This window comes from Camelus dromedarius, chromosome 24, assembly GCF_036321535.1.
Source record: "Camelus dromedarius isolate mCamDro1 chromosome 24, mCamDro1.pat, whole genome shotgun sequence".
NCBI lineage: Eukaryota > Metazoa > Chordata > Mammalia > Artiodactyla > Camelidae > Camelus > Camelus dromedarius.
This window is the reverse complement of record NC_087459.1, coordinates 2,544,837-2,616,925: the sequence shown is the minus strand read 5'-3', so window position 1 is coordinate 2,616,925 and position 72,089 is coordinate 2,544,837. Positions and strand designations below refer to the sequence as shown.

Genomic DNA, 72,089 nt, shown 5'->3' with positions numbered 1-72,089 from the left:
CAATCTTTCACAACAATAGGGTGTTGACTGAAAAAATGCACAACCTAAAAGTTGAGAATTATGTTTTATTCAGTGAATTTTCTGAGGGCTTAAGTCTGGAAGACAGCCTCTCAGATCGCTCTGAGGGACACCTCCAAAGAGGTAAGGGAGGAGCCACAATACACAGGAGTTTTTGCAACAAAGACCAGGTAGTTGGAACATGAAAAGATTATTGTTAATTAAAGGAAAACCAGACATCTCAAGTGAATTTATGAATTTAATATATTAATATATAAATAAATTAATAGTTAATGTAACACTTTTCTATGTATGGGAAGAGGCAAGAGTCTTCATGGAAATCATTCCTTTGATATGCACCTTAGCCATCTAGGGCCAGTATTCTGTTCTTTCCCCATCCTGAGACCCCTCAAGGGGCACCACTAGTTGGAGGGTGGGGTGGATGCAGTGGCTCAGGGCTTGGCAGCGGGCAGTCCTTTGTCTCCGTTCTGAGTTCACAGTTAGGAGCGGCTTTAATGGCTTAATGGCTGCAACATTGTTTGTTTACTGACATGGCTGGCAACATTTTTCATTCAGTGACAGCTGCAGGAGGCGAGGGGCAGATCCCCCAGGGCCAGTGGCCTCAATCTGTGAGCAGTGTCCTCCAAGTACCCCAAGGCACAGGATGAATGTCATCATGTTTGTGTGCTCTGCCACCTAGAAAAATGCATCCTCTCCTCTCCATCTCCACTGCCACCACGATTGTGGTCCCCACCGTGTGTCATCTTTCTACGTCAAGCCTGCCATTCCACTCCACCTTCCACCCCAGAGCCAACAACCTTCCCCAGATCATACACTTCCCCACGTCCACAGGATAGCCCAGTAAAATCAGGCTGAAGGACTCTTCTGTACTCACTAACTTTTCCTGCCTTCTCTCTTCCCCCACTCCCTTCTTCCCTTACTTTATAGGCAGGCCAATTTACAGATCCATCCATCATCCCTTCAGTGCCATTCCAAAATCAAAATCCAAAATAGTTTTAACAACTAAAAATTTTCTTTTCTTTTGGAGCAAATTTATTTGGTAGAAAATGACTGGTGGCTATTCATGGTCTAAATTTGTCACATTTAGTGCACATATTTATACATTTTCCTACAAACGAATTAATATTTTGCATTATCCACTAGGAACGTTATGAAAATATGGTATAGGTACTGTATTATCATTCTAGGATAAGGAATTCTGAATTTGGAAACACAGCTCACATTGAGGATTCTGAATAAGTGAATGTGGACCTGTGGCAGATACTGGAATTGTTTTGGGCCCAGAATACGTGCCCTATCACCATTCTTTTTAATCTAGCTAATTGATCAGTTGTTATTGCTGCATAACAATCCACCCCAAAACTTGGTGGGTTAAAACAAGAATCACTGATTTAGCTCACACACCTGCATTTTGGTCAGTGTTCAGCAGGGAGAGGTGGTCTCTGCTCCACCGGGTCAGCTGGGGTGGCTTGACTGGACGCTGGAGGACCTGTTTCCAAGATGGCTCACTCACACAGCTGGCAAGTTGGGCTGGCTATTGGCTGGGAACTCAGCCAAGGCTGAGAGCGGGGGGGGGGGGGTGGCCTCAGTTCCAGGAGCTTCTCCACCAGCCCCTCCTCATGGGCTGCACATGCCTCCTCACAGCATGATGGCTCAGTTCCAAAAGGGGATTGAGGAGCAGGAAGTGGAAGCCATCAATTCGTGAAGCACAGAATCATTTCCACCTTTTCTGTCAAGTCATTACAGGTCACCAGTCCTGGATCTTGATGGGAGGAGCGTCACAGAATTTTGACGCCGTGTTTTAAATGACCTTACTGCTCCTGCTCAGTCTTCAAGTAGCAGTTTCAACACCATCCCCTCTGAGAAGTTTCCTGTACTTCTTGAAAGAGTGCAAAGTGCTCCTCCTTCGTATTTACCTACAGCGTGTAGAGTTTTCCTTTTTTAAATCAATATTACTGAGGTGTAATTTGCATAAAATGAATTCCCCTATTGTAAGTCGATGGTTTGATGGGGTTTTGATGAATATATACACCTGTGTTATCACCACCACAATTAAGATACAGAATATTTCCATTACCCTAAAGAGTTCCCTCCACGTGAAAAGATTTCTTAAAGAGCTCTGCTGAGGTTTTCATTGTTGTTGTTTTTGCTGCTGCTGGTTTTTCTGTTTGCTTGGTTGGTTGGTTGGTTGGTTGGTTGGCTGGTTGGTTGGTTGGTTGGTTTGGGCTAGGAAAAGCGGACGTGAGAGTTAAGAAAAACTGATTAGAGTCTACTTTTCTGAATTAAGGAAACAGATGTAACCATGAATTTGTCAGCTAGCGCAAACCACAAAAGTTTGGTAGTTCAAAGCATTGCTAGTTCTGCCTCACTAAGGAAGCTGCGTAAAGTGAGTATGACGAGTGAGTTTCCACCTCCGCGGGCACGATGCGCATCAGATCTCCTCTCTGCTTGAGGTGCTCCAATGGCTTCCCGCTGCCTTTAGAATGAATCCAATCCCCTTGCCCCAAATGACACCACTGTGATCTGGCCTCCGGGACTCACTACGCTACGGTCACGTAGCCTTCCTCCAGTACCTCTAACTCAGTATGCTCCAAGCTCAGGGCTTTTGCACTAGCTGTTCCCCATTTCTGTTAATCAGATATCTCAGAGTGGCTGTCTCTGAATTCCTGACCCAAATACATTCCCTGTGTATCACAATATCAGTATTAAACCAAAGACTCCATATATGAACAGGGAACATAGAAAGACATAGATCTCATGCCTTTTGTCTACAGTGTTCCTCTACTATGTGTTTTGGCAGTATCCACCTTAATTTCAGGTGATAAATTCCTTGAGGACATAAACTGTTTCTTGTTCACCGTGACCCTGGCACACCACACATATGATCATTAAATATATGTAGAATGCTAAAGAAATAAATGAATAAAAAAAACTGTTGATGCAAACAATCAATAATCTACAGTAAGGAAAAGAAGAGCCTTTTATTCAAGCCAAACTGAGGACTACAGCCCAGGAGGCAGTCTCTCAGTAGTTCTGCATAACTGCTCCAGAGAAGCATGGTTTTCAGCACAGTTTTATACTTTATCAGAACAAAGAACATACATCAAACATGACAGGGATACATTCTTCAAGGTTTCAAAAGAGATGGATTAGTACGTATACGGCAAATCAGTATGACCCCGGGGTCTGGGAAGGGAATCTTATCTTCAAGGGAATGCTGACACTGGACCCACAGGAAGGGAGTCATTTATCCTTGTCTTCAGAGAGGACACTCTTTACCTTAATGGTTAAGGCAGGCAGGCAACGTATGTAAGTCAGGCTCTAAGTCAGGCTGTCGTAGTTCACACAAAGTTCAGGCCAAATTATGCAGACGCCAGAGTGACTTCCCCATAACTCAGTATGTGAACATTTCTTCCATCAAAACCTATAATTCTGGGGCGAGGAGGGAGAAAAACAGACAAACAAACATACAAACAAACCTATAATTCTATAATTCTAAAAACTGACCAGTACAGTGTGAGAAGCCACTGTCACAGGGTGACACTTTGAGTTATTTCCTAACAAAAATCTTTATAATTCCTCTTCTGGCCTCTTACTCTAGTTGCAACATGTGATGGTTAATTATATGGGTCAGCTTGACTGGGCTAAAGCATGCCCAGATAGCTGGTAAGATTTTTTTTTTTTTGTCTCTTAATAATCAATTTTTGGCCCCTTGGTCAGATATCTAAAAGTAGAATTATTAAGTGGTATGATAAATGTGTTTAATTAGATAGATAGATAGATAGATAGATAGATAGATAGATAGATAGATAGATAGATAGATAGATAGAAGGTATAGATATGTAAAATACAGTTTTCCAAACAGCCAAGCTGTTTTCCAAAGTGGTGGTACCATTTTACACTCACATGGGCATAAGGTAAGAATCCAGTTGCTGGACATCCTCACCAACTATTGTGCATCTTTATAATTTTCAACATTCTAGAGGTTGTGTAATGACATCTTATCATGGTTCTATGTGCTATTTCCTTGATGGCCAACTATGTTGAGCACCTTTTCATGTGTTTATAGGTCATTCCTAGGTGAAGTGGGATAAATGAACTTTAACCCAAAGGCAAAACAAAAAACAAACAAACAAATTTTAAAAACCCCACAAGCTTCCAATCCACGCCCTGAAACCTCTAACCAATGGGCAATGGGCTTAAAAGCCACTTGCCTCTAATAACTTCACCCACTTCCTGAGGTTCAGAGGTGTGGTGAACTCTTTCCTGCTTTGCTTCTCTCACTCTTAGAAATGACTGCAGTTTCCACCACTCAGATAACACTGTGCCACAGCTACAGTTCTGCACCCAAGGTGCCTTGCAAAATGGAACCAGCTGTAATGCAGACAACCCCCTGGTTCTTGTCCCGCTGCCCTCACTACCACATAGACCAAGGCTTGAAAGCAACATCGAGAGTCTGTCCCACTGATGTGGCCATTGTGCAAATATTTCACGTTAAAATATTCAGAGTGTAAGTGAAATCATTGAGTTGTCTAAACACTGTCATATCCTAAATATATTTCTGAAACTGATACCTTTTCTTGAGAGAATCTTAAGTGCTGAGATTTTTTTTCATGTGTTTCTTGCATTTGGTTTTATTTTGTGGTGTATATAGTGTATATAAAGGACAAAAGAGTTCAAATTTTATAACATCTAGTCTTTCTAGAAGGTACATCTGAATAGTTAAGAAAAATTTCAAACTTCTACAAAGACGTGGGCTCTAATAGGGTTGTCAGAAGAGAGGATATTTTAGTTACAGTTACAAAAAAAGAGGAATGACTATAAACCAACTAACACCAAAACAAAACAGGAACTAAAACAGATTGATGTTTTTAAAAAAAAATTTTTTTATCGAAGTATAGTCAGTTTACAATGTTGTGTCAATTTCTGGTGTACAGCACAATGCTTCAGTCATACATGAATATACATATATTTGTTTTCATATTCTTTTTCAATGAAAGCTACTACAAGATATCAAATATAGTTCCCTGTGCTATACAGTATAAACTTGTTTATCTATTTTATATATACCAGTCAGTATCTGCAAATCTTGAACTCCCAATTTATCCCTTCCCACCCCCTTCCCCCCGGTAACCATAAGTTTGTTTTCTGTGTCTGTGAGCCTGTTTCTGTTTTGTAAATAACTTCATTTGTGTTTTTTTTTTTAAGATTCCACATATGAGTGATATCATATGGTATTTTTCTTTCTCTTTCTGGCTTACTTCACTTAGAATGACATTCTCCAGGCCATCCATTTGCTGCAAATGGCATCATTTTATTATTCTTTATGGCTGGGTAGTATTCCATTGTATAAATATACCACAACTTCTTTATCATCTGTCAATGGACCTTTAGGTTGTTTCTATGTCTTGGCTATTGTTACCAGTGCTGCTATGAATATTGGGGTTCAGGTATCTTTTTAAACTAAGGTTCCTTTTGGATATATGCCCAGGAGTGGGATTGCTGGATCATATGGTAAGTCTATTTTTAATCTTTTAAGGAATCTCCACACTGTTTTCCACAATGGCTGCACTAAACTGCATTCCCACCAATAGTGTAGGAGGGTTCCCTTTTCTCCACAGCCTCTCCAGCATTTATCGTTTGTGGACTTTTGAATGATGGCCATTCTGATTTGTGTACAGGAACTCCATGACTGCGAAATGACGCAGGCTTTGGACAAACACATGAGTCAGGAACTTGTGATGCAGAGCAAGGTATGGCATGATCAAACTTGCCACGTAATCAAACTTGATACAGGCCTCACCTGAATGGATGTTTTGAGAGCTATTGTTCATTCCTGCCACAGGAATGACACATGCTAAGTAGGGGCCCCTCCTTGGGCCCAAGAATGGAAAAACATGTCTGGCAGGAGCAGAGCCACCACTGACCTCAACTGTCATGGGTTGAATTGTGTCCCCCGAAATAAGCCCCCAGTAACTGGGAATGTGACCTTATTTGGAGAGAAGGTCTTTGCAGATATAATTAGTTAAAATGAGGTCATACTACATTAGGGTGTGCTCTCAATCCAATATGACTGGTGCCCTTATAAGAGGAGAGAACACACAGAGACACACGGGGAAGAAGTCCACGTGACATCAGAGGCAGAGATTAGTGACGTAGCTACAAGATGAGAACTCTGACGGTTGCTGGCATCCATCGGAAGCCAGGAGAGGGGAATGGAATGGATTCTTCTTGAGCACCTCCAGAAGAAATCAACCCCGCCAACATCTTGGTTTTAGACTTCTGCCTTCCAGAACCATGAGAGAATACATTTATTGTTTAGGCTCCCAGTTTGTCATACTTTGTTATGGCAGCTCTATATAGCAGCCAACGTAAACATGAGCAAGTGAGTAATGAACCTTTGTTGTTGGGAATCGCTGAGACATTGGTTTAATTTTTAAACTGTTAAAAGTTAATATATGCATTATGGAAAACTGAAGAACACAGGAAGCAAGGTACAAAAACATCACCTATAATCATAAGCACTTTACAGCTTGATGCATTCTTGTATGTCCTGGGTTTGTATACACAGAACTAAGCACATTTCTACGTGATTGAGATTAAACAGTCTATTTCACGCATTTTCGCATACCATGATCATGAATATTCATAAATATTCAAAGTCCGAAAGTCATGAGTATTTTGATAATACAAGAATACACGACACCAACTCAAACAGGAAAAATAAAATAAAATCCTTGTTTTCTTTGTATGATGGTTAATTTTTTGTGTTAACTTGACTGGTCATGGGGTACCCAGAGTAAACGTGATTTCTGGGTGTTTCTTGAGCCAATCCTAATCAATCAATCAATGCTGCTGGTTCTGTTCCTCTGGAAAACCCTGACTCATACACTTGTGGACAAAAATGTCATAAAAGACAAAAATAGCAGCCAGCCTCTTAGATAAAGATATTGATAGAATTACAATTAAAATATTGCATTCCCTTATGCTCGATATTAAATGAAACATAAAGCAATAGAGAACAATGGTTTTAAGAGAATTCATCATCAGATATAGTCTATTAAAACATTATCAAGAAGGTGTGTTTCCACTGAATTATTTAACAATACATTCCTACAGTACGGCCAAAAGAGTTGTGTACATACATCAATTGTTATCATCAAAATGTAAATATGGACACATCTGCCTACATCCCTCCCTACCACCAACCTCGTGTACAAGTCCTGACATTCACTGCTCAGAGGTGGTTTAACAATTCTGTGCCTAAGATGCTTCTTTTCTATTAATTATTTTTTTAAGATATTTACGATTTACTAGCTCTACTTTTTATCATACACTGTCAGCTTAAGATATGCAAAAAACTTAGATGTGGTAAAATAAGGAATGAGCTTTATCCACAATAAACACAGGCACTTTATAAAAAATACACATAAAGGACTATGGATATAATCCAAGACTATCTTGGAGATACTAGCAGAGCGCCCCCTTCCTTCATCTTTCATCTTCTCCCTCTCCCACCATTTCAATGACTAAGTACAGAAATTCATCTAGTACCAAAAAGTAACTGAACAAATTGTTTAGTCACCCTACTCTTGTCATATACTAGCAACTTCTTTAATATCTAGAAAGACTAGATGTTATGAAATTTGAACTCGTTTGTCCTTTACATACACTAGATCCACCACAAGACAGAGCCAAATGTGCAGAACATAAGAGGGTGATGTTAATCTTGCCTAACTATAAACACACCGGCTTCGAGCCCTTTGCCCTTTGTTCTCCTGCCTCCTCCCTGAACCGGCACAAACACGATGTGTTCTGCTCAGGGAGGTAGTTTTGACTGCTCCGTTTCCAAAATACATTATTTCATATGAGTTTTAACCAAAGGATATCCACAAAACATGCTTTTCCACTACCTCCACTTTGAATGTACTGAATGTACTGCTAAACATCTAGAAAAGCGAGAGGTTTCAAATAAGGACTTAAGTTTGTCCATCATATACACAGTAGTGTTGAATAAACTATAATAAATGATCATATGGGGGGGAGGGTCTAGCTCAGTGGTGGAGTGCATGCTTAGCATGTAGGAGGTCCTGGGTTCCATCCCCAGTACCTCCATTAAAAATAAATAAATAAACCTAATTACCTTCCAAAAAAATAAATAAATAAATGGTTATACCTGGAAGTGACTTCTAATCAGGAACATTACAGCCTAGTGTCCTCCTTTTCTCTCGACTCCTTCTGTCCAAAAATGACCAACTGAATGACATGTGGTTTTACTACTTCATTCCCAAAAGCCATTTTCAGAAGACAATCCTTCTATGAACTTTAACATAAAGTGAACAATATGTGTTAGTTTACTAACTCTATTTTTGTCATGGTTGGGGAAATATAATTAAGAACGAAATCTACTCCCAGCCCAGAAATCCTCTCCATAAACATAACAGAAAGAAAACAGTTTTCTTATTGAATAAGGATTAGACCAGAACGTGATGCTCATCACAGGGAATCTATTAAAAGACTGGAAAGACAAGAGGAAACCAGTGTTGTTTCTTCACGGCATCCTTGCTCATGCCAAGTAGATACAACCTATCACATACATGTTCTCAACGTAGATGATAACTAGAGTTCAAGTGCGAGGACTTGACAGCACCATTTCTCATACGTAGTCCATCCTAAGTTCACCTGGTAATTGAGGTGGTCATCAGTGTTTGCTAATCGGCTTTATCCAAAGGAAAAATAAACTTATTTTGAACATTTATGATGGAAGGTAGTTTTGCAATGTGGTGGAACCCACTGAAGCTAGGATCCTCCCCTCTCCCAGAAACTGGGGGGCAGGGGCTATTTCCCTTGATAATTATATTTCAAAGAGAAGGTTCCCAGGCCCTTGAAAAAGACATTCTTGGATTCAAACACAGTACAACAAAAGTTAAATGAAATGCACATAACACACTGGGAAACATGGAACATGAAATCTTCTAGTACCTGCCAGCAAAACATGTTTTGTAGTTGCTTCCCTCCCACCTCCCTCAACTCAATAAGCAAGTACAAAGAGTGTACTGCTCACAGAGATGGTTTAACAACTCCATCTGCAAAGATGATATTTCCCATACATTTAAAAAAAAAAACCTGTTTATTGTGGTAAAATACACATGGCACAAAGTTTACCACAACCATTTTTAAGTCTACAGATCAGTGGCATTAACTGCATTCACGTTCTTGCGTAACCATCACCACCATCCATCTCCAGAACTTTTTATCATCCCAAACTGAAACTCTGTACCCATTAAACAATTGCTCCCCATTAGCACACTCCCGCAAACCCATGATAAGCAGTATTCTACCTTCTGTTAAGAATTTGACTATTCCAAGTACCTCATCTAAGTGGAGACATACAGTATGCCCATCAATTTTTCAGAGCTATGTACAAAATGTTATTCCACTGCCTCCAATTTTAGATACATCAAACACTTCTAACCATCCAGAAAGATTAGATATTTCAAGTAAGAACTTAATTGTTGACTATATACATAGTGCTGTTAAATAAAACTGCACATACATAGCAATGGTTATAATTGAGGTATCTTCCAAATATGACCATTTGGGCCTTGAATCATTCCTTCCTTACTTCCTTCTCTCCACCACAATCCAGTCGGCACATATAGGCACACATTAAAGCTGAGAGGTGGTTGAAGAAATTAATATTCAGAAGTCACATATAGAAGACTAGATTTATGAATTTCAATACAAACTGCGTAAAACGTGCTAATTTTACTAACTTTGTCATATATTCGCGACCTCTTAACCGTCTACAGAGTTGATGTTACAAAATTACAACACATTTGTCTATTATATACGCTATGTATACAGGAAAACAAAATGCATAAAACATACCAAAAATGGTTTTGCCCAAAACTATGCAAATAGAAACGTATTAATATTATTACCTTTTGCATTTCCTTCCCTCCCACCTCCTCTAAACCACTGAACAATTTGGACAGTATACTGCTGTGAAAGGAAAACCAAAATGGAGTCGGTATTGCTAAGAGACTGCTCTAAAACGGAGCCAGGAGGCCACTGATGAAGTGTGACTCATGCACATCCAGCCCAATTGAATCTGACCTTTTGACCACTGTTGTCTTAAAGAAGGCATCCAGAACATATGCAGTAATGTTCCAGAAACTCAAGATACTTATCAGACCCTCATCCAAAATAACTCATGACAGCGAATCACTTATTTCCTTTCTTGTGTCAGAGTACAGATTTGTGTTTTCTGCCTTTATAAGCCCTTGACTCTTTCTCTTTCCCAGAACACTCTTGGTTTTATCCGAATCTCTGTCTTCCAAATTGCAATTTTTAAGACTCCAAAGAAACTCTTTTATTACATGCAGTCTTCTGCGTGTTTTTTTTTTTTTCGGTCGACACTGCTCACAGAGGTGGTTTAGCAATTCCACTTCCAAAATATAATTATTTCTTATGAACTTTAGCACAAAGCGATATTTCATTACCTCTACTTTAAACATATTTCGGGCACTTCAAAACATCTAGTTAGATTAAATGTTTCAAATAAGGACTTTGTCTGCTATATACACAGCAGTCCTGAGCAAACCGCACGCGTATAACAACAGTTATAATCTAAAAGCATCTTCTAAATATGAACATTCTGGCCTAGAATCCTTCTTTCTTCTCTCCTTTCTCCACTGACCTGATGAACGATAACACTCAAGTTTTCAGGAGACCGTCTTTCCTAGGCATTTTAACACAATATAGAAAATATACTAATATAACATCTATGCTTTTGTCATAGGTTGGCAATCTCTTTAACATCTAGAAAGACTAGATGCTGTAAAGCAGGAACCGTTTGTTCATTACATGCACTATTACACACACAGCAACGTAAAACAAAACATATGACCCTAAAGGACAGTGGTTAATCCCGCCTAAAAATAAACACACTTGCTTAGAGCCCTTTGCATCTGCAGCTCCTTTCTCCTCCCCCAAACCAGTGCACAAGGGCATTGTGTGCTCCAAGAAGGGGTTTGGCCATTCCAAATCAAACAAACAAACAAGCAATATTTCTTATCAATTTGAACAAAAAGATACTTAAGAAATGTGTTCATTTTATTTTATTTTTTTACTTTATTACATGGGGGGGTAGGTAATTAGGTTTTATTTTTTTTTTTTTTAATAGAGGTACTCAGGATTGAATCCAGGACCTCATGCACTCTACCACTGAGCTCTACCCTGCCCCCGAAATGTGTCATTTTACCACCTTTACTTCTAATACATAATGGGCATTTCAGAACCGCTAGAAAGGCTAGATATTTCCAAAAAAGTGCTCAGCATTGTCAACTATATATAGTGAGGAATAAAATGCACATATGGAACAGTGGTTTTACTATGAAAATATCTTCTAAACATGACAAGCCTGGCATAGAAACTTCTTCTCTTCCTCCTCACAGCCTTCTGCTCCGTGTCCTCTAAACTACGGAACAAACACGGACATGTGTGTGGCACCTGATGTGGCTTCTAGGGGTCTAACAATTCCATTTCAAACAGTCACTCCAAAAGACATTTCTTTTCTATAATTTTTTTTTTCTTAAAACAAATGGTTATGCTCAAGTCCTGAGATGTTCTAACCCTACTTTATCCTATGCTGGCTGACCTCTTTACAGTCAGAAGGCCTAGATGTGGCAAAAGTTTTCTTTTGAAATGTTGGGAGCAGTGGAGGGCAGCTTTTTCATAGTCCATGCACAGGCCTTCTATAAATGGCCACCAAATCTCCCCCAGGGATGGTAGGCATTTCTTATTGGCTCAATGCTCTATGTTTTTCTACCATTTCTGGCTTCCAGTGTCGAAATCTGATGGCCACCAGAAGTTCCAACCATATTTGTCACAAGCTCCATTCACTTCTGGGCCCCAAAGGCCTTCGTCCACCTTGTTTGGGACTCAACAGTCACCCCAGGTGCTGGACCATGTGGCAACTTGGCCTGACACTGAGAAGGCCAATCTTGTGCCAGCCTAGACCATCCTTCTCTGCCCTTTGTGCCCTTCCTTGCCCCACCATGCATGCCACCCAAAGGCGCAGCACCCTCTGCATCCTGGTAGGGGCCCACCTGGCCCAACCCAGACAGGGCAACCTGTGCACTGAGGCCAGGCTCAGAGAGGCCTGCGGCCATCAGGCAATGGGGCTGGAGGGGTCACCGCTGCCTCAGGGTCTGGGCTGGACCAAGGGGTGGGGTGGGTGGGGCGGCAGCCCTAGGTGTTGCCAGGCTTCTTACCTCGCTGTCTGCCAGAAATTGAAGCAACGTTCCCCCTACACCTTTTTAACTGCAACAGAGCGAACACAATCGTCTGACATTGTTAACTCTAAATAACCTTGCGTTTCTGCCCCATAATTTCGAGTTCCTCTGAATCCAGAGGATCTTAGTCACTGCCCTGGGGACGTGAAAGGAAACGATATTTTGCAATTGTTAATTTTTCCTAAATGTTTGGGCTACTTTAGGTTTTCTGTTACTTGCAAAATGTCCTGATAAAAGTCTGTTCTTTCTTCCTGGAACAACTTTGGCGATTACTGTCAAAATTTAATATACAGATACCATTCTACAAAGCATTTTTTTCACTTCTGGTTCCCTAATTTATGGAACTAGGGAACAAGACCAAAAGATAGTCATTTCACAATGTTTATAAAAGAAATAGGAGGGCGTATCAGCCTATGTCTTCCAGTTGGGAATTAGCTAAATAAATTACTGTACAGCAACACAACAGAATACAGTGTAGCTTTAAGAATGAGCTACGTCTACATTGACATGGAAAGAATTTCAAGACATTATGTCTTGATTGATAAACAGAATGGTGGGATGAGCCACATATACAACTCTAAATTTGTATATGTATTTGTATAGATGTATGTGTCTGTGTGTGTGTATATGTGTGTGTGTGTGTTTGTAAGTAAATAGGAAAAAGTCTATAAAGTCATGGTAGGAAGGTTAGAGCAGGGATATGGGTAAGTTTAGTGGTAAAGAGGGGATTTCAAGTTTACTGTGTAAAATATGCTTGTATATGGTTTATGTTTCATAAGGATGCATATAGATAATCATTGGGTACATTAAAAAAATCAAAATCATTTAATAAATTTGTGCTGGTGGTTTTAAAATCAGCCTACAAATTCTATAATCCTCCTCCATTTAAGAGGTAAAATTTAATTCCCTTCCTCTTGGATGTGGGATGCTCCAGGCTAAGTTGTACTTTCCTGCTCAGAACTCGAATCAATTTCTTTTCTAAGAAGCTCTGGTTTCTTGGAGTGGGAAATAACATGTAAACTGAACACTGAGGGAGTCCATTGTCATTAGACTGGTCATTGTGTCTTGGCTTTTTCAGTAGGGAAAGTTAGAAATACATATTTCTTTTGTTTCTCAAAAGAGAAAATAGAATATGAATTCACAGTGTACCAAAAAAGAGTTATTTGGATGTAGGTGCTTTCATGATGTAGATGGATATGAAGTTTCCCATTCTTTTTTTTCCAACTGCCTTTTTAAAATTTAGTTGCTAAGGACACATCATCAAATAATTTTTTTCTTTCGGTAATGAATCTTCTATTTTAGTTGGAAAGACAGAAACAATTATCCTTTCTTTTTCTAATATAGTTACTCGTCTCTGAATCATTCAAATTAAATTGAGCTGTTGCATAACCAAAATTACTATCTTTTTTTGGTCTAGCTAAATATTTTTAAAATAATATTTTTGAGACAGAAAAGTAAAAAGAACAAAAGTATTCTATAATCCCAGCCCTCAGATGATTACTATTAATATTTTAAATAAAAATTATACATGTCAGAGTGCTATTCATGGATTGGAAGACTCAGTATTGCTAAGGTGTCAATTCTCAATATTTTTCTATGTATTCAATACAATCAAAATCACTGCCTTTTTTTATGTAAAGTGACAAGTGGATTCCATAATTTATATGGAAATGAGAAGGATCTAAAATAAGCAAAACAATTTTGAAAAAGAAGGACAAAGTTGGAAGATTCATATTCTATGAATTTGAGGCCTATTATAAAGCCATGGTAATCAAAACCATAGGATATTGGCATGAGGATAAATATATAAATCAATAGAGACAAATAGTGAGTCCAGAAATAGACATGTATTGCTTTTTGATAAATATGCCAAAGTAATTCACAGAGGGAAAGAATAGTCTTTCCAATACATGTTACTGAAACAACAAGAAAAAACAGTATTGACAAATATATGAACATTGATCTTAACTTCCCACCATCGACAAAAATTAACTCAACATTGATTTAGATCTAAATATAAAAGCTATAGCTATAAAATGTCTAAAAGAAAACATAGGTGTGAATCTTTGCAACCATGATTGCCACGGATTAGCAAACGATGGACTGCTAACCAAATCTGAGCCACCACCCGTTTTTGTAAATAAAGTTTTATTGGGACAGAAACATGCTCATTCAATTATGGCTGCTTTCACACTACAGCAGCTGACTTGAATAGTTGTAATAGAGACCATATGGCCCACAAAGCCTAGAATATTTACTTTCTGGATTAGAGAAAACTTTTGCCAGTTCTTGAAGCTAAGCATATACTCATTACATGCCTTCTCATGATTCCTGAAATACCTGTACACAAATGTCCAAAGCAACTTTATTCCCAATAGATAAAGCTGCAAACAACCCAAAAGCCCATCAGCAGGTGAATGGATAAACAAAGTGTGGTTCATCCATACAATAAAACTCTACTCCCCTTTAAAAAGAAAAAAAACTACCAAACACAAAGCAATAGGAATGAATCTCAAAAACTCTGCGCTGAATGAGAGATTTATAAATGAGTATATGCTGTATAATTCCATTTATATAAAATTTGAGAAGAGGTGCAACTAATATATCTTGATTAAAAGCAGATTAGGCGTCTCTTGGGGCTGAGGGTCAGAGGTTGGGGGTAACTGCAAAGGGCATAGGGAATTTTGGGGGGTGATCTTGACCATGTGGTAGTTACATTTCTCAGGACTCATTGGACACTTAAAATGTGTACATTTTGTTTTATGCAATTTTAATATCCATAAAGTGGGTTTTAAATTAAGAAAAAGATTTTTAGTGAATCAAACTTGAGCTCATAGAATAGAAATAAATATTAAAGCAAAGTCTCATTTTAGGACAATACTTGCAGTTATCTATGCAGAAATGGACCTCAGGTCTGAAGCCTACTTCTGACATAAGTGCCTTGGAGACTAACATTCGATCTTTTTAAGTAAATGGTCAGGAACTTCTGAGTTGATTTGTGCTTGTTACCAACTGACACGTATAAAGTAATGTAAATGTGTTGGGTTGTGCTGTATAGAGTTTCCATCCACACGTTGGAGACCAGAGACTTGTGATAAGCATATGGTAAACAAGCAGACATACAAGCCTTCCCTCTAAAGAAGGTCCATAAATGGTGACAGACCCTCAAATCAGGAGGGGTAAAGTCATCTGCAGCCAACCACTGGGGAAGTCCAGGAAACCAGAATCTAGTACTTTTACCTGTTTACGTATTATCACTCTGTGAATGTTTCCATAAACTTTGTTACCAGAGCATAGGTTCTTGTTTCATCACAGAAGGAATTCAGAGAACAGACAGGGAGGCCAAGTAGATCAAACAAGGATTTATTAAGAACACTCTCAGGAGGGAGAGGGGGCAGGCTCAGGTGAGCAGCTGCCCTGAGTTCCTTCTGGAGAACTGGTTATATGGGGTGTGAAAATGATGGGATGGAATATTCATCAAGGAGGGAGGGGATTGAGGGGTTATTTCCTGGTTTTCATCCCAGCTCCACCTTCCAGAGAGGGGATTTTGTCCTTATTTGGGTCTTGTTCAGATCTGTCATAGTGCACTGCTCTGGTTGCAATGCCAATTCTATTGAAATGAGGGCACGATGAACAAAAGGTTACTTCCAGAAACCAGAGACTCCCGCCTTTCTTTGTTTACCCCTAGGACCCCTGTCGTCACCAGATGTGTGGTCTCCTGTCACATGACCCATGCCTCCCTTCTCTGCTCATACGTGGCTAACTGCCTGCTCCAACAAATTCGCTGTCAAAGACACCTTATAGTCTGTAAAACTATCTGTGGGCATCTTTTAATCACATCACAGTCCCCAAATCTGATACCCATATGTTGGGAATCCCCCCGAAACTAAACCTTTGACAAGAATGGAATAATTTCAGAGTTGGCAGGCTGAGTGCATTCTAAACATACATTAGCTCTTTCTATTTCAATTGCTAAACAGATAGATTAGGCTTTATCAAGATTAGACATGAAACAGGAATGCTACATTGTCTGCAAATTCAGCAAGAAGGCCGCCTAAAGTAAAACAATGTTCCGGTCCTAATGGCCTTCACCCGCTTCTACTTTCTCACGGCTCTGGAGGCTAGGAAACCCAAGATCAAGGCACCAGCAGACTTGATGTTTGGCAAATGCCTGCTTCCTGGTTCATAGATGGCTATCTTCTCAGTGTGTCCTTAAAAAGCAGAAAGGATGAGAGAGAGCCCTGCTGGGGATTGTTTTATAAAAGCTCTTTATCATCTTGAGGATGGTCTCTTCTATTCCTAGTTTGCAAGAGTTTTTATGATGAGGGTGATGGATTTTTCCAAATGCCTTTTCTACATCAATGAAGTGATCACAATTATTTTTTTCTTCATTCTGTAAAGAGGATGGATCACATTTTGATTTTCTTATGTTGAACTACCTTTGAGTTCCTGGGATAAATGCCAATTGGTTATGATGTATCATCCCTTCAATATGCTGCTAGATGTGGTTTGCTTATATTTTGTTGAAGACTTTTGCATTTATATTAATAATGAAATTAATATTATGTTAATATTTGTCAGGGTTCGATAGCTCTGCTGGGCAGAGGGTGATCAGGCCTCCCACTGGGTTCCGAGCATCTTTAGCCTAATAACCCCCCGGGGATCCTTGAAGCAGGTCAGGTACCTTGTTTCCTGACGACCACCACCCAGCGGGCTGCTGGACGTTGAAGTCCCCTGTTGCTTGAGTGCAGCGCGAAGAAAGAGCCATGAGCCGAGAGTTCAGGTGCAAGCCAGACAGGCTCGGGATAGAAGGAGGTAGGCAAGAGGCTCAACTAGACAAGTACTTGAAGTTCTCCATGACCCAAAAGACTCAAGGCTAGCAGTACTTGGACCCAAGTCTCCTACAGCCCCGGCATTTTGTTGAGTTACACAACAATCAGGCAGAACGGGTTGGGGTGGGCAACAGGGTGGTGGTTCGTTTTGACTGGTGACCTTTAAGGTGTTAGGGGACATCTAGCGGCCTGCGGATGTGGGGCAACTGTCTATTGGCTGGGCTTGCTTGCCTGTGGTTACTGTGGTTATTGTGGTCGGCCAGGTTTTGCTTGACGTCAGCAGATACTCTTTGCTGGTCCAACCCTGTAGTGAAGCTTTACTTTCCGTTTGCCTTGCAACTCTAGTTTCGTTTCGCAGCCAGCCAGCTTGCTTATGCCTTACAAATATTAGTAATGGATATTGGCCTATAGTTTTCTTTTCCTGTGCTGTCTTTATCTGGCTTTGGTATCACGGTAATTCTGGCTTAGAATGAGTTAGAACATGTTCCCACGTCTATTTTTTGAAAGAGTTTAAGAAAAACTGGTGTTAATTCTTCTTTAAATAACTGTAGAATTCATCATGGAAGCTATCTAGTCCTGGTGTTTTCTCTTTTGGGAGGCTTTTGATTATTGATTCAATTTATTTACTTCTTATATGTCTACTCAGATTTTCTACTTCTTTTGGGTCAGTTTTGGTACTTTGTGGATTTCTATGAAGCTGTCGAGTCCATCCAGTTTATCTAATTTGCTGGCATATAGTTTTTCATAGTATTCTCTTATGATTTTTTTTTATTTCTACGTGGACAAAGAATGTTGCCTGCCATATCATTAAACAAAGGATGTTGTGGTCATCAAGCCATCAGCCACTACAGCCACCCTTGAAGGTGTACCCTGAGGGGATTCAGGATGGAGAAAAACAGGATACTAGCTCTATATAGTAAAAGTGGGATATCAAAGGAATAATTTCTTTAAGCCCAGACTCTTGTATCTTCCCATAGGTAGAAAAGTGTTAAAGTCACTTGAGATGCCTAGTTTTTCTTTCATTAACAGTAGTCTTTTGATGTTTCAACTACCTGGTCTTTGTTGCAAAAACTCCTATATATTCTGGCTCCTCCCTTACCTCTTTAGAAAAGTCTCTTAGAGCTATCTGAGAGGCTGTATCTGGGCTTAAGTCCTCAGTAAAGCCCCAAATAAAACATAATTCTCAGTTTTAAGGTTGTGCACTTTTTTCAGTTGACATCTATAAGGGTAGTAGTAATGTCCCCACAATCATTCCTGATTTTAGTAACTTGAAATCTTCTCTATTTTTCCCTTGGTCAGTCTAGCTTAAGATTTGTAAATGTTGTTGACCTTTTCAAATAACCTTTTTGTTGTTGTTCTGTTGATTTTTCTCTATTTTCTGTTGATTTCTAGTCTCTAGTTCATCTATCTCTGTTCCAGCTTTTATTATTTCCTTCCTTCTGCTGGCTTTTGGTCTGGTTTAGGAACTTTCTCTAGTTCCTTAAGGTGTATAGTTTGGTTATTTATTTGAAATATTTCATGTAGTTTAATGTAGGCATTGACAGGTATAGATTTCTCTTGGGGCACAGTTTTTGCTGTATCCCATAAGTTTTGGTATGTTGTATTTTCATTTTCATTTGCCTCAAAGTATTTTCTGATTTCCCTCATGATTTCTTCTTTGGCCCACTGGCTGTTTAAGAACATGTGGTTTAAATTCCACATAGGTGTGAATTTTCCAGTTTTCCTGCTGTTATTGATTTCTGTGTTGCCAGAGCATCTACTTTGTGTAATTTCAATCTTTTTAAATGTTTTGATACTTGTATTGTGTCCTAACATATGGTCTATCCTGGAGAATTGTTCCAGATACACTTGAGAAAAATGTCTAATCTGCTACTTTGGTGGAATATCTTGTATATCGCTATTAGATCTGGTTAATTGATGCTGTTGTTCAAGTCCTCTATTTCCTTTTAGACATTTGGATTGGTTGTTCTATCCATTGTTGAAAGTAGGGTATTAAAACTTCCAACAATTATTGTAGAAATGTCTATTTCTCCCTTACATAGATCTTCATACATTTTTGCTTCATATTTTTAGCTCTGTTGTTAGTTGTGAATATGTTTATAATTGTTACATATTCTTGATGGATTTACCTTTTATCAACTTACAGTGACCTTCTTTGTCTCTTGCAATGGTTTTGACTGAAAAACTATTTGTCTGATATTAGCATAGCCACCCCACCTCTCTTTTGGTTATTATTGGCATGAAATATTTATTTTTATCTTTTTTATTTTCAATCTATTTGTGTCTTTGGATCGAAAGTGAGTTTCTTATAGACAGGATATAGTGAGATCATGGTTGTAGTTGTTTTTCATCTATTTTGTCAGTTTATCTCTGCTTTTAATTAGAGAGTTTAATCCATTTACATTTAAAGTAGTTATTGATAAGGAAAGCCTTATGCTATAATTTTGCTATTTGGTTTCTGTTGGTTTTTTTTTTCCTGGTTTTTCCTCAGTTTTTCCATTACTTCCTTCTTCTGTCTTTATTTTCCTAATGGTGTAGCATTTTTATTCTTTCCTCATTTCCTTTTCTGTGAACATTTTAAAAGTTACTTTCTTAATGGTTACTCTAGGTTATTACAATTAGACTCTTAAACTTATAACAATCTATTTTTTATTAATACCACTTTAACTTAAATGATATATAGAAACCCTACTTTTATACAGCTCTTTCCCTCCCCATCTGTTGCTATTATCACAAATTTCATTTTTACACACTGACTTTAAAGTCAACTGATTTTGTAGCTGTTAATTGTATCTACAAAATACCGTCACAGCAACACTTCGTATAGTGTCTGCTCAAACAACTGAGTACCACAGCCTTGCCAAATTGACACATAAAATTTAACCATCACAACAATCACACCAAAAAATTTCCTCAAGATAATAGTTTTATCCTATAACTTAGTGTTATATTCATAATCCTCAATTATGTTTTTGTCTGTAATTTTTCCTTAAACAAAATTCAGTTTTTCTATTTTGATTTATGCTAGTAGAAATGATATCATAAATGATATGTTGAAAAACTCCTAAATGAATTCATTCATTTACTTTCATTTTATGGATTTTCAATGAGCACTTATTATGTATCAGATAATGGAATTAAGAATATATAATGATAATGAGAGGGTGGCAATGACGATTTTATTAGTAGTAGAAGTTATAAACTTTTATTAAGTACTTACTATGGGTCAGGCACACCTTATTTAACATAATACATAAAAGATCAGTCACTGACCTCAAGATGCTCATCATCAGTGGGAAGAGACAAATGAAAAAGGAGACAACACAGTGTAATAAGCATTATGGTGTGGATAAAGGTCAAACCACTTAAACTGTGAATAGACATCAGCCAGGTGAAGAAGAGGAAAAAGATTTTCTAAGCAGTTGTAGTAACAAATGCAAATTCCCAAGTCTTGATATAATACAGTATCATTATCTCAATAATAATAGAGCCTCTGGAAAGAGTGGAGATCAAGGGGCTAGAAATAAGAATGGTAAGCTAGGCAGAGGTTACTTTTCTGGAAAGTTACCACTAAAGTGTTTTTTTCTCTCTACAATTGCTGTATTTCCAGACTTCTCCTATGGCTTTTGAAAAACATCCAATAAAGACTGGTGTAAAACAAACTGTCTAATCCCAGAATTGTTTTTCACAGTTGACAGTGCTGCAAACCACATATAATCCTGACCTTTTATGTTATAAAGTACAATAGCTGCTAAGACACCCCAACAGATAAAGTAGTAATAATGTGTATGTGTTTTCAAGGTAGGAATGTTGATGATTAGGAAAAAGGCAGAATAAATTGGCATTTGGCAGTGTCAATTTAGTAATCACATGAATAACACTTAAGAAAAAATAGTAACAAACATTTATTCAGCACCTACTGTGTGTTAAATATGAAGCACTTTATGTGGATTTAATCTATGTGGTTTAATCTGCACAATAATTCTAAGAGGTTACTTTTTACTACGTGTCATACATTATTGGTAATTTCACTTTACAGATGAGGAAACTGAGGCATGGAGAAGATCTATCAGTACGGTGCAATCATGAAAATAGAAACTGCTCCAGATATTTCGAGCATAATAGTATTCAGCACAGAAATATGGTGTTAAGTCTTTGGAAGGGCTGAAGGAGCTACTGTCATATTTGTGCCAGTGCTTCCATGGTCAGTCCAGAGAATAGAAAAGTTGTTGCTGCTGCCACTCAGAAGCCAAAAAAGTTCAGAAAACCACTGTTGATTGTCACAGCTAAATTATATCACTGAGGCAAGGACTGGCAGGGAAGCAAGTCAAAGCCCAAGTAAAAAAAACACTGCACAGTAATTTATGCCTTTCTGCCACTTCCCAGATCTCAGGAAGTACATTTCACTTGACAAAATGTAAAGTGAATCCAGAACACTGGCGGTAAGGGCATCTGGGGAATGCAGCTCCCAGCATTCCAGAATGCCTTGGGGAGAGCTGACGGGTATAAGAATGAACGCTAGTGTTAGTTCTCTATTTGTCACCATAAACAATTACTACAAACTTCGTGGCTTAAAACAACACCCACTTATTATTGTCAGTTCTGTAAGTTGGAAGCCTAGTGGACTCAGCTGGGAACTCTGTTTAGGGTTTCATAAGGCTGCAATCAAGATGTTGGCTAGACAAGTCTCTGGGGGAAGAATCTGCTGCTGGGCTGTTTCAGGTTGTGGGCAGAATTCATTTCTTTTTGTTTGTTTTGTTTGTTCTTTTCGTGTGTGGGGAGTGGTAATTAGCTTTCTTTCTTTACTTTTTTAATAGAGGTACTAGGGATTGAACCCAGGACCTCATACATGCTAAGTGTGCACTCTACCACTGAGCCATACTGTCGCCCATTTTTCACCCCTGGAATTCATTTCTGTACTGTGGTTCCTTCTATCTGCAATCCAGCACCTGTGGGTTGAGTCCTTCTCCTGTTTCAAATCATTATGAATTTCCTTTCTGCTGCACCTCTCTGACCTGCTATTTTACATTAAGGATGTTCACGTGATTACACTGGGCTCACCTGGAAAATCCAGGCTAATCCTTCTAACTTAAGGTGAGTTGATGAGTAACCTTAATTACATTTGCAAAGTCCCTTTGCCATGTAACGTAACATAACCACGAGAAGAACACAAGGGGACAGATCACTAGGGTCAAAATTCTGTCTACCACAGTCATTAGAGTAAACAACAAAGAAAAAACATTCCAACACAAAAGGCTAAGAGATTTGCTCAATATCATTCATGTTACCCAGCATTATCAATTTCAATAATCATATTTACAATGTACCAAGTGTCTACTAAAAGTCTGAACCTATACAAGAAGATGAATCCCTATTATCCTACGTATTTCTTTTCTTTTTTAATCAAATGGCAAGTTGAGAGACTTCAGGGTATTCATATACCGTTCTATGAGAATTAACTTAAATAACATGGATAAGTGCTTAGCACAGTGCCTGAAACAATTAAGAACTCAGTAAGTCATTTATTATTGTTATTCCCATTTTAGAGATAAGATCACTGTGGCTCTGAGAGGTGACCTAACTTGCCCAAGACTATATAACTAATAAGAGCATAGTTTTGAATACAGATTGTCCAACTTAAAATGTGGAAGTAAATGGAAAACAGAGCATGTAATGAACTTGATTGACATAATGCCTAGTGAATATCAATCGTTGTTAAAAGGCACACAGATATTCAATTACCCTAAATAGACAGGACATGGCTACTTATTATCAACTGAATTAAGTCTAAATTCCTTATCTGGCTCTAATTTGCTTGCCTTGCACTCCTTCCCACACCATCCTTCTGTCTCTGCAACCCCATCTATACCCTTCAATTATATTCAAAATTGTATTTTCTGAAGAGATCAGATTTGTGATTACCAGAGAGGGGGTGAGGGAGGAGGGATTAGGAGAATCAGATGAAGCCAGTTAAAAGGTACAAACTTCCAGTTGTAAGATAAATAGGTTCTAGGGGTGTAAAGTACAACATGATAAATATTGTTGTATTTTATATATGAAAGTTAAGAGAGTAAACCCTGAGTTCTCATCCCCTCTCCCCTAAATCTGTTATTTCTTTAATTTTGTATTTATGTATGATGGATGTTCACTAAACTTACTGTGATAATCATTTCAAGATGTATGTAAGTCAAACCATTATGCTACACACCCTAGACTTAAACAGTGTTCTATCTCAATAAAACTCGAAGAAAAAAAGTGTTACTTCCCGAAACAAAAAAATTGTGTAAAGATTGGCACTGCTTTACATTTTTGCCAATTTCCTTGGTGTATGATATAAAGCACCTGGATTCTCACATCTCTTTCTGCATTCCATCTGTTGCAAAATACATGCCAATTTTCTAGAAGCTTCTGGAAAGTTCTATTGAACACTTCTGACACTATGAGAATGAAAAAGGCAAATAACACCTTCCCATTGTTATGAAAATAGTATTGACCCTGCAGACCACCAGGATCCCTGGACCATATCTTGGCAAGATACTGGTTTAGAGTATGTTATTTCATGAATGACCGAGTTCTAGATTGTTCCACGTTGTCTCATTTTTCTCGTGGCCAGTAGTTGCTAGTATAAGGCAAGCCGCTCTGCCCTCCATAACGCGGGGGCCTCAACTGAAATGGCTGACGGTTGTATTTCCTCCACAGAGCACAGTGAGGGTGCTTAATACTATTCAGTGATCTCCGGATAATCACCAAGAGGGCGATTATCCGGCATCAGGGTAGATCTCACAAAGTCTGACACAGCCTAAGGTGCCAGGTCCCTGGGCCGATTTGGGAAACTCAAGAAAACACAACGGGACCAGGACCACTCGCCTGGGTCGCAAAACTTAAGGAGTTGTCAAAAAACTCCATAATCAAAATCAGTGATATTTTATTGAGGTATTTTTTAAAAATTCAAATGGGTTAGCCAATGCCTGCATATCGCCTCCTGTTTTTGTAAAGCCAGATTTATTAATAGTGATTTTCGGAAATTTTTGCAAATCTTCGCACAAGTCACTCAAAAGAAGGACCAGGCTCAGCGCCTGGTCGCGCGACTGACGGGTAAGCCCAACCGTCTGACAGAAAGACGCGCGCAGACAGGCGAACTTGCAGCGCCCCTCAGCCGACTTCCACTTCCCCAGCGCTCTTCTCCCCACCCCGTCCACCCGATCGTCTCTGATTGGCTGAGAGGCCGCAATGCGCGCTGCCATTGGCCGGAGTCCGTCGGGGGTGGGCTCAGGGAAACTTACCTCAGCGGGCCAGCGCGGGGGCGTTATTGTGCACGGCGGTAGCGGCTCGCAGAGGCTGTGGGGAGAGAAGCGGCGGGCGCGGCGCCGCTCTAGGTACGTTGGGGCCGGGCGAGAGCCCCCCGAGAGCGGCGGTTGGCCGGGACGGCGGTTGCTCGGGCGCCGCGCGCCTCTCTGAGGGCCGGCCCTCGGAAGCCTCGGAGCGCCGCCCCCGCCGGGCAGTTGCGGCAGGGCCGACTGAAAGGTGTCCGCGGAATCGCTGGAGCTCTGATTCGGCTGGGAAGACCGAAGGGCGAAAGGACGCGTCTCCACTCGCTTTCAGAGCGGGTGGCGGGCGAAGCGGGAGTCGTGGGCGGCCCGGCGGTGAGGCGGCACCGCGGAGGGACGTTGCCTCAGGGGTTTGTACCGCCGAGTAAGTACGAGCGTTGGGTCCGACCGGACTACTTTTAGAAACTAACGGATAAAATGTAGTCCCCCGCTCTAACTTTGGGATTCCGGGACCAAATTTTCAGGAGTTGTTTTAGTCATAATTTATCTGAAGAAACCAGCTGCCAAACCGTTCACGGGTTTTGGTATACTTGCGGCGGGGAGGCTTTAGTTGCTTGAAAGAAGGCAGTAGAACATCAGCGAAAATGTACAATTCTGAATATTATTCCCAGGTGCCCTTTTTCCGTCAAAGAACCTGGAGCACAAACGTGTCAGGTACACCTGTGGAGCTCACCAGGGTAGGGATGCTGTGATTGATGAAATCTGTGTGCGGGCAGAGATGATTCTTTAACACAGTTAATTTTTATTTTAAAAAATTTATATATATATATATATATATATATATATATATATATATATATATATATATATATGTGTGTGTATGTATTATACATATATATGTATGTATCTCCTGCGTATCGCCCCTTCCCCACCTACTTTTCTCCAATTTTGCAAGTTGGAGAATGTGTCCTGTATAGAGTAAGCAGTTACTTTACTTTGTCTAAAACCTTGCTGCGCTTAGAAAACTGACTTCCACCTTTCCGTGTTACTATGTTGAAGATGAAATTTTCAATATAAGCCAGCACGTGTGGCTTCTTCTATGATGAGCTAGCTGGTTTTTACGGCTCTGAAGACTCACAATTGATGAAGGCCTAGAAAAAGATGATCGTACTGAAGCAGCCATTAGAAATAAAATGTTTTTAATTAGAAGAATTATATGAAATCCGCTTAAACAGACTGTTATTCTAGACTGGGATTTAATACTCTCATTATGATTTTATCATATATTTACTTGTAGCCAGTAAATGACCTGCGACATAACTATTTGCAAAACAAATCGGGAAGAACGTTCAAGATAAAGATAATTTATATCACAGGAAAGCTATTGAAAATAGAAAAATGAAGCGTCTGCCTGAAGGACTAATTACACTGAATTCAGCTCCTGCGAAGTATGTCCACGTAGTTTATCCTTCAGTTCTTTTTTTGGAAATGTTGAGTCTGACCCAAATCAAATTAATCTACTTAACTCTCAGTCTTATCTGCAGATTTGTACAGACCACATCCTAAGATTGATTTCTGCCTCAACAGAAAAGCATGAACAATGTCTTACTGGAAATGATTTGCATCTTTTAAGAACTGATTTATCTAGGTACATCTTGAATTTTCTGCTCTGCTTACCTTATCGACTCTCGTACTTCACCTCAGCCTTCAATTCCGCTGTATTTCCTTGCTACTTAATGTCTTCAATTCTAGTATGAAAATATTGCATGAACCCTGCATCTTTGCCTGTGCATATCATGTAGTTCTCTTATAGTGGGTGTGTACAGATGTATTTCATTTGATGTAATTACATTTTAAATAATATATTGGATAGTTGTTAAAAATAAACTTAATTTTAAATGCACAAGAGTATTTTCATTAAGTTGAGTGAGATTGTATTAAATATAAAATACAAGAAACCATATTCTTAGTATCACTAAAATTCTCTACTCTCTGAGGCTTAATTAAACCTCAACCCCTACCTTTAAAATGCACTACTAGAGGCTCAGGTACTTCGCATTCTTCTCTAGCTTTGCCAGTCCAAGTAGGACAGAAGGATTGTAGTCAGGCAGTATTTAAAGGGAAATAACCATTACTCTTTGGACAGAGGGTATAATTGGATATAATTTGAATTTTTGAACTGATTAAATTTCTAGGGATAATTAGGAACATTTGTATACAGACCTCACTAAATTTAACCGTTAATTATATAGAGGCAGTATGTCTACTAAATGTGGTACTATTAGTATACTTTTGAGGCTCTACTTTGTATAGTGCTGCTGATATGAAATAGCTTATGATAAAGCTATGGCAAAGGTTGCTGAAGCCTGTTCTGGTACTCTTTATTAAGAAAAAAATAACCGTAGGTGTCTTTCCAGAGGTTTGGTTTTGTAAGTTGAGTATTCATTTAAGGAGCGTTTAATAAAGCTTCTATATGAAAGGCATCTCACTGAGGATATAAAAATAAGAGACATCTCTGGCTTCAAAGATCATGACTAAAAATATATATCTGTAATAGGAAATTCAGATAAGAAAGTTATTCTCTTGGGGGAAGGCTTTCTCTAAAGAGATGTTCTTTAAACATGACCTTGAAGGAGTGGGGCATAAGAGAAAACATTGATATATGATAGTTCTGATGAATTTGGGAAAAAGTGAAGGATAAGCATATAGATATTTGGAGATAAAATTTGATAGCTTCGAGAAAAAGGAAATGTAAGAAAGATAATGCAATCATGATTATCTGGTTATACAGGGAACATTTGCCTGTAACAAGTATTGATTTAAATATAAATGTGATGAAAAGGTGTATAGCATCTAGAAAAGTGCTAGATCCTCATCTGTAATTATGGGACCTTGATAGTTAATGGCTAAAGTTTGTAACTCAAGAAATACTACTGTGAACATATCTTACACTGAGATTTAAAAAAAAAAAAGTTAATTAGTTAAAAGTGATTGCAACTAGGCATTGAATGCTAAAAAGCAACTACTTTATTTTGAGCATTTTATACTGCCTCATTTTATGCTGTTGATAAAAAAATTTTTAAGTAGAAACAAAATTCTGCTAGCACTTAGAGGATGCAAATGCTGCTGATCAGTGGACTATACTTAGAGTAATAAGGAGATAAGTAATAAGTTCATGTTCATATGAGATTGTCACTTGGCACAAGTTGGCCATGTCTTGTCATTTTATTGACCACTACATATCCCTTAAGATAATCTTGTCTCTTCATAATACCTTATCTGATTTATACTTGTGATACAAGATTTCTTTGAGTCTTGAGATCCTGGGTTTAAATGCTGGCTCTGAACTGTGTTTCCCTGAACAAGTTATACAACCTAGCTTAAATTCATTTGGGGTTTTTTATTTTTTTAAGGTTTTTACTTTTTAGAAAAAGCAAAGGTAACAAAAGCTTTGGTTCAGTGGATTTTTGAAAAATGTAACAATAATTGCCCTTTATATAGTATTTATAATGTATTAAGGTACTTTCTCAGCAAAAAGCACTACTAGAGATAGAGACATTTTGTAATGAGGAAAATCAATCCACCACCAGAATAGAGAAACTCAATCAGTATGTATCCAAAGCTTCAAACTATATAAGGAGAAAAGGCAATGATTTAATTAAAAGAAATAGAAAAAATCCGCAATCATAGTGGACCACTCTGAACACATTCCTGTTTTAATACCTGGAAGATTGTGAATAGCATTAACTAAGAAATTTGAACTAGTTGACATTGACATAGAAAAACACTGCACCCAACAGTGTTAGAATACATGTTCTGATCAAATACATATGGAGCTTTTGGAAAAATTGGTCATGAAACTAGCCTCAACAAATACTACTGGATTGAAATTATTCAGAGGATATTCTCTGATTACAGTGGAATTAAGCTAGCCTTCTACAACAAAAATGTAACTTGGAAAGCTGCAATTGCCTGGAAATTAATGTATTTCTAAAGAATACACAGGTCACAGAAGGAATTACAAGGGAAATTAGAAAGTATTTTGAACCAAATGATAAGAGAGTTTATCAGGATTTGTGAGACTCAACTTAAGCAGGACTCAGAGGAAAATTTGTGGGCTTTAAATGCAAAAAATGGAGAAGGAGGACTGAAAATTAAAGATCTGAGTTTTCGTCTCAAGCTGGAACAAAAATCAAGCCTGAGGAAAACTGAATCATAAAACTAATAGGAAATGATGAAATGGAACACTACATACAACAGAAAGTCAAAGCCAGAAGTCAGTGCTTTGAAACTATTGATTAAATGGATAAATTTCTGGTAAGAGTGATAAAAAGAAAAACAAAGCACATCACTAGCATCAAGAGTGAAAAGAGACATCACTACAGATCTCGCACATATTATAAATGTAATTAGAGAATAGTATGAAGAACTTAATAAACTTGGAATTCTGTTGAAAGTTTTGAAATTTTGAGTGGAAAAACAAAATTAAAAGGAAAAGATAGAAAATATGAATGGTCCTGTGTTTATTTTTAGAAATTCAATTACGGTTGAAAACCTTTATCACTAAGTTAACTCCAGGCCCCAATGGCATTATGATGAATTATTTCTAATATTTAAGGAAGGAGTAATACCATTTGCAAACAAACTCTTTAGAGAATAGAAAAAGACTTTGTAGTTTTTATATGAAGCCAGAATAACCTTGATTTCAAAATCTGATAAAGGAAAAATATGACTCATAACACTGATACAAAGACCTAAACAAAATGTTAGCAAAGTGAATACAAGAACATGAAAAAGAAAAAAGGCATATTATGATTGACAGGTTTATTTCACGAATGAGCTATGTTTAATATTTTAAGAGATCAATTAGTATAATATAAATTAATTGAATAAATGAGATATGATTAGGTAGATATGAAAAGGATAAAATTGAAAAGGCATTAATGATAAAATATTAGCCGGGAATAGAAGGGTGTTTCATTAATCCAATACAGAGCATCTATAAAAATTATAGCAAAAGTCATATTCAGTGGTTAGTGACACACTGCACCCTCTCCAGGGTTGGTAATAAGAGAAGGATGCCCACTAATAGCATACCTATTCATAGCATACTGGAGGTTCCAACTAATGCAATAAGAAAAGTAATGAAATAAGGATTAGCAAGAAAATTGACATTACATAGGAAGTTCAAAAGAATTTATTAGATATAATAAGTGAATTCAATGAATTAGTTGGAGATGTGATCAATAAAAAAGCATTGATTATATTTTTATATGATAGCAGGCAGAAAAATGATACTACATACAAAGCATTAAAAAAAATGGATACCTATGGCAGTAAAGGAATAAAGGAATAAAGGAAAAAAGACATGGGGCATACCAAACAGAAGGTAAAATGGCAGACATAAAGGCAGGTACGTCAATGTTAATGTCAAGTGCAAATGGATTAAACAATCATGTGAACAGCAACCATAAGGAAACTAGAGTTGCTATACTAATTTCAGAGAAAATAGACTTTAAAATAAGAAATGTTAGAGGGAAAGGGGGACATTTTATAATACTGTAAAACTTATGTATTGCATTTTATAGTATTTTTGGTGCAGTCCCTCAAGAAGTTATAAGAATTAAAAACACATGTATGTAGTAACAGTACCAAAATATATGAAGCATGACTGGGACATTGTGCTGTACACCAGAAATTGACACATTGTACCTGATGGTACTTCAATAAAAAAAAAAATACGTGTGAAGCAAATATTGACAAAAATTGAAGGGAGAAATAGAACATTCAACAATAATGGTTGGAAACTTCAATACAGCACTTCAATAATGGAAAACTAGGTGGAAGATCAATAAGAAAAAACATGAATAATGCTGTGAACAACTAGACCTAAGAAATATCTTTACTCAACCAAACAACAGCAGAATATATCCTTAAATGTACATAGAACATTTTCCAACATGGACATTATGCTAGGCCATAAGACAAAGCTCAACAAATTTAAAAAGACTGAAATCATAACAAAGTACATTCTCTGACCACAGTGGAAATGAAATTAGAATTAATAACAAGAAGTTTGAGAAATTCACAACTGTGTGGAAGTTAAACAACACACTCCTAAATAACCAGTGGGTCAAAGTAGAAATCATGAGGGAAATTAGAAAGTGCTTTGAGATGAATAGAAATGAAGGCATACAAAACATTTTGGGTGTGGTTAAAGCTTTTTATAGAAGGAAATTTGTAGTGATAAATGCCTATATTTAAAAAGAGGATTCCAGAACAAAAAAACCTTTTAACCTTAATACAAAAAGAGGAAAACGTAAGTCAGCAAAATAAAGGAAATGATGAGAATTTGAGTGAAAATAAATAAAATTGAGAAAAAATAGAAAAAATTCAAAAGTAGCTTTTTTTTAAATCAATGAAATTGACAAATCTTTACTTAGAATGACTATGAAAAAGAATCAAATTACTGAAATCTGGAATGAAAGGGCGCATTACTACTCATCTTCTGGAAGTTAGAAAGATTGAGACTTTTATAGAACAATTCACTTACATACCAATCAGTTAAATAAATGAAACAGAGAAATTCTTAATGACCCAAATGAACAAAACTGACTCAAGAAGAAATAGAAAATCTGAATAGGCTTATAGCAAGTAAAGAGATTTAATTAGAAAAAAAAAAGAAAGCCCAATATCAAATGGTTTTATTGTTGAATTCTACCAAATTTACGTACGTTTTCTACGTAAACATTTTAAGATACCAATCATATATATATATATATATCATATATATATATATACACCAAAAGCACATGCAACAAATGAAAATAAGACTATCAAAATTTAAAAGTTTCTCAAATTTTCAATAGGCACATGAAAAAATGCTCAATATCACTAATTATCAGAGAAATGCAAATGAAAACTACAATGAGGTATCACCTCACACCAGTCAGAATGGCCATCATTCAAAAATCCACAAATGACAAATGCTGGAGAGGCTGTGGAGAAAAGGGAACCCTCCTTCACTGCTGGTGGGAATGCAGTTTGGTGCAGGCACTGTGGAAAACAGTATGGAGATTCCTCAAAAGACTAGGAATAGACTTATCATATGACCCAAGAATCCTGCTCCTGGGCATATATCCAGAAGGAACCCTACTTCAGGATGACACCTGCATCCCAATGTTCATAGCAGCATTATTTACAATAGCCAAGACATGGAAACAGCCTAAATGTCCATCAACAGATGACTGGATAAAGAAGAAGTGGTATATTTATACAATGGAATACTACTCAGCCATAAAAACCGACAACATAACGCCATTTGCAGCAACATGGATGCTCCTGGAGAATGTCATTCTAAGTGAAGTAAGCCAGAAAGAGAAAGAAAAATACCATATGAGATCGCTCCTATGTGGAATTAAAAAAAAAAAGAAAGAAAAAAAAAACATAAATACAAAACAGAAATAGACTCACAGACATAGAATACAAACTTGTGGTTGCCAAGGGGGCAGGGGGTGGAAAGAGATAGAGTGGGATTTCAAAATTGTAGAATAGATAAACAAGATTATACTGTATAGCATAGGGAAATATATACAAGATCTTATGGTAGCTCACAGAAAAAAATGTGACAATGAACACATATGTTCATGTATAACTGAAAAATTGTGCTCTACATTGGAATTTGACACAATATTGTAAAATGATTATAAATCAATAAAAATGTTAAAAAAAAAAGAAAACTTTAGTTTCTCAAGGCATACCATTCAGAAATTGAAAAGACACCCACAAAAATGTGAGAAAAATTGGTAAATCATAGCTGATAGGGACTTAAATCTAGAATATATAAATATCTCTTAAAGGTCAACAATGAAAAGTCAACCCAGTTTTAATGTGGGCAGATGATCTGAATAGATACCTCTCCAAAAAAGTTATGCCAATAAACTCATAAAAGATACTTGTCATCATTAGCCATGAGGACAATGCAAATTAAAGTGAAAATGAGGTCATCACTCACACCAAGATGGCTATACTAAAACAGATAATGAGTGTTGACAGATGAGGTGATGTTAAAATTGGATCTCTCATACATTCCTTGTGTGAATGTAAATTGGTCCAGACCTTTTGGAAAACAGTCTGTTTCTCGAAAGGTTAAATGTAGAGTTACTTACTGTATGACTCAGCAATTCCATCCTTAGGCACATACCCAAGAGAAATGAAAGCCTGTCCACAGAAAACCTTGTACATGAATGTTCATAGCATTATTCATAATACCTAAATTTGTCTCTTTAACAGGATGTAAATATCCAGAGTTATTCTTGAAAGTACAGTTTACCCTTGAACAGCACAAGTTTGAACTATACAGGTTTACTTATGCAGATATTTTTCAATAGTAAATACTGTAGTACTACATGATTGGCATTTGTTGAATCTGCAGATACAAAGGAATTGCAACTGCTTACACAGGGGGCCAACTAAGTTATATGTGGATTTTCAACTGCACGAAGAGTTGGTGCTCCTAACCTCTCTGTTCAGGGATCAACTGTATGTATGTGTGTATGTGTGTGTGTGTGTGTATATATAAAGTAAAAGGTAAAACCTGGGTTATAAAATTCTAAATTCAATGAAAAGAGATACTAAAAGGGGTAATGAATAAAGTAAGGGAATGTTAACTTTAAAAAGTATACTCAAATTATATTGCTTCACTCTTGACCTCAAAAGTTAATGAAATGTTGGCTGAAGAATGCTTTTAAAGAAATCTTTAAATATACTAAGCTCCATGGAATTGTAAAGCATATGGAGACCTTAAAAAATAGGACATTTTCATATTAAAATGACATGGAGTTTACAAATAACAAGTAAAACATAACAGCAACAGGTTGTAAAAATCAGAGGATTTAAAACCAAATGTAAGTTGAAGCTTTAATATATCATTTATAATAAATATAATTGGATTAAATTCTCCTATTAAAAGATAGATTCATTAGTTTAAAATATTTTCAGTAAGTTCACAAGAGACATCTAAAACAAATTCGTGGGATGGGCAACAATATATTCAGCATGAGTTACTTCATCAGATAAAATAGAATAAAAGGGCCAGATTAGATTAAGGTTTTTAAAGTTTAAAATTAGCACGATGCTGCCAGTTACAGGCATACCTTGTTTTATTGTGCTTTGCAGATACTGTGATTTCACTAATTGAAGGGTTGTGGCAACCTTGTGTTGAGCAAGTCTGTAGGGCAAATTTGCTCACTTTGTCACATTTTGGTAATTCTTAAAATATTTCAAACCTTTTCATTATTATGGTGATCTGTAATCAGTAATCTTTGACATTCCCATTGGAGTTGTTTTGGCATTTTTTAGCAATAAAGTATTTTAGAATTCAGGTATGTACATTGTTCTTAATAGCTTAACGTACTGTTACACACTTAGGAAATTACAGTATAGTGTAAACATCTTTTATATGCACTGGGAAACAAAAAGTTTGTGTGACTTGTTTACTGCAATATTCGTGGTGATGGGGAACCAAACCCGCACTGTCTCCTAGGTGTGCCTGTATGTATCTGAGGGAAAAATGGAATTAGAGCCCTTCCTCCAACTAACAACAATCAGAATACAGATTACCTCAGGATGGGGAAGAGCTGGGAGTGGCATGGTATGGGGAAACATAGGCAAATGCAAGTAACTCGTAGTATTTGTTTGAATGATGGGTGGTTCAAAGATATTCAGTATTTTCAGTATGTTTTTAGACTTCGTAATTAATGTATATTACATGTCTTTCTTTTTAATCCATCAAGCATAGGGGCATATTTATCTCAAAGTTTTCAGAGCTTTTTCCTACTTTGGGCCTTTTTGAGAGGCCCTGAGAAGGACCATAGCAATGTGTTTACGCGACTGGATATTTTTGTAAGATTTAAAAACAAAAAACAAAAAAAAGTAAGATATTTTAACTGTAATCATGTAAGACTGCTGTCTCTCTTCATCTTGATTTCTCCTTACCTTTGCATCACCTGGCAGTAAATGACTTCGGGCATTTTGTGATTGGGGATTAAATACTTAGTGTGGGTTTAATAGGATACATTTGTGATTCAGTCACTTTTGAACGTAGGCAGTTATTGACTATCAGTCTGATTGTAATGAGAATGTGTTCTGTGGTACCTGGCACCTGAAATATGTGAGTAGTGAAGAAGTCAAGGGTTGAAATTTATGAAGCCAGAAGATAGGAAACTTTTTTCCAGTTATTTGATTTTTAAAATTGTAAGTAAGGGGTTTAGTTCTCATAGATTTCCAGTCAAAAGAGAACTTTTCCCTTGTTAGAAAGATACTCCGTAACATAGCATATTCAGTTAGAAATTCACCATACACTGTTCTCCTTTTTGATAGGATTTGTACCTTTGAAATAAAATGAAAATTTTTGTGTTTTTGTTGCCAAAAGATTGGCCTCCCATCCCTGATGAGCTAAATTGAAACTCAGAGACAGGGTCTTAGAGCTTAGAAGAAAAGAGGCAGCTTTATTGCTTTGCTGGGCAAAGGGGACTCACAACAGGCTAGTGCCTTCAAAACTGTGAGCCCATCTTGGGGAAGGGGCAGGGTGATTATATAGCCATAGCTTTTAAACAATAAAGCATTGATAACAATCAACAGAATTATTTTCTTCTCGTGAGACTCAGAGTGGCATCATGGTGTCTTCAGGTGACCAGTTCTATAGAGGCTACTGGTTGTCACTCTTTCAATCTCTTTATTTTATTAGTAACCAAGGCTTGGTCTTCTTGGTAATTAAGGCTATTTTGTAAGGTTACAGTCCTGTGACCTTCTCCCTGGAGAACGACTCAGAGACCAAGCATGATTATTACTTTCAATTACTGCAACAAAGTAGAAGAATTAATAGCTTTAGTTTTAACAATGGGCCTGGAGTTGTGAGAAGCAACCAGTCAGTCAGGTTAGTTGACCGTTTTAAGGGCAAGCATAAGAAAAAGCAATCTGTTAGCCTAAGTGCAGCCATTTTATTAATTCTTCATTTTTATAGGACACGAAGCTATAGCAATACCGATAAGAATTTGTGTCTTTAGGTGAAGTTGATTGTTTTGTGCACCCTGATTATCAATTTAAAAATTAATCAACCCAGAGCAGATAGATAAATTATGGCATATTCAAATGATGGAACACTGTACGGCAACAATGCTTTACAGAAAGAATGATCCACAGTCACACACAACGTGCATGAATCTTACAAACATAAGGAAGAGTGAAAGAAGCCAGATATTAAAGTATTTTATAATTTCATTTCTATCAAGTATGAAAAACAGGCTTAACCTCATCTATGCTGTTAGAAGGCAGGAGAGTAATCACCCCTGGGAGAAGGAGAGCCAGAGACTAGAAGGAAGAGTATGAGGGGACTTCTGTGAGAGTGGAACTATTCTCTCTCTTTCTTTGAAATTTTTTTTGTTTTTATAGGTCTTTTTTCCCCCCAGAATATTTTTTTAGAATAGTTTTAGACTCACAGCAAAATTAAGAGGAAGATACAGAGATTTCCCATATATCCCCTGCTCTGCATGCATTGCCTCTCCCATTATCAACATCCCCCACCAGAGTGGTATATTTGTTATAATTGATGAACCTAAAGATCATTCTCTTGTTGATCTAGAGTCTAGTTAAATAGATGTGTTCAGTTTATGAAAATTCTTTTAACTGAACACATATGACTTGTGTACTTTTCTGTATGTGTATTTTACTTCAAGAAAAAGTTTGAAAAGAAAACCAACAAATAAAGAAAATTAAATTAAAAATTGATCAACCTTGATAGAAAAAAGACTTTGTCCATTCTCTCTATGGGGAACATTACAAAAATTGTAATCATAAGGCAATCAAATATGTAGTCATATAGGGAAAACATATTTATTGTTTCAGGCCCTTAATTAATGAACGTGTGCAGTTTTTCTGGATTTTCTGATGTTTATACATGACAGGTTTTTCAGTTTGAATTTGTGGGGGATTTTTTGTCATTCTAAGTAAATAGTCACCTCAACCTTCAGGTCTCAAATCCTGGAACTGTTCCTCATAAAATGATATATTGAATAAAAAGAATATAGTAAATGAAAGTTTCAAGGAAGAAAATAGGTAATGATAAATCAAAAGATTATTCAGATAGCTTTGACGGGGTTATTTGTGCCTTAAAAGGGCTTAGATCCAGTCTTTGAGTTTAAAAAGTACTCTATATTTTGTTAGGTAAGTGGTCTATCATGTATTGATGTAATTTTTTTTTGCTTATATTATGCCTTTGATTGTCTTGTAATTTGGCAGTGTTCCTTTTTTTTTTTAAACCATTTACCTACCTGTAGTTCAGAAAACTTGATGTGGATACTGAGAGATAAATACCAAAGTATTTTTCTTTGTTATGTAGTAGATTTTTCTTATGTTATCAGAAATAATTAAGAATGTATTAAAACCTAATTTGGCTTTCTTATTTGAACTGGCATCATGTGGTGTATCTTAGTGCTCATTTTCTACTGTGACTGCTGGGAATTACTCCTGTAGTACCATTAATTTTGGAAATTTGAAGATTAGGAAAGCTCTAAAAAGGTGCCACTGTATGTAGAAATTGGAATGTTCCATACAAAACATTGTTTTTTGTGGTTTTCTTTTTTTGAAGAAATACAACTTAATCTTTAGATTGTCTAAAGTTTGGCCTGCTTGGATTATTTAAGTGAGAACCTAATGGTTATAGCAGTGAGGTTATATAACAAAAAGTGGCCGGATAAATTATCAGACTTAGTTTCAGGTAGAGGCTTACTAGCAGTACAAATTTTGAATCTGTATAACTAGAGTTGTAGAACAGAATTAAAATTATCAGTGACAGATGAAAATGAATGTAATTTTTAATTGAAATAATTATCTAAATCTGGAAAGATAGTTTCAACATTTTAATATTGTAAATAAATAAGTTAGACTTTGTCTGCTAGAGAAATGCATTTAAATGTAGTATCTTAAATTCTAGGGTGTGAAAGATGGCAAGCCCAGATAGAAGTAAACGGAAGATATTAAAAGCCAAAAAAACAATGCCTGCAAGTTGCCGGAAGCAAATGGAGCTCCTGAATAAATCAAAGAATGTTGAAGCACTGAAAACAGCAGTAACTGGGAATAACGTGTCAAGTGGTAATCAGAATTCAAGTACTGGTGCCATAAGTAGCAAATGTAGGCATTCTGAAAATGATGCTTCCTCATTGGACTCTATGAAAAATTCAGTATGTGCACCAAAAAGTAAAGTATTTTCTCAGAATTTAATAAAACCACTAGAAATTGTTGATTCAGAAACAAGATTGGAACATACTGAAGAACAAATTGTGCACCCCTATGAAAAGCCAAGTAAAGCAACAGAATCTCCCAGGAAACTCTTAAAACAAGAGGCAAAAAAGTCACAAAATACTTCTGAAAACCATTTTGACTGTCAGGCAAATGTAACAAGATCTTCTTTTGAACATGAAGAGAATTGTAATCTGAAATCTATTTTCCGTCCATCTAGTGTGTTGAGTGATGTAGTTCAAATGCCACAGCGTACAATAACCAATGCCTTGGATGGTAAGAGAATGGACAAGATAGTTTCTCATTTAGAAACAAACTCCAATTCTCAGTCACATGATAAAAGGCAGAATGACATTTTAATTTTAAGTTCAGATACCCCTTTAGTGCCTGTTGATAAAATACCTCAGTTGGTGAATTCAGTCATTTCCAGTAACTGTGCTGCTGACATTTTGAAAAGTGAAGAATCCTGTAGAACCTGTCATTCCAGCATTTTAAATTGTGAAAATACAGATGCAACATGGCTGTCCTCACTTGACACTGATGGTAATAACAGTAAGTGTATACTTATGCAACTCTTTGAGAAATTAAAATAGTTATTTTCTTTTGGGGGAGTTTATAATCTCAGATATAGAAACAGTACATATTGACAGGAAAAAAAAGTAAATGATAATTATTTCAGAGCATCTTGTTTCTGAACCATTCTTGGCAGAGAAGGGGAATGGTATCCTCCATGTCCAAAGGGAAGTAAATTCTGGCAAAGAAGGAATCAATTACTTTCCTTTGAAAGTACAGCAGAATCCAAGTGTGGTTTATGGCAATTGTTTGGTTTATTTCATTTACATCTTTTCTCTCTCTTTTTTTGAAGTTTTATTTATTAGATTAATAAGGAGCCTAGTTGAGAAAGTGGGTTTTTTTAATTGTTAGTGAATCCATTTCTTTCCATAGAATTGACCTGTATATCACATGCCGAGTATTAGCTGATAGATAGTAAGAATATATACACGTGTACATACATATAGGTATGTGTGTAGAATGAGAGAAACACATCAAATAACTGTTAATAATTAAATAGTAAATAAATAACCAATGAAGTTCTAGGGTTATAAAAATAATTAAAATAGCAAAAGTAAATTTCATTAAAACAGGATGTTTTTGTAGGTTAATGAAATATAGGAAAAAATTGATTTCATAGGATAAGTTGTATTTGTTTTCTTGCGTAGGCTACAGAGTGGTCATTTAACAAGATGAATTTTAAATTGCTTAAAAATAATTTAGGGTCACCTGTCAAAAACACATAGGACTGCCTAAGTAACTTTATAAAAATAATGTAATACCATTTAAGTAATTGTAAAAAGAAGATCAAATGCTATTAATTTATTCAGTTTTTGTTGGTACTGAATAAATAGTAAATGTGTATTAAATAAGGTTGAAGGGAAAATGTATCTGAGACCAGGACCCTATCTAAGAGACTCTTTTTTTTAAGGATTGGTTTGTCAGAATTTTTTGTATATTTACATTTTCTAAAAAATGCTGCCATGGTCACATTTTAGTTTTTTTTATTTGCTTAGGGGTCCCTAAAATAGAGAATTCCCCTGTTTCCTTCATTAGAAGGAATATTTTTATCTCTGATCTTTCCATCTCCCCAAGGCCATAATCAAAAGAAGAGGATGTTTTCAGAAAACAAAGAAAATGTTAAGCGGGTGAAAACTTCAGAGCAAATTAATGAAAATATTTGTGTAGTTCTGGAAAGGCAAACAGCATTGCTGGAACAGGTAAAATATTGGAGCCTAAATATTTGCTTCAGAAAATTTTACTTTTGATTAGTAAAAAATGATAAAAGTTAATTGATCTACACAATGAGTACAGACGACTTTCACTTGATGCAGAGCTGGTATATGAAAATTGAATTAGCAGATGGAGGTTTTAGAGAAAGATAGTTGTTTTCATTACCAAAACATCTCTAGATTCTTGAAAATGAGCCAATGCAGGATAACCCACGGAATCATGTGTGGGATAGAGTGCTATGGTAGAAAGAGAATGGGCTTTTCAGTCAGTATTATGTTCTAATCTCTTCCAGTCGGACAAGCATGATCTTGAGCTTTGAAAACAGTCCATTCTCTTTTGTACTGGTCACTGGGTTCTTTGATCTGCAGCTATAGCTGTTTGTAGACCTTATCAAACTGACCACTACTTTGCAGATGAGGCAACCCTGAAGTCCGTTGCAAAGTCCTGCTGTGTTCAGGCCTAATTGCCCTCATTTCCAAGTTTACACAGATACATTGTATTATCCAATGTTTTGCTTTATATCATTAAATGCACGTTTTCTTTTTTTTTCCCCGTTTCATCTCTTTAGACTACAGTTTTCCATACATGTCTGATCAACTCTGAGTTTAAGTGTAACGAGCTTCAATTTTAGTAGGTCCTATAATCAGGACTTGTTTTGATCATCTTGTTTTGCTATTTTATTAACCATTGAAATGCCATAAGTAGAAGTCACTATGTGGTAGATTGTCTGTCATCAGCTGTAATGGACCAAAATGGCGCAAACCAAACTATTCTGCTATTTCAGGAACCAAACCACGACTGTTTCTAAAACAGGCCGTTACAGTTATATTGTTACATATTATATGAACGTATATTCGCATAATAAAGGGAAACCTTATGAAAGACTCATGCAGAATCAGCTTAAAAGATGAGTCAACAATTTTCCCTTTCACCTTCTTAATTTCTTCTATAAAGACCAAAGGAGACACTAATAAAAAATATGTAAATATTATATTGTTTGCAGCGAAGCGGTTGCAGGTTTATGTTAAACATGGCTATAACTTAAGAGGTTGAGGATTCCAGCTGTGTCTTTTTCTCAGTGATTAGTAGCTGAATTCAGAAATAAGTTCTAATATGGATAAAATTTAATTTATGAACATTTTAATTTCACTGGCATAGAAAAATCGGGATTTTCATTTACTGCTATTATCTACCTCACAGAATACTTGGTCCAAGTTGACACAGAGTGATCTTCCCCGGTGAGGTTTAGACAATGCAGTTTGTTATCCTCCCTCTTCACTACCACTGGAGGTTTCTTGCACATTGTTCAGAGACAAGATTAGGTTTAGCTAATTCCTGTCATTTATCTCTCTCAGTAATTAGCTTTCCCTCACTTGATGTTTTAATTCCTGTCCAAACAGTTAACTCTCTAAACCACATCTGTTTTTCTTATTTGAAGCCCAGTGAAATAGGGCCTCCCATTCTGACATTATTCTTCCCTATAGAGAGAGTCGCAGAGCTGTTGACTCTTACCTTTGAGGTTTCATAAGCATCTTGGCCTAGTTGATTCCAATTAAATTACTGAAGTGGAGGAGTTCTTCTTGTAAAGTCCAAGTTATTCAGGCTACCCATCATCTTAGGTAGTTGGGTATATGTATGTATTGTATATGTATAATTGCCAGTCTTTCTCCAATCTTTAGGCCACTTTGGTTGCCATCTGCAAGTTGTAGCTAGGACTTCATCTGATTCTATAATTTTAGACACATTACCATCAGCAGAAGATATGTATGAGGTATTTGGTGGAGATTATTGTGTCTTCCTTCTGTATAAAGAACATCAGCACTAAATGAGAACAAATGTCTACTCTACACTAGAGGAATCACCCCTTGATGGGCAGTTAATCCAAAATAAGTTTTGAGAGCCTGCCTCCATCTGAATCACCAGGCGTACTTGTTTAAATTGTAGTTTCTTGAGCTCAGTAGCAGTTGAAGACTGTTGTTTTAGACTTCTTTTTTTCTCAGACTTACCTGATAAGAATCATTAGTGGTGCCTGTTAAATACGCCACTTTCCAGGTCCCCTTCCAGGAAATTGTTTGGCAAATCCAGGGTAGGGCCTAGGAATTTGTGATTTTAACAAGTATCCCATGTGATTCTTCCTCACCAGAGAAGTTTGATGAACACTGTGTGGCTTTTTCTTGTTAGCAAAACTATTTCCATTCAAAACAGTTAGATTTGTTTTTCCAAGGTTCATCTGGGTATGAGCTTCACATATTGACCTCAGGCAGTGGACCGGCAAACATGCAGTGATCCACAAAAACCACACATGGGTGACAGGTAATAGCTGTCAGTAAAAATAGTATGAGTGTCTGAGCATTTATTTACATAATACATATATGCTGAGCAGTTATTGACTTAATCAATTGTTTGAAAATTATGAGAGTAAAAATGACAACCATAATCTAATAATGTTGAGAAACCAGTGAAGAAATACTGAAGCATTGCAGAAAGAATAAGTAGATGATAATGTTGAAGAGCACGATCAATTGGGAATGAAAAGGAAAAACCTTGGGGATTATCAAATTACTGAATAGGACTAATCATCCAGATGATATCAGTATAAAAAGAGTTTATCATAGAATCTGTGTGTTCCAATTTTGAGCACCAAGAAGGAAGATATTAGGGGAAAGATGTAAATATTAATAAATAAATATATCATGACAGGTTTTATTATTAAGAGAGACTGTCTAGTCTGTTATGAAAGTTGCTTAAAGGAGGATACACATTGAGCAAAAAACTACAGTGGATATTTCTGAATGTATCCCTCAGCAGAGCTGTTCATATCAGTGGGCATTGAGATGAATTATGCTCCCTGAAAATAGGCCAGTCTATCTTAAAAAAACCAGCCAGATAATGAAATGCATTAATGTTTCATGTGCTAACTACTGCAGTCTAATAGAACAGCTTGCATTGTGCCAGATAGCATTAGTCACATAATTGTCCCTGGCTTCTTCAATTTTAACAATAAAGGAGACACCCTCCCCACCCCAAAAAAACTAAAGTAAAGGAGATAACCTTACATATTTATTTCCTACAATTCAGTGTTTTCCATTTTATGGAGCTTTTATGCATGTTATCTTTTCATGTTCTTATAAAAATCCTATGAGCGTCATTGTGCAACATTGTATGACATCTGCCGATTTGTGCGCAAGGAAAATGAAGCTCCAGAGGTGTTGTGACTTCCCAAAGATCATATAGCTTGTTAATGACAGTGTCAAGTCTCAAATTTTCAAAATTGCTGTATAACTACTGCAGATCAACCAGCTGTTTTCAATGGGTTCTGGTTTTCAGATGAGTGAAATTTCTTTTTATGGAATACTAGGTTTCAGTTACGGTCTTTAGAAACTATAAATGGGGTATATATAGGCTTTTATTGTTCCTTTAATTTGTATTATGGAATTCAACTGAAACTATAGGAAACTAAAATTAGCACTAGGAGAATAAATTTAATTTCTAACTTACCCATTTATTTAAATGTTAGATGTGTTCTGTTGAATTTGATATTTAACTTTTATAAAGCTTACTGGTATAGTAATATAAATATAAACATAAAAACATAAAGTATATTTTATTGATTACAGTAAATCCAAAAAAAGAGCAAAGCTGTTTTTAAGAAGTAGGAGATAAAATTTCTTTTAAATTTGAAACATGGGGTGTTTTGGTTTTTATTTTAAAATTCTAGGTCAGACATTTGATTCAACAGGAGATCTGTAGTATAAATTACAAACTATTTGATAACAAACTGAAAGAACTGACTGAACGCATTGGGAAGACACAGTGCAGGAATAAACATGAAGCAATAGCTGGTGAACTCTTCGTAAGTTTCTAAATTCATTTGATTTCATGTGAGTCCTTTTAAAAAGTAGAATTTAATATTTTACATGTTAGGAAAGAAAAAAACAATAAAAGTGGACCACATCTGATCCCTGGCCACAAGCTTGATGTGCTATACAATAGGTAATAGAATTTATTATATCTCAGCAATATTGGCCCTTGAGAAATAATTGTAGAACTATCAGCCATTCTGTGTCAATTGACAGGCTTGATTATATAAGCAGTTTCTTTTCATTCAAAATGTATTCTATATTAGAGCTTGTACAACCTGTTTCAAGTGCTTGTTTTTTCCCAAAGTTTTTTGTTTTGTTTTACCCTTCTAGAGTTACTTGCTGATTGGTGTTTCTACCAACATTCAGTTTATTGTAGACCAGTTAGAAATTTAATTGTTTTATCTTCCATTCTTGAATGTCTTATACTAGCATAAAACCTGATTTAAATATTTGGCTTACATAAGAATTTCTCATTTATTTGGGTGGATACCTAAGTCTCACAAAACTACATTGGCAACTAGCTTTCTCTCCATCTCTGTATGACATATTATTTGGTACTCTGGCTTTGTATTTATTTGCTTTTCTCTTCTAGGCAAAAATAACAAAACTTCAAAGACGTATTAAAAGGGTATTGTTGTCACAAAGGAATTGTTTGCAACCAAACGTGGTATCCAGTAACATAGCCTGTAAGGTTAGTATAAACATATAGGAGTTTTAATAACTTACTTGACTCACATTGTAAGTAGTTGGATTGTAAGGATGGAATATATTTCCAAAGATAGGAAGTTTAAAAGACAATAAACTTATACTTGGAACATTTCTATTACTCTTATCTCTGGAGAAGATACTCTCAGGTAGCAAAAAGTAAATACCATTTGTATTTCTTTTATTAAGTGAGTAGAGAAATGATTTGTGATTGCCTGGACTGCCTCTCTTCCCACCATTTTGTTGTGATGAAAAGTTTCGGACACACATAGAAAAGCTGAAAGAATTTTATAGTGAACACTTGTATCATCAGTGCCTAGACGACCTTTATTGCTTTTTTTTTTCCCAAAGTGTTCTACATCTGTACTTGCTTATGCAGATTCTTTTTTTTTAATTTAATTTTTTATTTTGGGGGGAGAGATAATTAGGTTTTGGATTTTTTTATGGAGGTACTGGGGATTGAACCTAGGACCCTGTGCATGCTAGGCACACACTCTACCACTAAGCTATGCCCTCTCCTCCTTTACTGTTTTAATATATTTATTTTTGTCATATATCTGTCAGTCTAGTCTTGTCCTAAGTCATCTTTATATTGGGTACATTCATAAGTACTAATGTATTTTGTATCGAAATACACTTTGCAGTGTACACTTTCAAAATATTTCAGCATGAGTATCATTAAACAGAGTTTAGTATCTGTTTATATTTTTATATAACATTTAAAATAATCTTCAGTGTACATTTACTGAATTTTTTTCTTGTAGTGTCCTTATACCGTTTTGTTATCATATTTGTGCTAGCCTCAAAAAATCATTTGAGAAGCATTTCCTTCCCTGTTCTTTGAAAATTTGTGTTAAGGTTTTTATTATTTCCTTAAATGTTTGATAGAATCCACCTCTGAAAACTTTCTGGGCAAGGGGCTTTCTTTGTAGAAAGACTTTTTCCTGAAAATGTAATTCTTTATTAGGTATATAGCAATTTTTCTACTTCACTTTGTGTATTAATTTTGTAAGTTATCTTAGCAAGGAATTTGTCCATTCTATCTAGGTTGTTGAATTTTTTGGCATACAGTTATTGATAAAAATTCCCTTGTCCTTTTAATATTTTTTGATCTGTAGTGATCAATAAATTTCATTTCATTGATCTCTATTTCATTTCTGATACTAGTATAATCTATGTTTCCTTTTTCTCTTAATCAGGCTTTGGATTCAATTTTTTCTTTTTCCAGCTTCTTAAGTGAGAAGCAGCATTGATTTTTAACCTTTTCTTCTAGAAAACATTTAACGCTATAAATATCCTTCTAAGCACTGCTTTTTCTAAGTACCTTCTAAGCATCTTCTTAATATAATCTGTATTATATTGTATTTTTGTTTTCCATCAGTTCAAAATAATTTCTAACTTTCGTTGTGGTGGTGTTCTTTGACCCCAAATGGGTTATTTGGAAGTGTATGTTTAATTTTCAAACATTTTTCTAGGTATCGTATTTTTATTGATATCTAATTTAATTTTGGTCAGAGAACATACTGTGTAAAATTTTAGTCTTGAGAATTATTAATACTTATTTTATAGCCCAAGATAAGCTTTCCCTTGGTGAACGTTCCCTGTACACTTGACAAGAGTATTGGGTGTAGTATTCTATAAATAATACTTCTATGCTAAATGTGTCAAGATTGGTGGTGGTAAATCATGGCCCCAAAGATGTCCATGTTCTAATGCTTAGAACCTGTGAGTATTTTACTTTACATGGTAAAAGAAGCTTGTAGATGGGAAGATTATCCTGGTAGGCTCAATATAACCACAGGGGCTTTATTAAAAGGGTCAACAAAGTCAAAGACAGAAAATGGAAATAGGGCAATGAAAGCAGAGGTTGGAATGATTACACTGAAGATGGAGGCAGCAGCTATGAGCCAAGGAATGCTGGCAGCTTCTAGAAGCTGGAAAAAAAGGAAACAGATTCTCCCCTGAAGCCTCCAGAAAGGATGCAGTCCTGTTGACAATGTGATCTTAATGAAATTGGTTTCAAACTTATGGCTTCCCAGAAGTATGACAAAATTAATTTCTGTTGTTTTAAACCACCCAGTTTGTAGTAATTTGTTATAGCAGCATCAAGAAACTGATACAGAATGTGGTACCAGAAAGTATGGGGTGTAGCTGTAACAAATACCTAAAAAATGTGCAAGTGGATTTGGAATGGTAGAGGCTGGTAGAATATTGAGGAGCATGATTTTCAAAAGCCTAGATTGCCTTTAACAGGCTTAGTTGAAATATAGATGTTAAAGACTGCAGGTGAGGGCTCAGAAATGCAGAACACCTTAGAGAAACACTATATAGTCTAAGAGAATACCTAAATCTTCATAAACAGACTGTTGGTAGAAATATGGACATTTAAAAGCATTGTTGGTGAGGACTCAAATGAGGAATGTGCTACTGGAAATTGGGGAGGAAAGGAGATTCTTGTTACACAGTGGCAGGAAGCTTAGCTGAAATGTGACCAGCAGTGAGCAGAATTTGTAAGTGACAAACTTGGATTTTTATAAGGTTGATGAGAATTTTGAGCAGTGTTGGAGGTTTGGCTTGATTTCGTGCTTATTATAGTAAAATGTGAGGGAGAAGAAGTAAATTGAAGGAGAAACTATTCAAAGGAACCAGGATTTCATTTGGGAAATTCTGAAGCTGTCCAAAACTCATCAACTAGAAGAGCAAGTTGGAAAATTGATTCATTTCTGGTCTTCAGTCTTATTAAAAGTATAGCAAAAGTGAAAGTCTCCTTGTTAAAGTCTAATATTTTTTAGTTCCTAAAACTTAGTATAATAGGATTAAAATGTTGTTGAAGAGTTGCAGGAAAATGGGGCACAAGACGATGTTCATGTCCCATGTCTCGGGTGAGTCCCTGGGACTCACCTAGCCAAGTGAGGGTCTTTGGCTTCCTGCAGAAAAGAATTAAAGAGCGAGCCATAGTAAAGTGAGGACAAGTTTATTTAGAGACATACACATTCCATGAATAGAAAGTGATCTATCTCGGAAGGGAGAGTGGCCCCAGGTTGTGGGGGTGGGTTAGTTTTTATCACTAGGTAATTTCATTCACTAACAAGTGGATTATTCCAGCTATTTTGGGGAAGGAACAAGGATTTCCAGGAATTGGGCCATTGCCCACTTTTCAGCCTTTTATGGTGCCAGTGGGTGTGCCATTTAGTGTGCTCATGTATTACAGTGAGCCTGTAATGAGGCTCGCGTGCTCCTGGAAGTCAAACCTTCCACCATCTTGGGCCTAGTTGGTTCTAATCAGTTTATTTCCTATCCTCAATGGCTATGTCATTCTTTTCATGGTTGTGCCCTGCCCCCTTCCCTCCTGTCTCGTAACTACTTAGGTATTTGTTTTTCCTTCTTTCCTTTTAAGCCAGGAAGTTGATTTGTGCTATCATTATTTTCATTTCTTTGAAATATTTTAAAAAATTCATTTTGGCAGAGTAACTGCAAACATGATCATCAGCCATTGAAACAGATAAAATTTAATATATGTTTTGCCATATGTATGCGAGAATATTTTCCAAATGAAATTCTACCTGTCAGCAATTTTGTGTGGAAGAGCACAGTTGGTAATCTTCCCCTCAACTGCTTTTTCCTCACTCAATTAACAGGTTGCAAATTCAGAGACTATGAATTTGAATAAGAATCCAGAGTCAGTTAATAGTCCACAGGAAAGAAAGACTTCTGTGAACTCTGAACCTTCTAACTCTTCAGAAAAAGCAAGTGAAAAGATTAATTTGTCACAGGATCATAATGAGGCTGTTTCTGAAAGGTAGGCTTTTCTATAGAAATGCATAAACTTACTAATCTAAATATATGTTTGTAAACACAGATACTCTTTTTCTCAATTAAGCTTAAAGCTTAAATTAAAATAGCTTAAAGCTTCATATTTATATGAACACTATTTTGTCCATTATGGAGGAATGGAGTTGGTTCTCTAAAGCTTTTATTGTCGTTTTAACAGTACTAAATAAAATTTTAAGTTGGTTAGGTGATCAGGTTTTTCACTGTGATGCTTTCCATCTTTGGTTTGACAACTGGAGTGATCAACTAGATCACTCCAGTAGTTTCTACTTCTATACATGGAAGACTCACAGCCCTATGAAACAGTGGTTTTAAAAAACTACACAGAAGAGTAAGACTAGGAAAAAGGTGTCTAAAATTAGTTCCCTGCATGTTGAAAGTAGTATCATGATAACTTCAAATTACGGTGAACAGGTTAACTTATTCGTCTAGTTGATCACAAAGCAGCTGAGGCACCTAACCTCCAATCTAGTCTAGTAAAAGATTTGGGGCTTACAGGGAAGAAGTAGTTTAGTTTAACAAAGAAACATGATTGATAAATCCTAGCCTGGATTGATATTCAAGGGTCAGGGGGTGTGGGGATGGGAGAAATTTTAATGAATTCTTTTCACTGGTGATTCTCAACAGTTCTGGAGCTTTATAGTATTATTTGTTTATTCTTAACACTCACTCATTAAAATGTCCTATGATTTTGCTTTTATATGTTAAATTATACCTCAGCTTTTAAAAAGAGGCTATATATATATACATATATATAATATATATATATATATAAAATATGTAGCCAAAAACAAGTGAATTAAACGGTGGTCATTGTTTGAAGAACACCACCCTTTCCCCCAAATCACTACGCATGCTCAAGGATGCTATAAAACAAAGGAGAAGCATTACAAATCCTCACCATTTATAGGAGATTCTTGGTATTTGGGAATTTACGTGCAGTGCTGACTCTTCAGAAGAAATCCTAATATTCCATGATACTGAGGCCTGCATTTTAGTTTTGAACAGGAAGCTGTTATGAAGAAGGCATTTACTTAGTTGTCAAAGAGAAGAATCACATTTCAGTGAGTCTTTCTTGTTACCACTTATTGATACTTGTGCTGAAACTCATAAAGTAACAAAAAAGAAAAATAAAATATTGTTGATGGAAGTGAAAAAGTGAAGACATGATTAAAAGAGTAATTTATAGACTGCTATGTTAATATCAGTGGCTTATATCTGTAACATGAACAGTTCACCTTGTGCTCTGTAATGAAGGAAGAATGTGCAATTTATGAAACCATTTCAGGCAGCACTGTCAGCCCCTGGTGAGTGTGAGAATATGTGTCACAACTGTGTAACTTGACCCTGATGGGTAGGTTCAGTGGTGAGTTTTATAAAACATTTAAGGAAGAAACAATACCAATTTTAAATAAACTATCCCAAAGAATAAAAAAAGAGGGATTATTCCTCATTTTATGAGGCTAGATACTGAAATTTAGTAAAAATGATACTCTGATAATAAAATCAATTTAAAACCTTTACAGAAATGGAAAATTACAGTTTTACCCATGGAACAGATGCAGATATCCTAAACAAGAAACTCGTAAACCAAATTCAACAATCTATAAAAGCTGAGTTTGTTCCAAGAATGCTGCCATGTTAGTTTACAAGAAAAAGTCAACTTAACGTAATGTGCGAGGAGAAGAATCATCATCAGCTCAACATAGATGTAGGATCTGATAAAGTATCTGTTTATGATTAAAAGCACAATTTTTAGCAGACTTGGAATAGGCGGTGACTTCCTTAATCTGATAAAGAATATCTGCAAAAGCCCTAAAAAAGAATTTGATAGTGAAATATTGGAAATATTCCCTCTGAGATAAAAATAGAAGGATACCTGCTGTTGCCACTTTAATGCTATACTGGATATCTTGGCTAATGCAAAAAAATAAAAATTAAAAAAAGAAAAATGTAAAAGAGTCGAAAAGAAGGAGCAGTAAATATTACTATTCTTAGCTGATTGAGGGCATGTATATAGGAAATCCAAAGGAACTTACCCCAGATAAATTATTAGGATTGATAAGAGTTCAGCAAGATTGCCAAACTCAAATATATAAGGAATCAGTTGTATTCCTATATACGAGATACGAGCAATTAGGAAATAAGAAATTTATAAACATCTAATAGTGTTGTGATAGCATCAGACATATCAAGTACCTAGAAATACAATTAACAAGGCATGTAATAACTGAAGAAAATAACAAAACTTTGAGATATCAAAGAAGAATTCATTGGAGAAACGTACTATGTATATGGTTTGGACAATGCAATATTAGAAAATGTTTTTACTTTTGTTCAAATTAATTTATAGAGTACAATTTCAGTCAGTTTCCCGGTATATAATTTTATGGAACTTGACAAGCTGATTTGATTCTAAAATGTATATGTAAATACAGTGGGTTGAGAGGCCAAGATACCCTTTGGGTAGAGAAACAAGATGGAAGGAATGTACCATCATATGTCAGGACATTATGAAACTGCAGTAATTAGGATCATGTGATATTGGCAGGTGCTAGACAAATAGAGCCGTGTAACAGAGAGTCCAGAAACCCATGCATATATGCATATGTGATGTGTGTTGAAGACTGTATGGCAGATCATTTGGGAAATAATTGACTTTTAGTAAATGGTGCTATTCATATTGGGGGAAATATGAAAGAATTGGATCCCTGTGTCAGGCTATACATCAGTCTTTTGTGAATTAAGGAACTAAATATCTAGAGGGAAATTATAAAGCTCTCAGAAGGTAACACAGAATGTCTTCATGAACTTCGGATAAAGAAAGATTTATTAAGACACAAATGCCCTTGCCATAAAAGAAAAAACTGATCAATTTTACCACATTAAAATTAGAAACTTCTTTTCTCAAAAGGCACTATAAAGATAGTGGAAGACAGGCCATGGAATGGGAGAAGATACTCACAGCACATATAACCTATAAAGGACTAGTACCCAGAATAAATATAAAGAACTTCAACAAATCAATGAGTAAAAGCCAGATAATGCAAAAGAAAAATGGGCCAAAGTACATCTACTTCTCAAAAGAGGAATTCCAAATGGCCAGTAAACATATGAAAAGGTGCTCATCTTCACTAGTAATCAGGGAAATGCAAATTAAAACCACAGTGAGATACCATTTCATATCAGGTAAGGAAAAGTAAAACATTTAAAAAATCTGACAATACCAGGTATTGGTGAGGTTTTGAAATAAAGGGAATTGGTTTTATTTAATATTTTGTTGTTGGGTGAGTAAATTGGCATAGTAGTTTAGAAAAATTTGGTATTACCTAGAAATAATTGAAGATCTAAATATCCTTTGACCTAGCAGTTTCATTCCTTGATATGTACCCTAGCTAGAGACATGTACACATGTGCAGTAGGACATATATATAGGAAAGTTTATTAGCAGCATTTTTCATAATAGCCGAAAACCAGAAGGAAAAAGCTGTCCATCCATGTGGAAAAGAAAAATAATTGCTGTAAATCCATACAGTGGAATTCTGTATGTTAATGAAAACAAAAGAACTACAGTTATATGTGACAGTATAAGTTACTCCCACAAAAAATATCATTGAAAAGCAGATGCAAGGAATACTATGATTCTATTCCAAGGAAGTTTAAAAATAGCCAGCAAAAAGTATATTATTTAGGAATTCAAAGCTACATCATCAATCTAAAGAGTAAAACAAGGAAATTATTACCATAAATGCTATTTATGGAGGGGATTTATGATTCAGCATAGAGGCACATGGGTTTCTGAAGTGCTGATAATTTAAAATGTATTTGTCTGAGTAGTGGCTACATGGATGCTAGGTTTGTAATTATTCGGCTGAACATGTATTTTTAATCCAATTTGAAAATAATTATTAATCAGAAATTTTAGATTGTTTGTCTAATCTTACTGATATATGTGGTTTCATAATTATAATCTTAATACTTGTTTTCTGTTTGTCCCATTATTTTATGGTCCTTTTCCCTTATCTGTCTGTCTCTCTACTCATTTTTAGCCTTTTTTTGGATTTTTTCCCCATTCTCTATTACCTCATTAATTATACCTTTCTTATTGTACCTTTAGAAGTTATCCTAAAGATCATGATATAGATTCTTGACTCTAATATTAGAGTCTAATATGAATTGCTGCTTTTAGCATTTTATAGGCAATTTTGACATTAGAACACTTTTAACTATTTACTGCTCCTCTGCATTGTTTCATGCATTTAAAATTTTACATTATTTTAAATCTCGTAAGACAATATCATAACTTTGTACAGTCACTCATTTAGTGTTACCCAAATACAGTTGACACTTGAATAACAAAGATTTGAACTGCTCGGATCCACTTATACATGGATTTTTTCCAATAAATACAGTACCTCTAAATAAAAACAGCTTCTTTCACATTTTCTTTTCATTTTTGATGTCTACTCTTAATAATACATGTAGCATCTATGGTATTTTGTATCATATAGGACAACATTGAGGTAGGCACTGACAGACAATTCGTCGTGTTGACAGACAATGTAAACTTACAGTATCAATACATACAGGACAGTACTGTAAATGTATTTTCTCGTCCTTAGGATTTTCTTTTCTCTAGCTTACTTTATTATATGAATACAGTATATAATACATATAACATACAAAATATGTGTTAATCGACTGTTTATCTTACCAGGAAGGCTTCTGGTCAACAGTAGGCTATTAGTAGATTTGGGGGGAGTCAAAAGTTACACTTCGATTTTCAACTGTGATGGGGTTGGGCACCCCAACTCCCTCAGTGAGCAAGGGTCAACTGTATTTACTCTTTCTTTTGCTCTTCATTTCTTCCTGTATTTCCATCTGGGATAATTTTTCTTCTCTCTGAAGAACTCCATTTATTTGTTTGTTTGTTTGTTTTAGTTCTCCAGATAAATTCTGTTTGTCTGGAAATAACTTCATTTTGTCTTTAACATGGATAGTGAATTATAGGTTGGAAGTTATTTTCAGCACTTTCAAGATGTCATTATGTTGTCTTCTGACTTTTATAATTTCTGTTAAAAAGTTAGATGGATCTTATTGTTCCTTCTTTGAGGATAGTGGTTGTAGTTCTCTGACTGCTTTCAAGATAGTCTACTTATCTTTGGTTTTCTCCAGTATACTGTATGATGCTCAGGGGTAGTTAATTCATCCTGATTGGGGCTTATAGTTTTTCTTGAATCTGTTACTTTGTATGTTTCATTATCTTTGGAAAATTCTTCACTATTATCTTTTTAGATACTCCTGCACCATTCTATCTCCTCCTTCTGATATTCCCATTACACACTTCTCTGTACACTCTGTCTTTTTTGTTCTTCATGCTTTTGTCTGGATATTTTTTACTAAACTATTTATTAATTCTCTCTTCAGCTGGATCCAAATGTTAAACTCATGTATTGAGTTCTTAGTTTCAGTCTGTTAAATTTTCCAGTCTCCTCTTCCCATTAGATTCATTTTTATAGATTCAAGTCTCCTGGTGAAATTCTTCACCTTGTCATCCACATGTTGAACATTTTAATCACTGTTATTTTCTGATTTATTTCTTACGACTCTTATATCTGGGTCACTTTGAGCTCTGTGTCTGTTCACTCTTTTTCATCTTTGCACTGTTTCTTACACCTACTGATTTTTTCTTTGAATCTTAGACATTGTGTATTGAAAATTGTGGAGGCTGTAAATGATACTAGCTTTTATCAGAGTGAATACACCCTATATTCTGGCAGGCAGCAGAGAGAGGCACACAGCCTCTTTTGTTGATGGTTTTCAAATATGCCCATAAGTTCTCCTCCTGTTAAAAAGTGGAGCCTAATTCCTGACTTGGGCTATACTTAGTGACAGCAAATAGAATACAAAAGCGGTAACATGACAGTTACCGCAAGTGCTGATGTAGAAGCTGCAGCAAGCTATCCAGAAGATCTAGCAAAGGTGGTTAATGAAGGGGTTGCACTGAACAGTAGATTTTCAGTGTAGATGAAACAACCTTATATTGCAGGAAGATGCCATCTAGGACTGGTAGCTACAGAGGAGAAGTTAATGGCTGGCTTCAAAACTTCAAAGGACAGACCGACTCTCTTTCTGGAGGTTAATGCAGCTGGTGACTTTTAAGTTGAAGCCAGTGGTCATTTACTGTAACAAAATCTTAGGGCCCTTAAGAATTATGCTAACTCTACTTCGTGCTCTATAAATGGAACCACAGAGCCTGGCTGACAGCACATCCAGGCTTGAATTACTAATATTTTACGCAAATGAATGTTGAGACTTTCTGCTCAGAAAAGATTCCTTTCGAAGTTTTACTGTTCATTGACAATGTACCTGGTCATCCAAGAGCTCTGATGGAGATGTACAGTGAGATTAATGTTGTTTTCATGTCTGCTAACACAACATCCATTCAGCAGCTGATGGATCAAAGGATAATTTCAACTTTCAAGTTCGTTCTTTTAAGTATTTTGTAAAGCTATAGCTGCCATAGATAGTGATTCCTCCAATGGATCTCTGAGCGAAGTAAATTGAAAACCTTTTGGAAAGGATTCACCATCTGGTTCCATGAAGAACATTCATGATTCATGGGAAGAGGTTAAAAATAGCAGCATTAACAGGACTTTGGAAGAAATTGATTCTAACCCTCATGGATGACTTTGAGGGGTTCAAGTAACTGCATATGTGGTGGAAATAGCAAGAGAACTAGAATTAGAAGTGGAGCCTGAAGATGTGACTGAATTGTTGTAGTCTCATGATAATATTTTAACAGATAAGCCAAGAGAGTGGTTTCTTGAGATGGAATCTATTCTTGATGAAGATGCTGTGAAGACTGTTGAGATGACAACAAAAGATTTAGAATATTAGCATCAACTTAGTTGATAAAGCAGAGGCTGGGCTTGAGAAGATTGACTCCAACTTTGAAAGAAGTTTTATAGTAGGTAAAATGTTATCAGACAGCATTGAATACTACCGAAAAATCAATCACTTGTGAAAGGACAAGTCGTCTCTGCAGCAAATTTCATTATCTTATTTTAATAAATTGCCACAACCACCCCAGCCTTCTACAACCACCACCCTGATCAGTTACCAACTGTCAACATCGACACAAGGCCATATACTAGCAAAACAATTAGGTACAATTTACTGAAAGCTTGGGTGATGGTTAATATTTTTTTAGCAATAATTATGTTTTAATTAAGGTATGTACACTGTTTTTTAAAAATAATGCTGCTATACACTTAATAGACTGTAGTATAGCATACAGTACAGTATAGTAAACGTAATTTCTGTATGCACTAGGAAATCAAAAAATTTATGTAACTCACTCTGTTGAGATACTCACTTAATATTGTGGTAGTCTGGAATTGAACCCACAATATCTCTGAGGAATGCTTCATTGGTTACCATTTGTATTTCTTTCTACTAATGAAATTAAGCAATGTTTGTTAGTCATTTGGGTATCTTTTTTCATAAAGTTTCTCTAAGACTTTTGAATGTTTTACTTTTGCACTGCCAGTGTTTTTTGTTGGTTTTTTTTTTTTTGTCAGATATATTTACTACAAACATCTTTTCCCATTCCAAGTCTTTCAACTTCATAATAGTGCCTTTATATGAATAGTGCCTTTATATGAATTGACTCTTCTTAATTTCAGTGTAGTCTTTTTTTTTTTTTTATAGATTATACTTTTCTGATGAATGTTTCATCTGGTTTTAACAATTTTCTCCATTTTCCCTCAATATTCTTAAAACTTTGTCATAGTTTTTTTCTAATATCCTTGTTTTATAACTCCAGTATCTTGATTATATGTACATATGTTTTTTTTTCTCTCAGTTTCCAGTCATTTGATTCTGTTTGTTAGCATGCTTGATAATTTTTGAAGAACTAGTGAGGCTCTGAATAGTATCTTCCTATAGACAAGATTTATACTATTCTGTCCTCTGGCAGATAGAGAAGGGCCTGGTCACCTAATCTGCTCAGGGAGTGGTATAAATTGAAGCTTGTTGAAAAGTCTCCTTTTGTCTCTAGTTCACACTGGCTCTTAAGATGTAGCCCTCAATGGATTCTAGCTGAAAGCTTGAAGTACTCACCTGGGCCTCTCCATCTTGGTGGCTTCTAAATCTTAATCCTTACCTCCTCAGCCCATAATTCCAATGAGATTGCCAAAAATTCAACTCTGCTTTTTTAAGTCTTTCTGCTTAATGTCTTAGACTCCTAAATATCATTATAGTTGATGTACTATAGCAGCAAACAAAAATATTAAAAACATTAGAACTATAGAAGTATTAAATGATGAATTTTGAGATTGATAAAAGATTTTGACTATAGTATAATGAACATGTGAAAAGAATTGTTATAGTTTTCTTGTACTTTAGCAACAAAATAAATATAGGTATCAATCTTTCATCCATTATGTGACTATTACTAGTAGAAAAAAGTATATACAAATAAACTTTGTAAGTTTTGTTAGAGACCAAAAATGAGCAGAAGAATAAAATACTATTGATAAAAATTAGATCTGAACCTTTTTTGTTTATTAAACTTAGACATAATAGCTTTTGTTAGAATCTCTTATTGATAAATTTGATATGAGAAAATGATTGAATTAAATATTTGTTTAAAAATGTACATGAAAACAATTGATTTCACAAAATGGAAATCAGTGTGTAGGAAATGTCATCTTCTGTTCATGAAGTCTTAACTGCTATAGGAGTTGTTCTTTTGCTGTAAACAACCAGAAAACGAGACTTAAAAAAAAGAATTATGTTTAAACATTGTTCAACAGGGAGCACTAGACTATGATCCCTATGAGAAAGGAAACAAATGAAATACACCCTGCCATCATCCAGCTTACTGCCTGGAGGCATTTCCCAGGTTGAAGAGCAGGGGTGGGAGGAGCCCGAACAGCCTGGTGGTCTTGCTGTGTTTAGATCAGATATTGCGGAGTCTGAGTTATCTAGAATTTGTGAGGCAGAGCAATGAAGAGAGGCAATTGCATAAAGGTAGAGCTCTGAAGGTTTACAAAGGGAACCCCTTGTATCATTGGCTGAATATAGATCTATACGTGCAAAGGATGAAACTGCAAGAGACTGGGGTAAGAACCATTGAAAAGAAGGCGGCCAAACATTTCTTGGAGGTTGCACAGGAGCATTTTGCTTTCTCACTGGCTATAAGAAGAGACTTATCATGGAACGACAAGTGGATTCCTTAGATGGGTATTGCTGTAGTGGGGCTAAATTAGTCCTAGACTAAAGACTGCAGTGGACCTACCCCACAAAACTAAAAGGACTCAAAGGAGTTAAACTAATCCTGGGTGATTTAACTGCACGCCAGGACAAAGTCCAGCACTCTCTGAAGAAATGAAACATCATCCAACAGTGTAAATTTTACAATGTCCAACATCTAATAAAAAATTATGCGTGCAAAGTATGAAAAATATAACCCGTAACAAGGAGAAAACTGAAATGATAGAAACTGACCTGGAATTACTATGGTTGATGGACTTAGCAGACAATAGCATAAAACTCTTCATGTCCACAGTATAGAGGAAAATGTCAACATGATGAGAGAAATGGAAGATTAAAAAAAAAAAAAAAGACCCAAATTAAACTTCTAGAGATGAGACAGTGACTAAAGTGAAAAGTACATTGGACAGGATTAATAACAGATAATTACTGGCTTTTTTAAAAATTAGTGAAATAGCAATAGAAACTTGAGACAGAACATGTGGAGAAAAAAGATTAACAAAAAATGAACAGAGCATCAGAGACCTGTAGAACAGTATCAAGCAGTCTGATATATATAATATATGTATATATCATTGAAGTCATCAGTAGGCAGGGGGCAGGGAGGAGAACAGGAAACTATGACATCTAAAATTTTTCCAAATTTGATGAAAATTCTAAAATATCCATAAATAGAAAGATAGACAAAAAGCTTAACAAACCTAAGCAGAAGAGGCATAAAGGAAAAGTACATCATAACCAAATGTTATGTTGTTAAAAGTCAATGGTGACAAGAGAATCTTAAAAGCAGCCAGAGAGAAAAGACACATTGCATAGAAAGGAACAAAAAATAAGATGAGAATTCTCACTGTAAACTGTTAAACTTTAGAGATGTCGAAGAGAAGACATCTCTAAAGTACTGAAATGGAGAGACATCTCTGTATCGTTGAAAGAGAAACTGTCTACAGTGTCTACAGTTCTACACTCAGTGAAAATATCTTTCAGACATGTATGAGAAGACAACTTTTTCACACTAAAAAAGTGAAAGAGTACATCCGCAGCAGACCTGCACTACAATGAATATTTAAGAAGTTTCTTCACGCAGAAGGAAAATTATACCAGACGGAAATTTAGATCTTTGCAAAGGTAAAGTAATGAAGAGTGCTGGAAATTATAAACATGTGGATAAACATAAAATATTTTACTGTATTTCTATATAGGGCATATATATGTGCCCTATATAGAGGTATATATATATATATATGTATATCCTCTGTGCTATGTGGTGGGTGTATGTTATATATATAAAATATTATTTCTCCATAGTATTTCTATGTATGGGCAACAAACAGTTGGAATTTTAAATTTTAGATTAATGCCGTTTACAATAATATCAACAAATATGATATTCCTAGAGGTAAAATTACCAAAATATATATGACTTAACTTCAAAACTACAAAGTTGACTTCAGATTTCTAGTCCAGCATGTAAGATGTCGTCACTCCATACTAACAACAAGTGAAAAGCTGAACAAACTGAAAAATCAACTTTTCTTTGATCCACCAGAGAAGTAAGGTCATAGAGCAAATTACCGCCCCCCAAGTTGAAGAGAGAAACAAGCAGAAACAAAGAATTAAAACATCCTGGAACTGTAGCAGAAACCTCAATGGCAACCACTGCTGGGTAGGTAAACCTACATTGTAATTTATCAGAGTAGATAAATCTGAGAGTTAGAAACTCCAGGGTAGGGGGGTGCCCTGTTATGGAGGGGGGCGCAATTTTGTGAGCTTTACCTCTAGGAGCTCCACTGATCTTCACAGTGAATATTGGAGAAAAATCCCCTCATGCTTCCAGCAGGAGGCAAGGTAAAAAGAACCTTTTGAAATACACCAGAGCAGTCTTAACAAAGCCTGCCCTCAGGAGAAACTGTTACCAGAGATTAACCTACCTGTGGGAAAAGAAATACCCAACACCTGCTCCCTCTAGCCTTCCCCAAGGAGGAAGAGAAATACCCAGTTCTGGCTGCCTCTGGCTATCCTGTCCCACCTAATAAGGTGTGAGGACTGAGATGCATCAGTGAATTTCACACTGAAGGGGCACCGACTCCCTAAAAGACTGACACTTAATCATAGGACTGGTAGATTGCTTCCCTCCCCCCACATTTTACCACTTCTTCGCTAAAAGCCTGTTTACCATAGTTCTTTTTACTCAGTGCATCATGTCTACCTTTCAACAAAAAATTACAGGACATACTAAAAAGCAAAAAACACAACTTGAAGAGACTGAACAAGCACCAGAACCAGAGTCAGATATGACTGGAATGTGCAAATTATCAGACCAGAAATTGTTTTTTAAAACTATGACTTACATGCTTTAATGGAAAAAGTAGTCAAAAATGCAAAAACTGGTGGGTAATATAAGCAGAAATATGGAAATTCTTTAAAAAAAAAAAAGAACTACTTGAGGTCAAAAACACTAACAGAATTGAAGAATGCCTTTGATGGACTCATTGTAGAATAGATCTGGCTGAGGAAATAATCACTGAGCTTGAGAATATGACAATAGAAATTTCTAAAATGGAAAAGCAAATAAAAAAAAAAGACAACACAGAAACCCAGAATATCCAAGAACTTAGGACAACTGCAAAGGGAGTAACATATGCATAAGTGGAATACCAGAAGGAAAAAAGAAAGGAACAAAAGCAGTATTTGAAGTAACAATGACAAAGAATTTCCCTAAAATTAATTTAGACATCAAGCCATAGATCCAGGAAACTTGGAGAACACCAAGAAGGATAAATATTAAAAAATGTACACTGAGGCATATCATATTTAAACCTCAGAAAATCAAAAGATAATGTCTTGAAAGAAGCCAAGGGTAAAAACGCCTTACCTATACAGTATAGAGGAACAAAGGTAAGACTCACATCCAACTTCTTAGAAACTATGCGAAGAAGAAGAGACTGGCTTGAAATATTCAAAGTATTGAAAGAACAAAACTACCAACCTAAAATTCTGTATGCTGCGGAACTATTCTTCAGAAGTGAAGAAATACATTCTCAAACAAAAATTTAGAGTATTTGTTGCCAGTAGACCTACCGTGTAAAAAATGTTAAAAATTCTTCACAGAAAAGGAAAATACATCAGAAAATCAGATCTATATAAAGAAAAGCTCATCAGAGAAGGAATGAGTGAAGATAAAATAGAACCTTTTATTTTTCTTATTAGTTGATTTAGCTGATGAGTTTGTTCAAATTAATAGCAATAGTGTATTTGGTTATGGATGCTTGTGTGTGCACACCCACACTCGTGCACTTGTGTATAAGTGAAATGAACGGTAGCAATAATTCAAGGAACAGGAAAGAGGAATTAGAAATATTTTGTTATTATAAGGTACTTGTACTACTTGTGAGGCAGTATAGTATTATTTGAAAATTGACTTGGATTAGTTGTAAATGTAAATGTATATTGCAAACCCTAAGGCACCACTAAAACCAAGTGTAATTGATGTGCTAAGAAAGGAGAGAAAATGGAATCATATAAACTGTAATTTTATCCTTAATTGCCAAAACTTGGAAGCACCAGGATATTCTTCAGTAAGTGAATGGGTAAATAATCTGTAGTACATTCAGACAGTGGAATACTATTTAGTGCTAAAAAAGAAATGCGCTCTCAAGCCATGAAAAGACATGTAAGAAACTTAAGTGCATATTACTAAGTGAAAGAAGCCAATCTGAGAAGGCTACATGCTGTGTGATTTCAACTATATGACATTCTAGAAAAGGCAGAACTATGGAGATAGTAAAAAGATCAAATGTTATCAGAGGTTAGTAGGGAGGGATGAATAGACTGAGCACTGGGGATATTTAGGGCAGTGGAATTATTCTGTATGATACTGTAATGGTGGACACATGTCATACATTTGTCAAAATCCATAGACTGTCTAACACTGAGAGTGAATCCTGTTGTAAACTATGGACTTTGGGGATAATGATGTTGTCAGTGTAGTTTCATTAGTTACAGCAAGAGTACCACTGTGGTACAGGATTTTATGGGAGGTTGTGTGTGGGAGAGGATAAGGGGGTATATGAGAAAACTACTTTCTGCTCAATTTTGCAGTAAACCCAAAACTTCTCTAAAAATAGTTTATTAATAATTTTACAAAGTAGAAAATATTGCTGAGAGAAATTAAAGGAGACATAAATATATGGTGAGATATGCCATGTTTACAAATCAGAAAATTCACTGTTAGTGTCACTTCACTCAAATTGTTCTGTATATTTAAAGCAATCTTAATCAAAATCCAGCATCCTTTTCTGTAGAAGGTAACAAACTGATCAAAAACTTGTGTGAAATGCAAAAGACTTAGAATATGAAAACAATGCTGGAAGACATACACTACCTGAGTTCAAGACTTACCATAAAGCTGTGGTAATTAAGACAGTGGTGCTGGTGTAAGGATAGACGTGTAGATCAGCGGACAAATTAGAGAGTATGGGTATAGTCTGCTGGTTTTCAACAAAGATGTGAAGGTAATTTAATGGGAAAAGATAGTCTTTTCAAACAATGCTCCTGGAATAACCAGAGGGGAATAGTGAACCTCAACTTTTACCTCACACCGTATACAAAAATAACTTGGAATGGATCATACACCATTCCAAAAAAAATACAAAAGCTAAAAAATTTAAAACACCTAATAAAAAATGGTACATCCGTGTGTATAGAAAATTCATGCAGCAAATTTATGGACTTACTGAAATTTATGTCAAGATTTTCTTAACAAAAATTCTGATTTTAAATGTCAAACTCCTATTGGAATCGGAGTCAAATGGGAGCAGAGACAATCTTCTGACTCAGAATAATCTGTAACCATGATCAGCATCACTTATCATCATTGCCTCAGTTTAGTAAATGTGTGGTAAATATTGCTGCTATAGTGATATAATATAGAGTAAGGGCAGAATTAATTTTTTAATATCTTTATTTTTTACAGTTCTATATCTGTAAGAGTCAAAGAGTTTTAATGGGTTTCTTTTAGTTATCATTGTTTCATTTTCGTGAAGGCTAGTATATGTGCTAGAGTGACTTCTGTATATTTTCTACATTTATGTATATTGTATACTTACAGATTGTACATTTGGGTTCATTGTAAATGGATCTCTATTAAGTTTTAAGGACCTGTTGTTATTGGATATCATGAACTTTTAGCCATATAATTAATTGGTAATACATGGAGTTTCTTGGGTATTTGGTTTTATCATCTTCATCCACCCCCACCAATTGTAAGATTAAAACATATCAATTATGAAATATTAAATTAGAATAATTCTAACCATAGATTGCATGTTTCAGCCTAATAATGCATGCTTAGTTTATTTTTTGTTTTTTTAAATCATTTTAGTAACAGTGATGATGTCATATTGGTTTCTGTGGAAAGTCCTGATTTGACAACTCCAATTACATCAAATCCAACAGGTATCCTAAGTTGATTAAAATGTGACCTGTCAAATTAGAAAGCCTCTAATCAGTATTTGTTTAAAATTGAAAATTGAATATTATCTTTTAATACAATAAAAATTTTAATTCTACTCTCAGAGTTATTTTATATCTGTGATTAATACTACCTGAATAAATCAGTGATTCCTTAATAAAATTGAGGTTTCTTTTTAACCTTGTATTTATCAATTTATGGCCTTTTGTCTCTTTACCACGTTTGTTTAATGGCTTTGTAAATTCTAAGACTACTTACTTTTCTTATCCGTTTTTACTTTTTTGCTCTGGTCTTGTTGATGGTAGTGGTGGTTTATTATTTGTCTTTTTGTTTTGTCTTTGAGTTATCTTATAGTCTATTAAGATTTAAAGTTTGGTTAATCTTTAGTATCTTTAATTTTTTTAACTTTTAAAAACAATACTTTGTTACTCTTTAGAGTTTTTCTCATTACACTTATGTAAAAATTTTTAACCTTAGCTTTCCAATAAGTTTCCTTTCTCTTAAAATAGCTATCTTGTTGGCCCATAATTTCTTATTCAAAATTCCCCATTTCATTTTCATTTTTACTATATATTAGAGAATTTAATTTGCATCTTAATTTCAAAAAACTTTGTCTCCACTTATATAGCTACTTAATTGACCCCATGATTTGGGCTGTTAAGATTGTAAATCAAATAATTAAGGGATATTAAGCATTTATCTGAGGCTTTAACTGGTTCTATGAAGAAGCCTCCTTAGCTATCTCAGGTGGTCTAAAGATGCTACAAGTAAAATGTACATTTCCAAGTTTATTTCCTCAAATGCTGTAGTAATTTACAGATTTTTTTTTAAAAGAAGAGTTACTAATATTGTTATGAAGTTACGTAAGGACAAAATCTTTTGAACCAAAATTAGATTTTGCATTTTTTTTGGACTGATTCATTGATCTTTGGAATAGGTAAAGTCAGTTAAGTTACTGTTTATAATTATATAATGGTTAATGAGCATCCCCATTATTGTGTCCTCAGCATTTCATATATTGTAATGTCTATAAATATTCAATAGTTAATAAACTTGTCAAATGTTCATATTTTAATAATATTCTTCCAGATAACGGAAAAGTTACATCAGGAAATTCTAACATTTCACCTGATGCTGAAACTGAAGCTGTGGTAGGTCCTAAATATTGCCTCTGAATGTTGTTTATTTGAATATGTTAGATGTAGGATCTTGAGTGTTGCTACATGTTGGATGACTTATCTTGTCATTCATTCTTTGAGAGATTCATTCTCTGAGAAACTAATGTCTGACTAGTTAAGATGACCAAGTTCCAGTCCAGCTTAAACATTAAAAAGCAAACAGCTAATGATAAACATATTTCACAACCTTAGTTATTACCAAATAACTCATTTAGACTCTGCTTAATCATATTCTCAGAAACCATATACAGTATTGCATGAGCTTCTCTTTCATAGTGGAGTAAAATTAAACCATAAGACTTAGAGAATTTTCAATCTCTAGCTTCTAAATGGTAATTTTAAAAGATATGTGTTCTATTTTTTAAAAACATTTTCTGTTAAGGCAAAATCATAATCCTTAACAACTTTTCAGGTTATAGAGAAGAAACTTGATTCTGTGATTGATCTGACAAAAGAAGGCTTGTCAAACCGCAACAAAGGTAAAGGATTGTCTTTCTTTTTCAAGACAGAGGGAAAGGTAACAACTTAAAATACATTTGACCCATTTTTGAAGTTTAACTTTGTGTGTTAGTTGTGTGTATGTTAATAGCTCTATGCACTTTTATCACATGTGTAGATTTGTATAACTGCCACTGCAATCAAATTACACAACTGTTTCATCACTACAAGATTCCCTCATGCTATCCCTTTATAGGATTTTTAGGGGTTGCCCTCAGTCCCTGTATCCTGGCAACCATTAATTTGTTCCTCACCATTATAATTAAGTTATTTCATGAATGTTATATAAATGTGACATAATATGCATCCTTCTGAAATTGGCTTCTTTTACTTAGCATTTCTCCCAAGGGTCATCCAAGTCGTTGTATAAGTATTCCTTTTTATTGCTGAGTAGTATTCCATGATGTGGATGTGTAATAGTTTATCTGTTCTTTCACTGAAAGATGTGTGTTGCTTGAGACTATTAGAAATCTCTTTCCTGCCTGTGAGACACACCTTTTTCCTTAACCATAACAATAGTGGCTGTGAGAGGAGTCTAGGGCATAACGTGTGTAGAGGGAGAGTCACAACAGTGCCCTCCTTCTCATATTTAAACAAAAAGAAATGAAATACAGTCTCTGGGGCTGACGATCAGTTATGTAAGGTCTCATCTCTTACTACTGGCGCTTGAGTGTTTGCTGTGCTCTTTTGATGAAATACTTGAATTCACTTACTAACATTAGTAAATTCTGTAATATTAAAAAAATGGAGATTATGGTAGCAACTACATAGTCCAGTTCTTTCTCCTGTCTCAACTGTGGATCCAAAGGTTGAAACCATTGGGATCTTCAGGCACCTCATAATAGAATCAAAAACACTTTAGTTTCCAATTTCATGATGAAGATTAGAATTATAAATCTGAAAAATGAATTGAAGTCCATGATGAAGTAATCATTAATAGATTAAAATTAACAATTTTAACATTAACTTTAATCATTAAGATTACTAAATATTTCTTTAAACTACATGATACAGAATTTGAGATGCAGTAAAATAAAAAGAACACAGATTCATTCCATACTTTATGGGTTTTTTAAAAATATTTTGGGGGGTGGTAAATTAGGCTTATTTATTGTTTTAACAGAGGTACTGGGGATTGAACCCAGGACCTTGTGCATGCTAAGCATGCACTCTACCACTGAGCTGTACTCTCCCCCCATTCAGTGCTTAATAAGTCATACCTGTAACTGGGGGTGGGGTGCGGCTTCAGTTTGAAATCAAGCAGTTAGAAAGAAGGATCATGCTAATTCATGATGCTTACTCATGGTCAGTGTGAATCTATCTTGTAAAATGTTCAGTTCTGAATAAGGGTATATAGTTAGATCAGTCTTGGATTGTTTCCCATATTCCCGGGCTTCATGAATGGTATCACCAGCTCACACAGTTTCCCAGGTCAGAAGAGGAAGAGTCCCTTTTGACTCATCAATATTCCTCATGCCACTGTCTGGTCAGTTTTCAAGTCCATCAGTTCTTGTCCCCTGAAAAGCTAACAGATCTAGTCCATTTATTTCCTTATTTCAGAATTATATCATCTTTAGCCTTGTCTATGGCAATATAACCATATTTATGTCTGTTTATGTTTAAAATATTAAATGTTTTAAAAATATTTTGAACTAAATGAAAATGAAAACAAGCATATCAAAATCTGAGGGATGCAGCTAAAGTAGGACTCAGAAGGAAATTACTAGCATTAAATGTTTATATTAGAAGTGGAAAGTCTAGAATGAACAATTTAAGCTTCTGCCTTAAAATGCTAGGATTAAAAATAACAAATTAAACCCAAAGCAAGTAGATGACACTTCAGTAGAGAAGATGTGGGGATGGCAGTTAAACACAAGAAGACATCCTCAACAGTGTTATTCCTTAGAGGAGTTAAGACCATAATGAGATACAACACATCCACTAAAATGAAAACAACTAAAAATAGGCAAAGTGTTGGTGAGGATGTGGAGAGACCTAGAATTCTCCTGTTTTGCTGGTAGGAGTGTAAAATGGTGAAACCACTTTGGAAATGGTTTGGCAGTTTCTCAAAACATTAACTGTACTCTTACCAAATGACACTGTTATTCCACTCTTAGGTATTTACCCAAGAGAAATGAAAGCCTGCATCTACACAAATGTTCATGGTAACTTTATTCATAATAGACCCAAACTAGAAACAGCCCAATTGTCCATCAACAGAAAAATGGATAAATAGGTTGTGGCGTATCTATCTGTACAGTGAAGTACTACTCAATAATAAAAATGAACAAAATATTATTGTATACAACATGGGTGAATCTCAGAAACAAAATGCTGGGCAAAAGAATTCTGCATACTAGGTGACTTGATTTATGTCAGATTCTACAAAAGACCAGTCTGATCTTCAGTGGCAACAGACCTGTGGTTTCATGGGCCAGCGGTGAGAGGGGGATTGACTGAGAATGTTTCGAGTCCAAGCTCTTACTGCTGGCCACACAATGAGCCAATAGATCGAGATGAGTTGTTAGGGTAAGGAATAGTGCTTTATTCAGAAATCTAGCAGACCAAGAAGATGGTGGACCAGTGTCCCAAAGAACCATCTTCTCCGAGTTAGAATTCAGGCTTTGTTTATACTAAAATGGCAGGGCGTGTGGTTGGTTGCTGCAGACTTCCTGGTGCCAGAATCCTTTGGTCTTGTAGCTGTCCACGTAGGTCCATGTCCAGTCACAAGTTCCTATAAACCTCCAACAAGATAAATGTTACTCTCTGTTCTGCAACCTTTTATCTCTATAAGAATGGAAAAGTGTTATACCTTTAAACATCAGGGCCTTGAGAATGGGCTGCCCTGTTTATTTTAGAATATAAGGCAACATTCTTGTAGCAAAAGCAGTAGAATACAGTGGTTGAAGTAAACAGATCCATTATGGAGTCAGATTTATTCTTCCCAATTACAGGAAGGGACCCTATTTGGGGTAATAAAAACTGTCTTGATTTTGGTGATGATTACACAGTTGTACCTTTGTCAAAACTCAAAGAATTGCACATTTTAAATGAATGCACTTTATTGTATGTAAATTATATCTGAATAGTTACTTTTAAAATGCAGGCTTTAAAAAGCATGTCTATGATAAAAATATTTTCATGAGTGAATGTTTGTTTACATATGCATACATATGCAGCAAAGGTCCTGGAAGGTCAAACACCAAAGGGTTAAGTTGAAACTTGAGGCCACAAGTCTAAATTCTCACATAGCAGTTTAATGAGGAGGAACCTTAAAATAAATAATGGGGTACTAGCTACTGTTGCTTTGAGAATACAAATTGCTAAAGTAACCATTACTCATTTTTATACAGGTAAGGATAAAAGCTGCAGAGTATCTACAAGACATTGACATTGATGACACAAAGGATGTAGACATTAACTGGTTTGGGACAAAAGTCCTGTTTTGTCTCATCTTGTCATCATAAAGTTGAGTTTCTGTCTTAGCCTGACTTACTTACCTTGAAAGAAAGGATGTTAGTTATGGGAAGTTATAGTAGAATTTTTTTTGTATGAAACTGTTCACTTGAAAATTTGAAGGGGGTTATTTGTATCAGCTCTTCTACACTGATGAACCTGCAGATTATGATTTCACAAATCTAGTTCTAATTAATTAAACTAGTTAAAAAGGCATTACAGATTCTCTTTAAATTAAAACCATAAAATCATTACCTCTTCTAAAAAGGTTTTTAAACATCAGTAAGCAAAGTAACTAATAAGTTAACTTTGAAAAACAGTGCAATCTTAATTATCCTTGTCAGTTAAAAGAAAAATACAAGTAAATTTGATTTGGGGAGATTCATAAAGTATATTAAACAGCTGTATCACTGTACATACAATGGATCTAAAATGGTTTTTACTGCTTATTAGCTGCATTCAGACTTCTGAAATTTTTAGCTACCCAGCCCTACCACTTTCCAGCATGGAGCCCCATTTCTTACCATCCCCATAATACTCCCTCTGGTTCTTCTCAAACCATCCTTGCACCTACTACACCTGCTTTCTCTCTCTCACACCCACATTTTCTCTATTTTCCTCCTTTTCTTTCTTCTTCTAACCATCTCTCTTTCTTTCAGTCTCTCTTCTATCTCTCCTCCCTCTCCTCTCCCTTTCAGCAGTCCACAGTTTGTAGCTAATTCCCGCTAGCTACCGTGGATCTCAGCAGTTGAGATACCTTCAACCCCAGCCTGCGTGATTTTTAGTTTGAATTCCCAGGTCTTGTGTGTATCACACATTCATACAGGATTGTAAATGGCTCTGTGTTTGCAAACATCCTCATTGACCTAATAGCAGAATTCTGCCTCTAACAGTACTGTGGGAATCCCTCTCCCATGGGTAATTTTAGTTCCCAGTTGCATCATGACTTAAGTGTTTTACCTTAAATGGGGACTTTTTGTCACATTAGAGGAAGATTCTCTATATGTTTTATACCTTTGGGTCTTGAGCTTTTATCAAAAGTTTATCTTTTGAAATAATCACAGTTTTATAATTTTAGTGCATGTGTAATTACTACCTAAGACATAAACTGCTGCTTGCTTAAAGGCTATGGGATTGATTATTGCAGATAAATTTTACTTTTAAACCTTGTGTTGTTCACAGAAAGTCCCACATCTACCGTTGAGTCGCCTACAAAAGCTGTTTCAGTCTCAAAAGAGACAACCCCAGTGGTGCAAAGTGCAGCCCAGGTACTAATATTAAATGCTCTGTAAGGGATGTGCATTCCAAATTGAGTGCAAGTACCCATTTTACTCATGAAGAAACATTTGAGTCACATTTCAGCTTAGATTCTAGTGCTTTGATACACTTTTTTAAATACGTTATTGTGAGTCTACTTACTTACTCGATTAAAATACTTTAATAAATTTTCCAGAACTACAGAAGTTAAAACAAATACATTTTTAATCCAACAAATTCAGAAAGATTTTTAAGAGTAATAGTCATTGCTGATGACAGTGGACAGAAATGGGTACTCTCGCACCCTCACACTTCTCATGTAAATTAGCACAATGTTTGGGAACACAGTTTGAAATTGAGATGGAATGTTTCTCCAGAATATCTGGGACCTAACCCATTCTGGATTAGTGATATTCCAGAGTGTAGAGATCTTACCTTCAGGAGACGCTTATGCTTAAAAAAGACTACATCCAGCCTGGAAGCATCCTTTTGTTCTTAGAATTTTGATAAATGGATTGAGGAATGGGAAATGTATATTGTAGAACTGCGGTTGACCACTTGAAAACAGAACCCACCAATTCAGCTTGCTAAATTGTTTTATAAATGTGTTTTAGGTTCTTGACTCCTTTGAACACCTGCCACCTCTCCCAGAATCACCACCGCTGTTACCTGAACTGGTAGACAAAATCCGAGACACACTTCCTCCCCAGAAGCCCGAGCTCAAAGTAAAACGGGTCCTGAGACCCAGGGGCATTGCCTTGACTTGGAACATTGCCAAAATCAATCCCAAGTGTGCCCCCGTGGATAGCTACCACCTCTTCCTGTGCCATGAGAACCCTAATAATAAGCTGATTTGGAAGAAAATTGGAGAAATTAAAGCTTTACCACTCCCAATGGCCTGTACTTTATCTCAGTTTTTATCTTCCAACAAATATTATTTTACTGTCCGATCAAAAGACATTTTTGGGCGATATGGACCCTTTTGTGATATAAAATCTATTCCTGGATTTTCTGAAAATCTTACCTAAGGGAAGAGTATTCAATAGTTATATATTGTACTACATTTTGTTTTGTTTTGTTTCATATTTGAGTTGTTTGTTTACAATGTTTCTTTAAAACTATTGATGTCTTAAAGGGACAGTTCAGATTGTGAACCCTTTGTACAGGGACAGTCCTCTTCCCTATGTTGTAAGTGGCCTCTAGTTTCATGATTTGCATTCAGGAAGTCCTTCCAGTGGATCTGTTCTAAGACATACACTATCATGGACCTGTGTCACTAAGCTGTGTTAGGTACACTACGTTTGGTGACTGACTGTGTATGGAGTTGCTGCTTATGTCAGAAGCGCTAGGATGCAAGTAGCCACCATTTCCTCTGTTGACAATCAGCTTTTAGTGACTTGCTTGTGGTCAGTGTAGGTACAGGAATATTCAGCTCTTTACTGAAGCCAGATCATCCGCGGGGTGCATATCCACCAAGAAGTTATGAAAATAGATGTCTTCCCATTCTGTTCAAATTCTGAGGGCTATTAATCTGTGCCCCCTCCCCATCCCCCCCTCTTGCTTTGGGCCATGTCAGTCATTTGGGGAAATAAGTAGTCTAGAGGTTTCCCTGAATTGGTTTGTCTACTTACATATGTAATAAAATTAGTTAAAAATTGTGTGCTGGGTACACAAAAAATACAGAAATAAAAAATCTAGCCTACTATTTCAGTTGGAAAGTGGAGTTGTCTGCCTTAGATTTAAGGCTTTACTTTGCTGACACCGTGGTGCGACCCTTTGCTCATTTCCTGGCTGCCTCACTACTTGGAGAAGGAGCATAATGCTCAGGGGCTCCCGCAGACGCGTCCTGCTTACCTCCGTCTGAGGGAGCGCTGACGTGAGCTGTGGCTCGACAAGGAGCCCAGGAAACTCACTCGACGGAAGTCAGTCAGGACCCAGTGGGACAACTGTGGATGAGCAGCTCTAGGACACTGAGAAAAAAGAAAACCATTAGTGTGAGCTTCTGTTCATAAGAGGCACTCTTTCCTGGTACACAGTGAAAGGTCGGGCCTCAGAGACCATGAGGTTGAACAGCAAATGGTTTTCCTTGGCATTTTGTGAATGCCTTCACATCTTCAGTCATAAATAAAGCTGTTATTTTTCAGTCTCCTGTGTCCTTACCTTTTAAAACATGATGACTGAAACAGCCAGATTCTGAACTGAATTTGCCGAAATGAGCTGCCCTCTGTGAGGTCCCATTTCAGGCTCAGAGCAGTGGAGGGCGTCAGTTTGGGGACAGCTGCACGCTTGGGTTGGCATAGATGAGATGCTCACTCATTAAGCAAAGCCCGGAGACTTGACACTGTAAGTAAGACTTGGGTGTGAACTACCGGAGTCAAATTGCATCCCAACCAGCAGATCTTCTGGAGTGTCGATGGGTGCACTGGTCTTAAGCAAAAGTACTTTTCATGGTAATAGGAGGAGGAGGAATGCTGATAGCATCTTAGAGCTGGAGGCTCCAGAAAGCATTAATGTTCCTTGCCTTTTGGAGGGACAGGGCAAGATCCTCAGCTGTTACCCATCAGGGACACCAGAAGAGAGCAGTCTGGGGACAAGACCCAGGACGTGGCACAGTCACACAGTACCGAGCAAAACCCTGCACCTCCACCCAGGAAACATTTCACATGCTTTTGGTGGGAAAACTTTATACCTCCTTTAAGCAACAGAACCAAACTCTGATGAGCTAAAATTGACTATATTGAGAAAAGGCAATGGGGCAGTTCATGGAATCACCAGGGAGCTGAGCGACTCGGGCTTGGAAAACAGAAAGGAAAAAAAAGACCCTTTGCAACAAATTCTCATGAGGTCTCAAACCTGAGACAGTTGATGCAATTTACAGTCTACCACATGATGATATGTTTAGATGTTTTCTGCCCGTTTTAAAGACGTGCAGACAGGCCCAGGGAGCTTAGGCGGCTTGCCCAAGTCACGGAGATCCGCTTGTTGAAACACAGCGCCCTGGTCCCGGGCTCCACCAGCCTTGCTGCCTTGTGGCTCCAGAATCGAAATCCCAGA

General features: G+C 36.1%; 1 protein-coding gene across 5 annotated transcripts; it reads left to right on the top strand.

Annotated features, from left to right (window-relative positions):
- Nucleotides 1-24,460: 24,460 nt before the first annotated feature.
- Nucleotides 24,461-71,181, top strand: ATF7IP2 (activating transcription factor 7 interacting protein 2). Of its 5 annotated transcripts, XM_031433219.2 has the most exons (11): nt 24,461-24,525; nt 37,409-38,265; nt 39,361-39,485; nt 43,217-43,351; nt 43,954-44,052; nt 47,705-47,865; nt 62,557-62,630; nt 63,736-63,797; nt 64,237-64,303; nt 68,961-69,046; nt 69,650-71,181. In XM_031433219.2, exons 2-11 carry the CDS (start codon nt 37,419-37,421, stop codon nt 70,061-70,063), a joined length of 2,070 nt encoding a protein of 689 aa, XP_031289079.1. In that variant the 5' UTR covers nt 24,461-24,525; nt 37,409-37,418; the 3' UTR covers nt 70,064-71,181. The 5 variants fall into 5 exon arrangements, with proteins under 5 accessions (XP_031289079.1, XP_064334263.1, XP_031289080.1 ...); XM_064478193.1 differs by lacking the exon at nt 43,217-43,351; XM_031433220.2 differs by lacking the exons at nt 24,461-24,525; nt 39,361-39,485; nt 43,217-43,351 and having other exon boundaries at nt 38,139-38,265.
- Nucleotides 71,182-72,089: the final 908 nt, after the last annotated feature.

Excerpts from the sequence above, each read along its gene's own strand:
- ATF7IP2 (XM_031433219.2), top strand. The coding sequence starts at position 37,419 with ATGGCAAGCCCAGATAGAAGTAAACGGAAGATATTAAAAGCCAAAAAA. Across the intron at positions 47,866-62,556 it reads AATGAGGCTGTTTCTGAAAG|TAACAGTGATGATGTCATAT; the intron begins GTAGGCTTTTCT and ends AAATCATTTTAG. Across the intron at positions 62,631-63,735 it reads AATTACATCAAATCCAACAG|ATAACGGAAAAGTTACATCA; the intron begins GTATCCTAAGTT and ends ATATTCTTCCAG.